At 41.9% G+C, this 56998-nt stretch overlaps 3 protein-coding genes across 5 annotated transcripts; 1 reads left to right on the top strand and 2 right to left on the bottom strand.

The window, feature by feature from the left end:
* Window positions 1–1388: 1388 nt before the first annotated feature.
* On the bottom strand, window positions 1389–25899 carry CDPF1 (cysteine rich DPF motif domain containing 1). 2 transcript variants are annotated; one of them, XM_042795208.1, is made up of 4 exons: window positions 25574–25899; window positions 14468–14591; window positions 12159–12270; window positions 1389–6239 (listed from the first exon to the last, which is right to left on the bottom strand). In XM_042795208.1, the coding sequence occupies exons 2-4, from the start codon at window positions 14578–14580 to the stop codon at window positions 6090–6092; spliced, it is 375 nt and encodes a 124-aa protein (XP_042651142.1). In that variant the 5' UTR covers window positions 14581–14591; window positions 25574–25899; the 3' UTR covers window positions 1389–6089. The 2 variants fall into 2 exon arrangements, with proteins under 2 accessions (XP_042651142.1, XP_042651141.1); XM_042795207.1 differs by having other exon boundaries at window positions 25190–25892.
* A 1094-nt stretch (window positions 25900–26993) lies between these two features.
* Window positions 26994–35113, bottom strand: PKDREJ (polycystin family receptor for egg jelly). Its single transcript, XM_032986393.2, has one exon. It carries the CDS (start codon window positions 34953–34955, stop codon window positions 26994–26996), a length of 7962 nt encoding a protein of 2653 aa, XP_032842284.2. The 5' UTR covers window positions 34956–35113.
* A 267-nt stretch (window positions 35114–35380) lies between these two features.
* Window positions 35381–55942, top strand: TTC38 (tetratricopeptide repeat domain 38). Of its 2 annotated transcripts, XM_042795205.1 has the most exons (15): window positions 35408–35460; window positions 39032–39061; window positions 39182–39259; window positions 39714–39795; window positions 40146–40317; window positions 41315–41488; window positions 43461–43536; window positions 44675–44794; window positions 47859–47918; window positions 49041–49079; window positions 49932–50013; window positions 50954–51119; window positions 53880–54039; window positions 54320–54393; window positions 55204–55942. In XM_042795205.1, the coding sequence occupies exons 1-15, from the start codon at window positions 35437–35439 to the stop codon at window positions 55295–55297; spliced, it is 1431 nt and encodes a 476-aa protein (XP_042651139.1). In that variant the 5' UTR covers window positions 35408–35436; the 3' UTR covers window positions 55298–55942. The 2 variants fall into 2 exon arrangements, with proteins under 2 accessions (XP_042651140.1, XP_042651139.1); XM_042795206.1 differs by lacking the exon at window positions 39032–39061 and having other exon boundaries at window positions 35381–35460.
* The last annotated feature ends 1056 nt before the right edge of the window (window positions 55943–56998 follow it).

Here is a 56998-nt window from a genome sequence, read left to right as displayed (position 1 = left end):
AACACAGTTACCTTTTAAAGGTATGCCTTTTTGTTTTGCAGTAGTCAAAACATAGCATCTAGTACAAGCACCATGCATTACAAGGTTCCAGCAAGGATTTATACTTAGTGCATTTTATTTGTAATAGATAACATTTTATTTCCCCAAATTGCTGCAACTTGAAATTTCCACTTGGTAAGTGTCACCATACAGGTGTATTGTCCACTAAGATGTTTGTGTCATATTTGAAAAAGCTCCAGGGGGCTTTCTTGTGGTAACCTACAGCTACTTTGCTCAATTTCAGGGGCAGCAATGAAAAAAACTTGTAAAAGGTACTAACAGATATGTTACTTTACACTGTAAATACACGATACAAATTCATTGTTAACTAAACCCATCCTAGGGCAAAGGTGTTTCCTCTATATTTTTAATGTTCTTACAGGTTTTATAAATGGTTTTTGGCTTCTGGAGCTGTTTGGGGTTTTTCTTCCTCAACTCCTTTATTGTGTTAAGTCGATCTGGTCAGATTCTATCACAAGGATGTTTCAAAACGGAATTCCTATTGCAAGGACCTCAGTTTCAGATGAGTTGCCTCTGCCTAGGAGATAGGCTGCGTGCACAAGAGATTAATCAGATTGCAGGCTGGGCCTTAAATAAGGACTGCAAGATCAAGCATATAAGGTACTTACAGTTGCTTTTAAGTATTTGGGCATATTTTCTCAGGTTGAATATGCAGGTACAGTAATCCCTACTGTGGAAAAGACACCAGCCTTATGATCAATGCAAGAAGTTTCATGGCATTCTTTACACTTGAAGGAGAAAAAAAAAAAATGGCTTTATGGGAAAATACTAGCCAACTGAAATATTGGCAACATGCAAGTACTGCGTTCTACTCCTACTGCGTAGGAGTGCAGTATAAGCATTCAAAATCTGTTTGTGGTGCGCAACAGGAACTGTAAGAAGGTTAGCAAATTTTCGGGTGGATGATTCATATGCAAATAACCACGGAGAGCGCTGCTCAACTCCGCGCTTCGTTACCTCTGGCACGGTGGGGCACTCGAGGTGTATCTTGCCGCAGGGCAGCGCAGGGGCCCCTCCCCGGCGAGGCCGTGCCCTTGCCCGCCTGGCAGTGCCAGAGCTGCCGGCGGGGCCTGGCGGGGGCCGGGGCTCGGGCCCTCGGGGCCTGGCGGGGGCCCTCGGGGCTCGGGGCCTCGGGGCCTGGCGGGGGCCCTCGGGGCTCGGGCCCTCGGGGCCTGGCGGGGGCCCTCGGGGCTCGGGCCCTCGGGGCCTGGCGGGGGCCCTCGGGGCTCGGGCCCTCGGGGCCTGCGCGGCCCCAGTGCGGGCGGCGGGGGAAACGGCCCATCCCGCTCCCCCGGGAAATGCATCTTGCGGGAAGCCAGGGCTCCGGCTCTGCAGCCACCAACGCTTTATTCTGGTTTCAGAGGTGGAAGTGCACTGATGGCTTTCGTTTATTTCTTTAGTAGTAACAGATCTAACCAACGCTTTAATATTACGGATTTTAACAAGAACGCCCCTCTTAACTGCTTGACAAAGTCTGTTTTTTCAGCTTCTCAGATCAGCTGCGTTTCACATTGCTCCTGCTACTTCACAGCTTTCACAGACAATTGCTCTGAATTTTCTTTAGGAATGTAACGTAGCAATTTAATTACATCACGATGTTAAAACCCTTTATCACGTCTCAAATTGTTTGTTATCTGATCTGACACAAAAAAAAAGCACATTTTTGTTCATGTTGCCAAACCCTAATCACTTGGCAAGTGTTTAATTAAATCAGGATATCAATAGTAAAGATATCAGTATTAAAGACAAAAAAAAACCCAGATAGTTGTTTCCAGTCACCCACGTCTTTAGGAGTTTTTAGGTACATTTTATTACAGTAAATATGGAACTTAGAGCAGCCATTTCTTGCAGGGAGTAGCCAAACTAATTCTCATGGAATGCTTGTTTCCTAGTAAAAAAAAAAAAAAAAACCACTAATTCAAGCCAAGTTCCCAAGTTTCTTTCTGTCAGAACAGTGCACATGACATTTTCAAGAAAGAATGGAAGTCCCGGTCTCACAGGGGTTTATAGGAAAGACAAAGTCTCTTGCACTCGTGAATGTAAAAATTACATATATCTAAATATGATGATGCATTCTCAAATGTTACCAGCCTACTGATCTAGGATGAAAAAACTTGAACTAAACATTTTTCTCTTTTACATTCTGATTTTTTTTTTCCCCATCTCCTTTAAAAATAAGAGGTTGAATTTATAGTGTTTGTATAGAGACTGGTAGGAACCTATGTACTTTAAAAAAAAAAAAAAAAAAGTCATCCTTTAAGACTGAATGTAAACACAGTTAATTTGAAATATGGTTTTGCCTTAATGGTTTTAAAAAAATAAAGTATTTTTAAAAGTTAATTTAATGACTTGTGCTGATCTTTTATTTCCAGGAAAGTAAGTCACTGTAATGTCATGGTTTTGAGACAAACATACTTGTTACCCTCTGCTGGCTGCTCCTCGTACATTATCCAAAGCAGCTGCCAAGTCTTACCCGGGTCCTTCATTTGACGACAGTGCACACACGAGTAACTTTTATGTACACGAACGGAGTTCTGTTCCGCGCTCTTGTACAACCACTTGTGATTTCAACGGATAGCTTGTGTAAATGTTTGCAGAGTCAGGAGCAGGGCGGTGCGGGGTGCTGGCGCACCCTGGAACCCTGACACCCTTTGCACCTTTCACGATAGTACCAGTGGTGTGAACGTGTGTTTTGTGCTGCTCTAGTGTAATTAAGAACTTGAAGGATTTCACCTTAACCTGATTTGCCTTAATTTGGTATACGCAGGCCCTGCTTCAGAAAACCCTTAGCTGCTTTACTTTATACCAGGGAGAAATCATGCTGATTTTTAGTAGTGAACAAGAGTGGATTAAGCAACCTTTGGTGGGATTAGTGCCCAGATTTCTTGGGGGTTAGCATCAAGTATCTGTTAACAAATTGCATTAAGTATGTTTACTACATAATAAGATGTGTGTATTGCAAGGACATTTTAAAGGCAGAATGGTATCTGAAGCATCTTTAAAGTGCTGATGCTTACAGATTTACTGTTAGACACACCTTTTAAATTAGCAATGTGTGTGCAACATACATATATACTTTGCATATATATCTATATATTTATATATTTCATCGGTTTGTCTGCTGACCCACCATCCTGCTGTGTCCTTCCATTCTCACGGACTGTATGACCAGCTTGAGACATTTGTTGAATTCAGCAAGCATTGAACTAATTTGTTGAGCATGGCTTCAATTAAATTGGTTCGGAGGATATGTCACAGATGATAATTCTTTCCCTTCAAGAATCTGGGGAATTATTAAGGTGATAGAAGAGTGCTAAAGTGAAAATTACAGCAGAGGATAAAGAATCAGGTTTCTTTATCAGCTATGCTCAGGAGCATGGAAGTCCTGATTTTGAGTAGCAGAGAGTACTTGAGGAACCTGATGAAACCAAACTGTAAAGGCTGTGCATATCTTGAAGAGTAGGCCTCATGGCTGCTAAGTGTGGGCGTGATGGCATTTGGTCTGTGAAATCGCATATATACAGAAACATTATGATACAGAGACCATAATGCTCATGTTCAATGGGAATATGAGGATGTGGACTACCTAAGTTTTAACAGCTGTGCACAGATAATAACCCTTTGTCATTTCAGGCAATACCCAACTGCACGTAGGTCAGCCTCCTTCCCTAAACCACAGCCCAGAGATGACAGAACATACCTGCCCGCCCTGGTCTACGGAACCACTCGGTGGTACCTGCTGGAAGTACGATTTTCTTCACCAAAAAGGTATGTATAACCAGGTAACTGTGAAGCAGAGAGGCAGCCTTAACTTGGCCTTTTCTGGTGTACACTGGATAATTAAATGAGCTGTCCTGGGCCAAATGAAAAATTCTGTAGTTACAGATTCTGCTCCCTGTTAATATTGAGTCTACTACCCCTCCAGTTCAACTGAACAAGCTCTTAAAGGAAGGGTAATTTCTGAGGGCTTTAGATGATTCTTCTATCATGTCATGATGACACAGATAATGGTTATGAATAAATGAGTTAACTGCTTTTTTTCTTAAAGGGCAAGAGGTTGAACAGGAGGGAAAACAGCTCAGAGACACTAGATCCTTCCTAGCCCGTTAGTGGCTGCATCTCCCAGTCCCAAGACAGACTTGCCTATCATACAACCAAAAGGCACATTCTCATTTAGAGGGGAACTGCACTCGTCAGGCTTTTAAAACCTACTTTCAAGCTAAGAGTTCAGATACAACCTGTTGCAAACATTGTGAAATACAGGAAATTAAAAAGTTTTAGAAAGACATTTGCTGGTATAAACATAGTATGTGATCTCACATAACTACGTTGCTTTTTGTCAGCTTGATTATAAGACTACAATTTTAAGATGGAAAAGTGCTATGATTCTAGCAGCTCTTGTTCTCGTTACAGTTGTGGTTTTAGCATAGGGTATGCCTCTGTTGTTTCTACAGAGCAGATAGGTACACTACAGCTTTTAAAGTTGGTGTGTCTAACATGAAACTGAAATTTAATACTGCCCATTTCAAATAAGTTTAATATCACTTTCTTTGAAAATGTAGTCTCTTGTTACCACAAAAAGGTATCTGAAATGTTGACTTCTAATATGTATCTTTTTTCCACAATTAAAGATGTCTCTGTAATTTATGTTTTAAAGCACCTAGAGCTTAGAAAATAGGTCCATTATTGCTCCTCTAGTAACAACAAGAAATTCTAGTCCTCAACATAGGAAATCAATATACTAGGTTCAGAAAAGAAAAAAAAAAAAAAAAACAAAACAGATTTTAGGACACTCAAATGTCCTAAAGAATTAAAAATAACTCACTGAAATAATGATTTTTTTAACAGACACGCAGTTCATTCTAAAATGATCAAGTTTAGATGTTGACATAGGATAAATGATGCGGATGGAAGAGTTGAGAAGACAGGAGATGTTAACCAAGGCATTAACAGGTTCTGAACTAATGACCAACAAAAGCTTGAGTAAATAATGTTGTTTGTTGATTAGGGAGCATTCTAGACATATCCTTAAGGTGTGTGACTAAGTGATTTTACATAAATGCACCCTGAATCTTCCTTGTAATTAAGACAAAGTCAACACAGATAATTGAGAAGCTAATTTTTGAGCTAAAACTGTTCTTTCCCTAACAATTTTTCACCCTTTTTTGACTGAAACTATGTTTCTGAAATCCCTATTCTAGCTGCAGTTTAATTGCCCAGTTGAGGAAAGCATTAAGCTTATTAACTGACCTGATGTGAAAGTGAAAAGGAAGTCATCTTTACTTGTAAATCATAAACTGGATGTATTAAGGGTCCTCTCCTGTTGTTGTATTGACATGAACTGGAAGATGGAGTGGAAAGTGACTGCAAGTGCAAGTGACTTGTACGTACGTTTTGTTTTGGTGTTTTTTTAATTATATTGGTATTTTATTATAAGAGCACCTACCTTCCAAAGTCTTAATACTGTGATAGTATTGAGACTATAATCTTGAAGAATCTGGATATTTCTATGGGTATCTGTGACTCATAACAGTTTTACTTTAGACTTTAAAGCTTTGAATTTCTTGCCTACTATAACCTTATCAGGATAGCACTGTCAGGTTAACAATTGGTTTATACTGACTTTCTTGGTTGTATACTGAATTAAGTCAGAAAAATCTGTCTCGCCTTTTCATAACACTGTAGGAGCGTCAAGAACAACACAAAACATGAAAATAACAAATGTGAAAATCTGGACATGGTTCCTGTGCTATACGCTGTTCAGTTTTTTACTGCATGCCTTTTGTGTGGTGACAACAGGCTTGTCTGTCTTTCCTTCTGGCTCTTCAACACCTTAAGGCCATACTGCTGGCACTGCAATCGCTGTGTGATGATGTCTGAAGCCAAGCCAATTGTAAGGAAATGTGTCACTGTGTTCCGTAGTAGTGAGCTGATGAAGGTCACTCCTTTAAAAGGAGCAGCATGATAGTCTCCAAAAAGAGAAAGCGGAAGCCCCAGCCAAAGAACTGTCCCCCCCGGTCCTTCAGTATTTATGTTCTTGTATCCGTTTTTTTACAGGGGAAGGATTTTTGTTGGGGCTTTCTTTTATCCATATCTTCTTGTATTTCCAAAGGAAAGGCCTTTAGGTTTTCATTCACACAGGGGAGGCAGAACCTTTTGGAGTAGAACAGACTACATTCCTGTAAAGAAAATAATATTATTATTAGGATACACAAAATGGAACTGCTTAAGTTCCAGTCTCATTAAACCACATTTATATTTAGAATTCTTCTAAATTAAATTCTTCTTCTAGGCTAAAATATCCCAGCAATTTTGCTTCTTCCTATTCAATAATTCTAACATCTGCTTAGAGCTAATGGTGAAAAATAAAAACCTGGGTCTGTAACAATCGCTAACCAAATCAGCTATCATGTGGCTCCTTTTAAAGACGTGGCCTTCATCAGCTCACTGCTACAGAGAACAGTAACACATTTCCTTACAAGTGGCTTCTCCTTCAGGAATCATTCATGGTTTTCCTGGAGTAATCACTAAATTCCAAACAGGATTTAATGGGTAAACTGGAGCTGGTGTTGCTGGTGGATTATTCTTGGAGAGTTAAACATGAATAAAGGCATCAGTACGGATGGATTAGGACATCTTTCTGGGAGTAATGGATTTCATGGCTTTTACCTAAATAGTGAAGTCTTCCTCTAAAGCTAAATCTTAGCTCACAAAGATTTCTCCCTCCTGGGAGGGTCTTCCACAAGTTCCTGCACTTGAAGCCTCAGAATGCTCTTCCTTGCCAGTCTCCACAAAAACGGCCTGATGGCCAACACAAGTAGAGAGAACACGGGCCAGGGGCTGTAGGCTCTCACAGGCTTTGGCTGCTTCTTTTTCTGTAACTCCCCCAAAAACTACTCTTCTTTCTATTAGTCTGTGTGCTTGTATTGCCCTAGGAGAATACTTAATATCACAGAGGCATCCAATAACCAGAATGGTTAGGTGAAATTAATTTGGCTGAGACAATTCAACTAAGATTTCATCCATTACCCACCTTTACCTTGAAAAAACGTACTTCCTGATTAAAAACATACATGGTACTAAAGCTTGAGCTGATGTCTCTTCTCTGAATTCTTGATGGCAAAGTATAAAAGCTGCTGTGCACAAAGAGAAGGTATTCTCCCTGCCCTTGAAATGGAATGACACTACAATTTGACATGTTTCGTTCACAGTTGGTTTGGTTAACAAGTGTTACAGACCCAGTATTTATTTTTCAACTGGTTAGCTCTAACCAGATGTTAGTTATTGGATATCAAGAAGCAAAACTAATGGAATATTTTAATCTATTTGCGGTACAGAGTTCAGACAACTGGAAGAGAAGCTTATTAATGTATTATTCCTTTGTCCTGTGGCGAGACTGAAGTCCATGGTTCTCCTGGCATGCTGATCACTAAATTCCAAATAGGATTTAGTGGGTAAGCTGGAGCTGGTGTTGCTGATGGATTATTCTTGGGGATTTAAGCATGAATAAAGACATCAGTTTAGATGGATCAGGACATCTTTTGGGGAGTAATGGATTCCATGCGTTTTACCTAAATAGCGAAGTTTTTCTCTTTCCATGGTCATTTGCCTTTCTCTGAGGGCTAATCTTGGATATTTCTGTGTTTCTGTTCTTGCTTTTGTTTACCATGTCACTGTCTGGACTTCAGCAGTAGATTGAGCAGATGATTATATCAAAATCAACCTGCTTCTGTGTGACTTTCAAGCCTGAGGAACAACTTCTCTTCATCTATTGTCTTTTTCTGCACTGACTGCCAGGCACCTTCATATTCAGGGCTAGTGTGAGGCTTTGGTCTCTGAAAAGCCCTGAAACTGTATTTCAGTTGCACAACCTCCAGAGCCTATTGTTTTTTGCCTCTTGGTATCCCTAATACTTTAAGCTGCCAATTAAACAGGGAAGATTAGCGTTTAAGTTGGCGCTCTATTCTTGTTTGCATTGCAAAATGGCACACAGCTCCCCCCACCTCCAGGTTAAGTTCGTGGCTCCAGAGGGATGGACACCGCTCCACTGGGCAATGGCAAAGGAGGGGAGAGGCTTGTCCCCCGTTCTGCAGGGGGGCAACTCCAACGTTAGGATGCAGCTCCTCACAGATACACAGGTGCTCAGCTTGCATTCTTCTAGCTGACACAAGTTGCCAACTTCTGCTGATTTTAGCCAATGGCACTTACGCAAATCATAAATACAAACCATTGCACATGTGGGCACTGGGTCCACGCACTCTTAGTCCTCCCCTCTCAGTCGTGGGATTATTCAGCCTAGCTGTTGTTTTAAATCCTTATAAATTACACTTCTTATGTATAGTCAAGCCCTTCTTTGACCATTATCCTGGTAGGGTTCGGTGTCTAATCAGATAATTCTTTAATATGTTTCATCCATTCCATGACCAAGATAGGAGGGAGCCATTTCAATTTCAGACCTAATGGTCCAATTCAGGCAAAACTGAGTTGCCAAAGCATGCTGCTAGAGTTTATTTCTGTTTTGATATGGATCATGTCTGAAAGTACAGAGATAGTATCTTTACCACACTTGTAAAGGAAATTCTATGTAAAGGAAAGGTTCTGTCTAACTGTGTCCAGGATTGACCTCGTATGACTGGAAGTTGAGTGGAAAGTAGCTGTAGTATTATGTTTATCACTTAATACCTACAATCATGTCCAAGGTCAGTGTTCAGTCACCTTCTGCTGAGGTGAGAGATAAGGGATGAAACTTGCTCCCTTTTTTCTTTTCTTCTCCAAAAGCCACCTCTTTTCCTACTTTTAGGAAATGTCGCAATAAAAGAAATAACTGTTTTAAATTACTAATATGGTGAGATTATGCCATTTTCTCTGCCCTTTTCTGAAAGGGAAACAGAAAGAAGGGCACTCTACCTTCCCAAGAACTTTTAGAAGCATTTTTATCTTCCTTTTTGTAGGGTTTTGACATGTTTTAAGACATGACATAGTAATTAGAATTATTTCCAGTTGGACCAGAAATAATGGCCCTTACCAGTATGTTGTGCTAAAGATTGGTTCAGCAGGGTGATGTACACTGCAACATGACTGGAGTAAATTAACTGTGTGAGATTTAAGAGAGTATTTGAAGTGACTTATGAGCATTATACAGAACAGTTGCTAAGTCTTGACTTTTACTGGCACAGCAACTGCAAGGAAAGACACTTCAGCTAGCATGGATTGTCTCATGAAAATCTGATCTGTATCTAAGCCTCCTTAGGTACAAAAGCTAGCAAATTAAAGCAAATCCCTTTGCCAAATCTAAGGTCAGAAAAGTCTTAATTTTGCCACAGGTTAGTCTAGTACTATTTTGAATTAATATAAAAATGAAAGCAACCTGTCACTGAAAACTTTCCATTGGTTTGGTCCAGTGTCTTTGCCAAAGAAGCCCAGGCCAGCATTATTTTCTTCAGCTGCAAGTCTTGTGTTGTAACATTATGGAAACACTGAGTATAGGGCTGAGTTGGTTTACTTGGGTCAAGCACAAGCAGGAACCAAAACCAATCCACAGAGATATTATCCTAACTTTGGCTCTCTCTACTGCCTTGGATAAGTTTTTACTTCTCTGGACTTTTAATTTTCCCTACATGAAAGAGGAATAGTATGTGTTTACCTATTTTGTGGTGTGGGTGTTTAAAGCACAAATTATCATTTCTGCAGATCTCTTTCAATGTTACCTAAGCAGTATTGCTAAATACATTTTGAAACTATAGTCATATGTGTGATTCACTATCTGGCCTGGCCAGTTTGGTAAGAAATTTATTCTCAATTATTTACAATCAAGGTTTTGCTTTGAGTGATACCATCAGGGGAATCTTGAAGACTCAGATAACAAGAAGTAAATGATTGACATATTTCCACACTAGGCAGGAATGGCAAAAAGATTAGGAGAGGATTCTATTAGCTCACTGCTAATATCCTCTATACCTTGCCATGCCCTGGATTAGCTGAAATAATTAATAAATCTTTTAAAAGAAAAAGCCCCACCTTCATTCAGAAATGCACACTGTGTGGAAAGATACTGAGAGGCTGAAACACTATTTCTGACAGATTCTAACTGCCAAACTTGGAAATACATGTAGAGTCCTTCATAAATTCAAGACACTTCATTTGGGAATTAAAATAGCTAATTGTGCTCAAGTTTGTCCAAAATGTGTCTGAGTTGCTAATCCTCTGCTGTTTAAAAAGGAGGGATAAACCTGACATGTCAGGGCAGGAATCAAGCTCATCAGCCCAAACTATCTGACTAGCTGCGCTTGCCTCTTCCTCTGGCTGTGCGCGGGCGTGAGTCAGCTGCCAGCCAAGACAGGGACATTGTCACCAAGCAGGTCTTGCTCACGTGTGAGCTTTGTCTCCACAAAACTGTCTTGAGCTACTTGGCTCTGGAAACTTGAGCCCAGCTATCAAAGACATAACCAGAGAGCACTGGCACTTCATCCAACTCCCAGATAGTCCTCAGGTAGTTGCAGAAAGGAAAAAAAAAAAAAAAATAAATCTTAGCTGCAATCTCTAGTCTGATGTTTTGGTGATTTTAATTAATTTAAATTAATTTAAATTAATAAGGGACTTCAGACATAGGAAACAAATCTAATCAGGAGAAATGTGCTATTGCACGCTCCTCTTAGGACAATGGACCAAATCCATTGCTGGTGCTAATGCCCTGCAAGTCAGAATAGCAGCTAAACTTGTCCGAGTGTGCCAATTTCCTTTTGGCTCTATGTCTGTCCAACCCTCTAAATTTTGTCAGTGTAATTTGACCCTTTGTTTTGCTCATGAGAATTTCCTCAAGTCCTCACACAGAAACTGCCTGACTTGGGCATAGGAGCTGTCTCAGTTGCCCAGATTACCTCACCTCATGGACTGAGGAGGCCAGAGGTGTTACTCTGTCCCACCAGAACTGTAAATGGCCACCAAACATAAAAAAAAAAAAAAAAAAAAAAAAAAAAAAAAAAAAAGTCTACATCTTCACAAAGTCTTTAGCAGCTCTGTTTGTTTTAAAACTCCCAGTACTAGTTACCTGCAGTAGGGATCACGATGCTGGAACTGGCTGCTAACCACTGCGATTACAGAATGGGCTGAAAAGGCTGAATTTGAAAACTGCTAAAGCTGACACTTAACACCAAGGTGTGCTCTTGCTATTAGCTGCACTCTAGGTTTAAGCACTTGGAAAGAGAAGGCCAGGATCTGGCTGCTATTAGGGCAGTGGTGTCTGGTGTAAAATACATGCCGCTGTCTGTGTAAACCATCAGGTGACATCTCCTCATGGGTTGAATCATGCATAAGCCCCGACTACTGCACGTGTCCCCAGTCTCTTTCAAGCACAGAATTAGCTTGCCAAGGGAAAGGAGTGGAACCTAAGTTTACTCAATGTGCTCTACTGCCTCAAAGAAGCACAGTACAGCCTCTGAACACTGATACTTGTGTATTAACTTGTCTTCATTTTTGCTCTGAGCTCACAGCAAACAAAGGGGCCAGTTCTGCACGGAGGAGAAGGAATTAAGACAACTGTATTTTTCTAACACCTTTCTGGGCTGCACTCATATTTCTTAGTTTTAAGGTTGCCCACCAGCTGCTACTCAAATTCATTCTTCTTCTTCAGAGAGCTATCATGGCACTGTACAACTCTCCTCCCTGCTCATTTTCTACATTAGTTCTTGCAAGTCAGATGGCAGCCCTGTGCTGTGGATGCGAACCTAACAATCCATAGACATTTATATTCCCTTTACAGAAAAAAAATCAACTGTTGGTATAGTATGATCTGCTGAACTTTAGAGGTCCTGAAGTGGTATGTGATCTCCCTTGCATTTCCTTGTGCTCGGAAAGTGGAAAAGAGCACTCATTGTATTTGTGAGGATGGATTGTGCTTATCTGTAAATAGAACACTTAAAGGTGCTGATCATTTTCACTTAATACAACAAACTTTATCTGGGGGAATCCATGAGAATATACAGTTAGCTTGCCTTAAAAATACACAATTTGGGTTTCTGCTGTTTGGTCTTTCCCTATCAGGTCACCGGGACTGGAACAAAAAGAAATTACTGAAGAAGCTTGTTTTGCTTGTTACTTACTGTACCAACACACACTGGTCTGCTACACAAACTGCAATGAGACCCAAGGATGAGGAATTTGTCCTTGTCAGGAGTGAAAGGATCCTTCATGACATAGCTTTCTTCCAAAAGCCTGTAAGAAAGTAATTTCAGGCTTTTAAGAGTAGGTTTCACAGTAGGGGAAAGCTGAAATAGGGAAATAGTGGCAGCTGAGAAGGTATCAGCCATTTCTACTTGATTTGCTCTGCCTGGTGGTGTACATGAGGCAATGCTGCAGCTAAGCAGCTCCCTTTCTCTTCAGAACCAACACTGTGGCAGCCTTCAGTGCTATACTGCACTTTCTATCTATCTTCCAAAATAAGGGCAACTGATGAGTCTCTCAATATTATCCTACTATGTTTTTCTCAGTGCTCTACCTTAAAGTATTTTTTTATCTTTCATTTTTATAATAGGCACTCCTTAGCATGGCCAACTTCAGTACCTTGTCAAGTTATCATTTCAATTGCACAGATTTTAATTAGAAGTTCTCTTCCAAAGCTGTGTGCATGTGAGTATAAAATAAAAAGGTTTTACTGCTCTTAGTTATGTCACTGCTGTAAAGCTAAGGTTTCCACCCCCTGAAAGTGAGAGCTACTGGCACAGAGCATTGCAATGATCTGAAATATGCTTACTTTATACCACAGACTGTACTGTTTGCTCCAGGATATTAAGGGAGTGCATTTACTAATAATGTGGCAACCTTCCTGGGAAAGACTAAGGCCTTACTCTTCCTGGGAGCCCCAGGCAAAATATTACAGAAGTCAGTTGGGTGTCTGTCTGCACAGGGCACCCTGCAGGGCTGGTTTATCCTTGGACTTAAATCAAACTTGGATTCTGAAGTAATATGGTATTCTGTTAACTCATACTCCCTTCTCCTTGTCTACATAGACACACACACGTATGTGTGCATCTGTGAGTGCATTCCTTTTTCCTTTTCCTCTCCACTCAAACAAAAAATGATACAGCTCAAGCCTTCCACTGTTAGGAAAGAACAGGCATCTTCACATAGCAGATCACCTTGTCAACAAGTCTCCTAGTGTACAAAGACTGGATTACCTTTGCAAAGCTCCCTTTGCAAGATTCACAGTCTTCATGTAGTCATCATCAGTGCAGGGGCCTGGCCATTGTAAAGCCTTCATGTCTGGTGTATGTTTCCTGCAGCACTGCATTTAGGACATGTGAGTAGGCCGGAAAGCAAACCAATAGTGCAGAAAGCTGTTTCTTATATGCATGTACAGAACTGTTATGCTTTAGCACTATTCTTTTGCTTTTTGAATCTCAGCAATCCAAATAAAGATGAGATGTTAACACTGAGCTTGGATAACCTAAAGTTAGGATTCATGTTCAGCTTTGATCCAGACTCCTTAAGAATGGACCTGATGAAAGGTGGGCCATTGCTCTGCTGAGTAGAAGGGGAAAAACCAGTAGCACCATGGGATTTGGAATGATAAAAATACAGCTGCCCAAGCAGGTGGTGATCAACAGCTGTTTCCATTTTGTAAGAAACTGAGCAGTCTTAGTGGGGTGAAATGCTGAGTACATGCCTGACTTCCAGTTCCAGGGAGTTCCTAACCGTGTTTGCCCGATGGGTTCATTGACCAGAATGGCCTTAACAGAGCTACTCATACATTTAAAGCTAAGGGCTTTGTTTTACAGGGAGTTTAATGTCTGCAGACAAAGTCATAACTGCATAGTTTCTGGTCAAACTATCCCTATTTAGCAGAGATGGAAAAGGCTTCAGTCTCCTAAAATGTAAATATGTACTAAATTTCTACATACTTTAATGTCAGACGATCTGCCAAAGAATTGTCTAACTCATGCAAAAAAGCATTGCTGTTCAAAACTCCACGTCATGTCAAACAGCTCTTTAAAAGTGTTTTTACCATATGTATTTAATTTATGCTGTGTTTACGTGTTGCCCAGCTGACACAGCTGTGAGGAGAGGGCTATTCCCAGAAATGCTAGGCTAACAGTCAACAGTGTTCTAGTAAGAAAATAATGGCATAGGTAAACAGTAGAGTGGTCAGTGAGGTTAGGAAATAGGTTAAATACAAATCTTTGCATGGTATTGAAGCAGGATGAGAAAGCTGATTTTTGTCTTTGCTATCGATGCTGACAACTTCTGACAATTCCTCCTTTTGGAAAAAGAAAGTCACTTTTAGGTACCAAGCCTCATCTTAAGGGGCAACATGGCACATTACTGGGTTCATGCAGTGCACATCGTTCCACAGTACAAGGCTTCTAATGCTCATAGCATAAATGAAGTCTGCAATATGAAAAACTGTACTTACACAATAGAGCGTGTGTTTGGTGGCTTCTGCCCATAGTATGTGTATGGAGCTGTTAAATCACACAGCTGACATGTGAACTCTCCTGTAGGCTGAACTTCTTTGGGAGCATCCATCTTTAAGCTACCTATAAGAAACACAAAAATCTTTCATCTCCAAAATGCAATACTGAAAACGTGCCTGCAAGAAGATTAAACTGATGTGGGACATCTGACTATGCAAATTAAAACCCCATGGAAAACTGACTGTTGCAAAGCTTGATTAGTAAATCTTTTCTCCCAAATCAGGTTGGTTTCCCATGTCCCAGATAAATTTCCAAATTCCTTAGCTAGGTTTAGAAATTGCAGCCTGGGAACCTAACTATAAAGTTGACCTATTAATTTGGAACTCGATCCATAGAATTTAGGTAATGAAGTACATGGCTGTGATCTGGAAAACCCTTTGCTCAACTGAGGCCTATGCACCCTAAGTGCTTCCCGGGAAACAGCTCCCCATCTGCTGCACAGAATCCCAATCCATTTCTGCAATGCTCGTCTCCTCCCACAAACTGCAAATGGAGCCATGACAGGGTTTGGGACCCTGCTCAGCTGGCAGGTACTAGGAAGGTAGGTGTTGCAATGATTTACTACATCTTTTTCTTTGCTTCTGGTTCACCTTCGAATAGTTTTGGAATCTTAACCCTGGCTCCCTATTCTTATCTGGCTTCCTATGGAAATGAGGCTGATGTAATCATCCTGTGCTTAGATAGAGTGTTGGCCCATTCAAGCCACCCAGGACAGAGGAGGAGGAACCTTTAAAAAAGTTTAGGTCCTATAGCTTTTATAAAAATAGGCAGAAGAGAGAGACTCTGTTTTATCCTCATGGAGCATACCCAAATATTTCTATAAATCAGAGAATCTGCACATAGGAAAGCTATTGTCCATCTATCTGTCTGAAAAACTTCAGACACCCATTAAAAAGGTGTAGTTATCAGTCATGAGATTTAAAATGTAGGAAGCCATGCTTCATCAACTCTGGTGCTTACCAGCTGACTTGTCTAATATCTTCGTCACTGATTGACGTTTGGGAGCTTACCTGGCACTAGGGCCACTTTAGTTGAGTCACACCCCGAGTTTTTCGAAAAGCACAGAGTGGCAAGTATGCTTTTAGGACTGATTTTGGCACTTATGCATGATCAGATCAAACACAGCTAACCATGTGCAAGCCCCAAAACTGCACCAATTCACAAGTGAAATGTGATCTCTTGTGTGTAAACTGGATGTCTTTGCTCACCTGCAACACTTCCTTGACCAGACACATTCACCTTGCAGTTAGCAAGAAAACTCGAGCTTTTAGCTAAAAGCCCTCACACTTTTCATGGCATGCAGTTTTCTACTGCAAACCTGTCAGCTTTTTTAAGTGAAGTGGAGCTGGCATCAAGCTGGTAGGAAGGTGAGCACTGGGAACTCAGATTTGGGCAACAGCTCAGCAGTTAGATCATGTGTGCTCACAGCTGAGCAGATGCACAGCCTGCCAAAGGACAGCAGGTCATTCCCCCTCTTCCAGCTTTGAAGCCATACCCTTCCCCTCCAGAGCTGATTCACTTCACTAAGGCCACATCTCTATGTTTTAGCTCAGCTCCGGGGTTTTCTTTGGGAACAAATTGCCTGACTGTCCCTGCTTACCACATTTGGTTTGCATCGTGGAGCAGTCTTAAAGCACACAAACCGGACAGTTTCAGATGAAACTAAACTGAAAGATGTGCTCCAGAAGCACACCTAATACACTCCAACCTGAATGCCCAACTAATGGCCATGCAGTCTACAGGCTAGGACCAGAGGTAATGTGAAACATCCTGAAACATAGGGAGTGGGCAGCTGGTATCCAACATCAAACACCTTGGTCTACGGTTTCACTCTTCTTTCATCGCACTAGTTCATAATGTAGTTAAAAAACTACCTTTCTTTTTTTCTTCCAATGTCTTTTTTTCTCTTGTTTCAGGGAACTAGATGGGCTTGCAGAGGAATCCAACAACTGCTCATAGTACAAGATAAGGCGGCAAAACTGCACAGTGAGGAGAAAGGGAGGGCTGAGATGAGGGACCTGTATTTCCCCCTTTCAATGACAGTAAGCTGCTATTTCTGCTCACCCTATGTGGTGAAACTGAATCCTTAGAGACATATGCTGCTAAGGTGAATTAGGGGCAAGGTGAAGCAGAGTTGTGACTACTTGTCATCTAATGTTCCAGAAGAACAGGGAGCCCCAAGATCCTCAGAGATTACAGAGGCTTCGTAACAGACACCCAGTTCAGAAAGCCATAGCCTGTTAAATCCTGAAACTTAATTTTGTGAGTAATCTCCCTTACCCCATCATTCCTTCACCACCAGCCTTTCCACTGTCATTCCTGGCATTTCATTAGTACAGGGAGTTCTTCAAATGTAACACAAATGGGGCTGGATACTGGTTTAATAAGTAAATCCAACTCATTAATACCTTGGGCAATTACATTTTTTCAAAAGTGATGTAACCCTTGGATATCATGTATTTTCCCTACCTCAGAGGGATGCTTGTGAGAATTTAATTAACTAAAATGCTTTCAGAGTTTTCAGTTAAGTATAAGGCATGTACATGCTACCTATTTCTCCTTGTATATTAAAACCAGAGTTCTTCAAACTGCACACAAACTCAACTAAGAAGTCTACTTTTTGAACCCTGCATTTTAAGATTACCAGATAAGTCCCTCAAATACACCTACATTTACCTTTTCTGTAGGTAGTCAGTAGCAATACCAAGAAGTATCTGAATGAGATTCAGCCCAGAACACTGTATGCAATTTTTTGTAATCAACTTTTTTTAAAAAGGGGAAAAAATTAACCCCACAAAGGTAGAGTATGGAAAGTCATTTGAATCAAATAGAGAAGACCATCATGGTGTTCTTTTCTTAAAAATAATGCAAAACATGAACAACAACAACAACAACAACAAAAAAAGAGTATTTATGGCAGTGAGGATCATAGACTTTGGAATGAATGTGCCCTGATTCCAAGTCAAAATAACAGCCCTGGGTCCAGAGCTGAAGTACGTTAGATATAGAAACACCTGCTCTCTTATAGACCATTGGCACGCAGAATAGAATCTGTTCAGTGACTACCACTGGGAAGGAATGATATCTATGTACAAACAGATTTTTGGCTATGCCAGTTGGAAAGCATATGATCCTGCTTGCAAGACACAGATGAATTTATGATGCTTTCCATTTTACTCCCAGATTACAAGTCACTGGTATCAGCTGCACCAAGTTTTATTTCACTGGGAACATCACTTGTCCTGAGAGCTTGTCTTTGCAGCAACACGTGGGAAAGTTAAGGTCACTAACTCAAGGTGTGTAAAGTTAACATATAGATTTCAGAGTGAATGCTCCCATTCAGAAGTAAAGTTTGCTGTATAACAAAGTAAAGCCATTTTCCTTCCGAAGAAAGAAATTTAATGGCAAATGTAATAAGCTTTGAGTTTATGTATGTGCTTCACACCTTTAGTCTAAACCACCATGCAGACAAGTCCTAAGACGCAGTCTCTCACAAAGCTTCTAGTACTTCCAGAAAGCTCGTATGCAATTAAAAGAACTGTATCTTTACATCAGATAGAAAATGCACAGAAGCAGTTCTGGGATAAAACCAGTCAAGACAGACATTCTTTTATCACAAAGTAAGCTCATTGGTTTAGGCCTATACACCACATTAGCACGATACCTGATATGACACCTATGACAAGGTGTCTGCCTCCCCTCCAAGCAGACATACGAAGCACGAGTGAGAACTCATTTCTTTCTAGCATACCAATAAGAGGATGAAGGATCTCTTGAGGAGACAGAAGTCTAGGGCACTAATCCCTTCATAATAATGACAGGCAAATTTGTGACCTCAGGCGACTCAAATCATCACCAGTGCTACTGCCTTTTTCTCTTTTCCCTGAAAATTTTTGAAGGACGACCACGTCCCAGTAACATGTCAGCTATCTGGCTGGCTGGTATGTACTGAAGAAGTCTTTTATAACAGCTTGCTTAGAACTGAATTCTGCCCAAGTACTTGCCATTTTGGCTGGAAGCCGCAAGGTACTTAAACACATACTTACTTCAAGCACATGCATAGCTCTTCTGAAAAGAACACAGCTACCCACACATGCTTGATTGCGAAGCAAACGCTGAACTAGCATGCTCAGCAGAAACCTGCCAAGTCAAGCCCAGAACGCTGCAGGACAAGCGTGAGGTTGGCCCACGTGTCATGGTGAAAGGTAACGCACACAGCTTTGAAGGCCATACTAAGGAAATAATTGCAGTAAAAAAAAAGGCACGGATTAGACAGTGCTGTAAGAGTGTTTCTCCACGCCATCGCTGACTGATACATGATATGGATGTGGGGAAATGGCTCTCAGTGCATTTCTCTAGGGACTCCTAAAAACTTCAACGCAGTTCTGCTTGGAGCATTCTGCTAACAGGCCCGGAAGGCATGCCAGAAATAATAAATCACCATTAAATTGTCAGGGTCAGTAGCAAAGTAGCAGCACAGATAAGTAATCTGATTTTCTTTGCATCAAACCTCATTAGCATGAGTTTTTACAATGCATAGGTTAAGCCCCTCTTAAAACTCCACAGGAGACTCATGTACTTCTGAGTCACTGATAAACTAGAGAAACTCCACAAGAAACAAACTGCCTACAAACAGATGCAGACTTTGATTTGAAAGGATGTCAGATAAAACCAACATTGACACACCTTTAATCCTTTTCGATTAAACCCTTGGTTTTTACCTGCCAAGATTTTCCTACAGTATCCACTGTTGATGATGATGACCTATTAAAATATTCACAGCTTGATTCTTGATGGGAAGGAGCGCTCTCTAATAGAAGGGTAGGAGCCACTGAGCTCATAGCCTGGTAAACGCCAAGTTATTTTGCAGTGTTTGGTGTGATATACATTTAAATACGCTTCAGCACCAGGAATGCACTCACCTCCTTCAGAAAAGGATCTGTTGCCTAATTGCTCAGGTAATAGATGAAACAGCAGAACCTTCTTACTTGCTAGTTAATCCCCAGGTGAACAACTCTCTCACTCCAGTTCCTTCATGTTATTGCCCTGAAGGCACGTTTAGGTCACCTGTTGGCTGCCTCCCTGCTCTACAATTGAGGTGACTTACCTTGGGTTCAGCATAACAAATTAGCCCAGGAATGCAATTTCACCCAGCATGGTCATTTGGAACTTTTACCCTTATTACCTCTCCCAAAGATCACTTGATTGAATTAAACCTTGACTTGTTGCAGCAACTCCTCCCTTCAGGCCAGGGGGATGGTGCTGCTATTGCCGTGCTCTCTCTGTTCTGAAGGAACTGAGATCACTGCAGCACACAAGCTTCCCTCTAGGTACGGGACATACAGCAGGCCCCAAGCCCTGCTTTTTAATGACAGCTTATGTGGATTCCCCGTGGCAGCAGGATAAACAGGTCATAGATGTGAAAGCGAGCATGTTTTCTGAACAGTTGTAGGGAATGTTTGAACAGGGTGTGTCAGAAGAAAGAGAGGAGTAAGAGACAAGCAACTCAAACCCCTTAGGTAAAAAGGCTTTACGAACACAAGATGAATCTCAAAAAGGCACCTATTGATAAGATGCATGATTTAACAAAGCTGAGAAACTAACGCTTGAGAAAATCTAGTCCAAATATTCCTTTCTTGAATATGGCAGGTATCCATCTCTGAATTAGACAGCATTTAATAAGGAAGAACCTCAAATGAGGTGAGAATTTAACAGCTTCACACAGGAATGCTGCACCAGGGGCGTTAACCAGTATATACCACTGTCCTCTAGTGGACACATCGGACCCGTACAGCCCCGGTGACAGGTTGTACCGCCGTCACCGGCTGCGGGGAATTCTCGCTTCAGCACCTCAGCTGTTTAGTGGCTCAGTTGTAAAAGCCCAGCACAGTGGATCACACAGTAAGAGTGAATGACAGAATAAAATAAAAGCAAGCTGGCCAAGCATGCACGGTAGAGGCCATCTCCACGTCAGGTCGCAGAGGCACAGCGAATGGTGGAACTCTTTGCTGTGTCACAGAACAAAATCCTGACAGAGGAGGGAGAACTACAGTGTCATAAGTTCTTCCTTGCCTTACCCCCCACCCCCATTAATGAACGTTCATATCTGGTTCTCTCCTTGATCCCCTTCATTCCTCTTCCTTCTCTTTCTCTTCCAACAGGATTTCCTAAGCAGAGTACAAATCTTATCGCATCATCATCCATGATGTCATTCTACCATTCTATACATAAAAAGGCCTAGAAATTAAAGGAAGGCAATGCAAGCTTGTTGCTCTTCTCACAGCACAGTTATAGGGACTTGCTGGAGAGGAGGTAACAGATTCAAACACTGAAGTGTTCACTGAAGTGAACATCAGTTCTGGATGACAGTTATTCCTTGCCAAAATGGGGAAACCAGACCTGAGGTCTGATTGCATTAGATCTCCCTCCTGGTATTCTTCCCACAATAAATGCGCATGCTATGGCCATAGGCTACACCCTGCCCTGAATTGATTTTGTCTTCCTTCCAAACTGTAGCTCCCTGTTACAGCTTTGTTAGATTAATATCCATTGTGGGGAAGAACAAGCCAGTAAGGGTCTATTAATATTTAAGTGATAATGATTCCTTTTAAGTTGTCCTTTAAGTTATGGAGGGCCACATATGTGCCATTGAAAGTATCAGCTAAGCACAATCTAAACTTAGTGCAACACTTTCCAACAGGGTCTAAAAATAGGAACACCAATATTTAGTGGAAATACATGATGAGAGGCTAACAGTGTTTTGGGAAATAAGACACTGCAACCTGACATAATCCTGAGAGAAATAAATACAGCTTCAGTGATTTATTTCCCTACAGAAAACAAAGTTGGTCCTGTAAGGAAATACTCAGCCCCCACTACGTGGGGTTGCATGTTACACTGTCCTTGCAGTGACAGCTAATGCCTACTATCCCCTGAGACTAGCAAAATGCTCGGAGTTAACGTACTTGGGGAAGAGAATTCTTTCCAGTAAAATGTGACTGAATTTGTTAGGAGTGAGCACAAGCTGATGACTGCTTAACGAAGTAAAATAAAACCTTCATAAAGAAAAGAAAACACAAAACTACTGTAGGGGTGTGAGGTACGGGGTAAAGAGTGTCAGCTTTAAGAAAGCTTGAGAATAAAGACCTGTACTACTATACATGTAACTTTCTCATGCACATAGCCCCCCACACCTTACGGTTGTGCCCATTTCCTCTCAAAGTCATGGTCCTCAAGTTTTGTTATCCCAGCTATTGCGAACAGCAAGCACAAGAAAATACCAAAGAGAGGTATTTCCAGCATGTCTGATAAAGCAAAGAAGTCCGCTGTCACTAAACCCTTAGAAAGTTTTCTTTTCCAGAGCACTTGCTGGGAGTTCTGTCACAAGAACTTACAAATAGGTGCCTTGTTTCAAACCTTCACACAGAGGTCATTTTGGTTTTGCCCCTCTGATTACAATTTACAGTGGAAATTAGTCTTTCAGTCAGGGGCTAGCAGCTTCAAGACTTCCTGACTCACACATACAGTAAATTGCTGTTTTCTAGCCATGTAGCAATATGAAATAATGTGAATTCAGCCAGGCACAAACACCATGAATTTTTAGCATGTTTCCAGGTTAGTCTGTTTGCTCCTCTCAGAAAGACTTTGCTTCCCAACCAGTACTTGGATTACTTTGCCTAAAAAAACATGCAAGTACTAAGGCTGCACTTCTTTCAACACCTGATATGCTCATCAAATAGGCATCATGGCACATATAGAAGAACCACTTCCATAGTTTTCTGTAGGAGACAGAGAAATCCTTGTTCTCAGACCACTGGAGACATATTTTACCCTAGATAGCCAGGACACTTCTTTTGCGAATACTCTGTAGTCTGCACAGCCTGTTCTCCAGAGCACATGTGCTTATGATCTTTCCTTCCAGAAGTTCTTTTGGACAAATTTACTGCTCTGTTCATGACAGGTAAACCAGGAGGAAGGCAGGTTTTTCATGTGACAAATTTAATCATGGATGGAGATGTGTGGATCCTAGAATTCACTATAACCAGAACAGACTGCTGCTACTGGCTCATATGCTAGGAGGGCAGACATGCAAAACCTTTGCAGTATTTCATTTTTGCCCGAGGTCAAAATCCAGTGAGAATTAGCAGAATCTGCACTGTGTCACAGATATTTAAGCAACTTTCCTTTGGTTTCAGACCTCTGTCTGTTCAGCAACCACAGATGAGTCTAAGATGTCACTGAGGCCCAAGAGGAAAGTGTGGACTGCAGATCGGAGTTAATTAAGCAGCAGAGTTGATGAGGTCTCGATTCAAGTTTTATATGCTGTATACTTACGTTAAGAGTTTTTAAAAGTACTGGCCATAGCGATAGATGGATAGATGGGTGGACGGATAGATGGGTGGACGGATAGATGGGTGGATGGATAGATGGGAGGACGGATAGATGGGAGGACGGATAGATGGGAGGACGGATAGATGGGAGGACGGATAGATGGGAGGATGGATAGATAGGGTTTAAGAAAGCCATGATGTCTGTTACAGATTGAAATGCATGTTTCCTTTTGGCACATATGCATACCACCAAGTGGTTACTTAGTAATAACTTTACTCAATATTAGGAAAGTTATGACAAAATAAATGAAGAGATGGGAAAGAAAGCTTAGTGGAAAATTATTATGGTATGTAGTTAGAAGACTTTATAGGAGGCAGCACGGTTCATGTGCCAGCTGGCCAGTAAAAAAGAAAACAGAAAGAACATGTGAAAAATGCTTTCACCAGGTATTGAGAAAAAGGAACATAAATCACGCACTGACCCTTTCTTGCTTTATCCTGGCCTAGAGCAAAAAACAATGCTAAACTGTTACAATTGCACAGATAACTAGTTTCTTTCTTAATCCAAATCTCAGGTTTGTGCTTACCTATTGAGTGTTGGGGCTCTTGACAGCTTTTTTGATTTTCTGATTAAGCATTGCTTTAGCAAACACGCCAGTGCAAATGTAATGTACAGGCTAGAAAATTTAGCATCTCAACAAGCCTGGGCAGTAAAACTTCATTCCAAGTCAGGTTAACAGCAGAATCCAAATCTTTTCCTACCATTCTCATAAACCAAAAACCTTCTTTGGTGAAAACATCTCCAGGCAACCCCAAATTGCTGTGCCTGTGCAGAATAAAACCTACAGTTTAACCAAAGTAAAGTAAAACTTTCCCTCCACTGTTCTTGATGTAACCTTGTCATATTTGTAGAGATCACAGATGCGTATCTTGACTCTACTGGAGCCAAGACATGAAGTGAGACAAGAGATACAGCTCTTGTCATAATAGCTACTTCGCCTGGCAAACTTCTCCCTTTACGTAGGAAATTAAGGCAAGAGGAAAACATTTTTGGCATGGGATCCAGAAGCATAAAGGTCTTAAATTTTGTTTATATAAAACAAACCATTTCAGCTGTAAGAATACAGTCAGTGTAGTGTTTTCATGTTATAATCAGTTTTGCTGACAAAAGGGGATTCATATTAATACAACTTGTAAACTATACCAATTAAGGGAAATTAATCAGCATATGGTATCTTTGCACTGGTATACTTCTAGTGGTCCCTCCAAGGTGGTATATTGGTAACACTACCGCAGGGGGAAAAACCCTAACTGAAAAAAAAAGTAACCAATGCACAGACACGAGTACTGGCATAACTAACTGCTAGTACATAAATCCAATTCTTCGACGCACAGATACCTAGAGATGGAATACAGCTCAAAATATTATTTAGCCCATCATACCCAAGGCACAACTGGTTTTATTCTGATGGCATTTTGTATAGAGACTCCTACCAGCCCAAGGGCCTCAGAGACAATTAATGCGTCAGCAAGCAAGTCTGGATTAAGTGTGAAGGAAACCCACATGATTAACCTCTCTCCTTAAGCAGAGAGACCATTTCTAACATCACTGAGATATGCAGATGTTTACTGGAGTTATCAGAGCCAACTCAGAGAGAAACTGTGGTACCCATCTCTCATACATGTTGCAAACTTCCTACCTCCCCTGCTTTTCCAAGAGGAGTTGAATACCTGATTGTTTCCATGGCCCTATGGTTTTCTAAGTCTGAAGCTGTGATCCCATCAACACCTTGCTCAAGTGCAACCTCATATTCGAAATGCCTACATATAAGAGGAAACAAGGGTTTTCCCTAAGTTGCCTAGACTACTTAAAGCTTGTTCTTTGTGTATGTTCAAAAGCAATGCCCTCAAAGAGCTCTGAACTTCCCTGGAATCCTCTCCCCAGTACCCTTCAAAAGCTGCATCCTGTAGCTCCAACCTCAAACTCACAAAGTTCCCCACAAAATGCAATCTGTGCCCACTACATTCTATTAAACAAAGAATATACTTTATATTAAAACATTTGTGTAGAAAATAAATGAGAATCAAGCTTTGGCTCTAGATCCAGAATCACGAGTGTCTCCTGGTCAGCAGGCTGCTCTCAGGAGACTCATGCTGTCTCTCAGTTTACAACTCTCCTCACATTCGCTTCTGCAGTTTTAAGGGGAGGGAGGGTCCCTCCAACTCAGTTTAACTTATGCCGTAGTGAGCCTGGCACTGCGGCGGTGGGGTGTGATGATTTTGAACCTTCCCCGCTCCAAGCAAAGCAGGGTTTGAATTCTGCTCTCCCACCTCTGCAGCAAGGCTTCGCCGACTCGCTGTGCTCTGCCTCCGCGGCCACACACGAGCCGCTCCGGGTCCTGTCCTGAGGCGGGCTGTCGCCAGAGAGGGATCCCGGCTGGTAAGCAGAACAGAAAAGCCTTCTTCAGATCCCAGACACGCTGAAGGGAGGTTATAGGGTCGCTCCTTTTGTTTTTAATAATATTCGCTATTAGCGGCAGCCGCTCCCGGGGAGCCCTCACACCGGGGCCTGGCTGCCACAAGGGCCTGGGCCCAGCCCCTTTCCCGGGGGGCAGGAAGCGGCGGGAAAGGCCGCAGCCCGCCTCAGCCGCAGCCGCGTACAGGCCGCGGCGCAGAACCGCTGATTTCTGCCCACCCGAGCTGCGCGGCACCCACCAGAGCCGCCGGCGACCACGACCCACGCGTGGCGGCGGGTGGGCGACCACTTCCCGGTTTCCCGTGCTGCCGCTGCGGCCTCGGGGCCCAGCGCCGCCCCTCCTTAAAGGGCCAGCGCCTCCGCGGGCCGCGAGGCCGGGGCCTCCCCGGGCAGCCGCCGGCACCGGCCCCGCATCGTGGGGTGCGGAACGGGCCGACCCCACCCAGAAAGTGGCTGGAGCTCAGGGCGGGAGGACGTTTTGGCTTTGGGAACGGCAGGTCCTGCCGGGCCGCGGCCTCTGCAGCAAGGAGCGAGTGGCTGAGGGCCGAGAGGCAACGCCATCCCCTCAGCCGGATCGCTCCCCGTAAACTCATTGCGTCGTGAAGAGGATGAGGTTTAAAAAAAAAAAAAAAAAAAAAAAAAAAGAAAAAGGCCTGTTTGTATTCAAATTGAACTTTGAACTGCCTGGACGATGCCCCCAGCTTTATGAATGAGAAATACGGGTTTTGACCAAGCTGTCCAGTCTTCCCAGTTGTGTTGGACAGTCTTCCCTTACAGGAGGTCCCACAGTGACAAGTGTGCAGGTACAGTTTTACAATACAGACGTCTACTACCCCCCCACCCCACCAGACAATATAATGGGATTTTGTAGACGATGGTTAACTTCTTCCAAAGGACACTGTAAAAAGTCTTCAGCACACAGATGCAATGCAGTGTTGTGAAGGTTTGTTATTAGTTGTTGGGCCCCAGTCTGACAACTCATCCTTCCTTTTTTTTATTCCTTATGCTCATTGAGTAGGAAGGATTTATCAGCATTTTCAGATCTCGGGCCATTTTTGCTCTAATGTTAGCATGTGCTCGGCTGGAGGTGAGAGCCCTGCTCACACTCCTGAGCTGACTCCTTACACATCACCTCTGTGAAACGGGCGTCAGTTCACGCGTGTACCGGCTCTGCCTGGCGAGGTTACTGATGCCATGAGGTATAAGGGCATGCTTAGCAAGAGAACGGGAGCGAGGGAACTTTTTCGAAAGTAACTTTTACTCAGAGACTGGCTGGGCATCTGTCAGCAGGTGGTGACTGCTTTTGCATCACTCGTGGTTTTGGGGTTTTCTCCCCTTCATTTCTTAAATCATCCTTATCTCGACCCACAAGGGTTTTTCTCACTTTTGCCCTTCAATTCTCTCCCCACGCTGCTGGGAGGGGAGTGAGTGAGCAGCTGGCTGGGGGCTGACCAGCAAGCCGTGGTCAGCCCACCACACTGTGACAGCCAAGTACTGCTGAAATTGATGCAAAATAGTCTGGAGAAAATCTGAACACATTCACTAGTAAGGGCTTGAATGTTAAAAAATTCTTAAAGGTAAATGATTTATTTATGAGTATTATGTGAAATGCAAGTCTTACAGAGTAAAGGTGGTCTTAAATACAAAATCTTTCCTTGCTCATATGACAAGATAAACCATTTTTTTACCATTTATTTTTCTGTTCTTGAGTCCTAAATGTTGTTGATGTCTTCTTCCAGGCTGCCCATAGAGTGTATTGTGAAATAGATCGGTCTCACTGGCTTTGGATGTTTTACAAATCAGAAGATAAAATATCTTTCTAAGCCTTTGCAATATAAAAGAAACCACTTGTGCTTCATCGGATGGTTCTTCATATATGGGTTGTTTCATCTCTCCATAGGCAGTCATAATAACAGCTTGGAAGAGATTGATCAAGACAAAGACCATCACAAACATGAAAGAGGCTAGGAAGAGACCACCAAAAAGCTTGTTGGATGAAAATGCAGTGTCTCTGAAAGCTGAGACACAGTAAGAGAATATGGTCTGAGCTGAATGAGTCATGGTATTGTAATTCCATTCATGCTGCCCAAACACAAGGTAGCCAAAAGCCGTAAATACGAAGAAGTACACCGTCACCACAAGGGCCATTGAGGACAGTCCGGGAAGGGCTGCCAAGATTGATCTTTGTGCCAGGCGCACGTCATAAAAGAACTGAGAATATTTTAGAGTTTTCAAAACTACAAGAAACGCTAAAAAGCCCATAGTAATCCTTAAATTCTCATCTAAATAAGAAATTGCATGAAAATTAATGAAATCGTTTGGGTGAAGTAAGTAAAACTCCACTATATCTGCTCCTACCTTAAACTTTATGACTTTTAAAAAAACAAAAAGGAGGAATGTTGATTTTAATCCAAAGTTGATTATATTGGAAATGTTTTTAATATAATCTTTTTTTTCTTGGCCTATGATGAAAAGCTCATCTGCAATGTAAATGAACAGAAAGGCAAGAACAATTACAGACACAAACATTTGAGCTTTAGTTTGCTGATGAAAAATGGGGAGTGCAAAAGAGTGTAGATACAAACTTGATTTTAGGACCCCAAAAGGAGACATTTCAAATATGACTGAAATGGTGCAAAAGAGATCTATATCTGAGTTAAATGTAGTTAGCTCAATGATCACAGCCCATGTGTTTTCATCAAGCCAGTTGCTCTGTTTGAGAGCATCCAGCCTTGTTGTTGAATTAGATCTTTCATCTTCAGGGAAAAAGTAAAACATGTATCCTTCTGGTCCATATGTGTGCAAATCTCCATATGAGTAATATGTCCATGGAGTCCTGTTTTGCTGGTAAGTGAACCCACTGTAACTGCTGGCATCCCTGGAAACAGAGTGGTCAACAACCTTTGTCCAACTGCCAGCATAGTCACCTTTCTCTGGGCTGTCACTGCCATATTTGTGAAGACAGTGGCTTTTACTGATCACAAAGTTATTTACAAAGCTGTGAGGATGGAAACACTTTTTCTCTGTATTTTTAGCCCGCACTTGCCTCATCCTAGGCAAACCAATGATTTTGGAGCAGCTCCCAGGAAGAAAGGTTGGCTGAATTTCATTGTGGATCAAAGGCAAGAACAAATCATTCACCCACACGTAGATATGTTCTAGCTTAGTTACCTCCAAGAGTTGTGGAGAGAATTGCTTATAGATGAATTTGCTGTAGTGGAAACTGTTGGTATGCTCAATGGGATAGACAAAATTTAATAGCAGTATTAAAAAGACAAGGTGACTGATGAAACATTTTGTGAAAATAAATGCCTTGACTTTAATTTTTTCCCTTTTCAACATGTGTGCGATTTCATCAGCTCCTAAAGGCTTATACTGCTTGGTGCCTCTGACCTCAGCAAGTTTCAAGTGCAGCTTTCTCATTTCATCTGCACTCATCATTTCTCTATCCAACTTAACCTCGGAATACTTTTCATGAGTTAACCATGTGATGTTTTCACAGTTTTTTGGACGAATTGTACTCACAGCTGAGAAAAAGCTGATTTTTAGAATTGAAAGAAAAAACACGTTCTCAACAAAGGAGACTGCAGATGCTAAAAGCCACTCTTGTGAAGTCTGATAGCCATAAGACAAACCATATAACACAATGAAAAATGATGATAGACCAGTGACAGCTGCAACTAGTGCCCATGAGAGATAGACGCACCACCAGCAAAAAACTATGTGTGGTCTCTTGTGAGAGGGCAAGGAGGTAATGCTTAGTTGTTTCCTTTCCTTCTGAAAGTTGCCCCCTTCTTCTGTGTAATTATTACTGAAATTGGAACTCGATCGTGTCCTTCTCTGGCAGACCTTAGCCATTGGAGGGGAACTTGTGGTTATCATCTGCTCCTCTGTTCCAATTACATCTGCATCTCTTTCAGAAATGGTGCAGTTACTCCAGTTTTGGGGAGCTACCTTGCTTCTTGTCTTTCTGGAACATGGTGGGCTCTGTGAGTTGCTGGGACCAGGAAGGTCCTCTGAGGGGCTAGTATTCCTCGACTGTGCTGAAGTTTCTGAAAGGTACAATTTTTGCAAACGTGCCTTCCAGTTCTTAAGATTTCCAGTCAGGAGGGGTGAATTTACCTTTGGATCTGTCTGAGCCACACCATGAGGAGAAGGTTCCTTCTGGGAATATTTAAATAAGGCAATTATAATAATTTCCACGGGTATGGTAATCAAAGCACATTCAATTCCTACTGTTATTGATCTCAGATACCTCAAGTGTACTGAAGATTCTTCATTCTTGGCAGCATTAAAGAACATAATGTTAACAAGCAAGTTTAATAATAATATTGCTAAACATGAAGACAACCTTTGGAGCCTGCTGAAAGTGCCAGTGAGAACGTGAGCAAAAATTGAGAACCACAGATGGCCCTCTATCAGGCTGCTGGCAAGATTAATCAAAAAATAGTCGATTCTGGGCAGAGGTGTCTTGGGGTTTGTGACGGAAAATGTCCTTTCTAGTAAGTGATCGCCCTTGTCAAGAGAAAGCCATTTCCTGCAGATAAAGAACCAGGTCTTCCTTGTGGACATATTCTCGACTTTGGCTCTGCTTAAGAACCAGCTTGGAGATGGGCCCTTGTTATTGTGCCAGACCCTGAAGGAACAAATGTCTCCCAAGTCTTTCTTGGTAGTTAACAGAAAACAATCAGTGCTTCCTTGTTGGAAAGACAGAAAATGTGGGTGCTGTAAACAATGGACATCACTCGTGCCATTCTGGCCGATGAGCTGAAGAAAGACATCTGCTTTGGTTCCAGCTCCCCAGCGACTGCCTGTGTATAAAGTGACCAAAAAGCTCACTTCATCAAAGGGGTCGTTGTCTGGCAGAACTATAATCTTGTTTTTCCTGTTCCTGTCAGCTCTGTCTTTTCTCATGGCCCAGAGAGACAAAAGAAAGTAGACAGTAAAAATAAAGAGCACTGTTAAGAGGGTTACTGGGTTTTTAGGTATGTCTGCTATCAGGGTTTTTCCCAGGTCTACTGTGTTGGGGGTAACTATTACTTTGGCTGCCAGGAACCTGATGTCAGACGTGGATAGATTTAACACAGCGTGGGCAGACAGACTTCTGCGACTTCGCTCCATATTGCAGATACAGTGTACCCTCTGCCAGTTGGTCAGGGAGCCCAGCCTGCATGTGTCTTCTCTCCACAGACTTTGAACCCCATCCAGAAATAAGCACTGGTCACTAAATATGTGTATGCTCACCAGCCTCTGCGTTTGATACCTTATGAAATAGGGTGTCAGCAAGACAATGGAGATGTTATGAGTGTCTGTACCGCTTTCTTGAGCTGCAGCTGTCAGCAATGACTCTGGGAGACAGATAATATAGGGAGCCTTAATGTTACAGTCAGCACTAGCTGTCTCATTTTTGCTTGCAACTGTTGCCATGTTGTGAAAAGCAGCGAATGAGGCTATGGGAGAAGCATGTGTGACATTGACACCTGGAAATACTAGCACCTTGAAAGTAACTTCTAATTTTGTCAGGATCTGGATGTATATGCTCTTGGTATTTCTGTTGACTTCTAAACTAAATCCTCCAGTTGTGTAAGCTTGTGTTTTATCAGGTCCCATTGCTAACTGAAAAGTTGAAGATTCCATATCTTTCCTAGCAATAGTAATTTCTGCTCCTTCAGGTATGATCGCTACTAGATCCCCATTAGGCTTAGTCTCTGCCATTTTGAACCCTAAGACCATTGTTGCAATTTCTGATGTGTAACCTAACCAAGGGAAGGGGTTCTCATTAAACTCAAAAAGGGCAGTGGAAATCACAGCATCATGGTGCAATCCTGAATAATTTCCCTTTTTCAGTGATGGATAAAAGCAATTTCTGCAAGTGTTTCTGGTAGAGGAAGCATTTGTAATGTTCCAGGTTTCATCTTTCTTCAGAGTAATATTCCACTGTTTTGTTTCCATTCGAGTTTCTGTTTCTCCAGGGACTTTGCCCTGGAAAACTATCTCCGTTAAATTTTCCATGATGGAGAAGACTTGTTTAACTCCACTCACATTGACGTTCCTGCGACGCAGAAGAGCAGCTCTCATGATGTTGGACAAGCATCTTAGTATTCCACTGCTCTGAATTTCTGCTTCCTCAGACCAATGGCTCTCATTCCTCTGTATCTTCAGCATTTCCGTAACTTCTGCCAGTTTCCAAATGGCAAGGTCTTGTGATCGGACGTTCACTTCTTCAGCTTCCTCTGTGGCTTGAGAAAGAGAAGCAACTACTTGGTTGATTTTCATTGTGCTCTCAATTGAAATATTCAGGGCTGCTTTAATCAGGCTTTCCCGAAACCGAGCCTTAGGGAGCTGAAGCGTTGGTGTGACTTTAATAAAGTTTAAGACTGAGGCTGCCACATAAGCCAAATAACCTGCGCTAAAATAATCTCCAGTCTGGAGATAAGATGTCATTGGTGCGCTTAAACCGCTCACTGAGGCCAGCAGTTCATGAAACACAACAGCTAATGGTCGGCTCTTAACTGGGTTCTGCACGCGGACATGTAAATTCACTTGGGTAAATGCCCCAAGGGCATCACGGACTTGAACGTAAAGTGTCAAGGTGTACTTCTGAGAGGGCACTCCAACTGGGAGAAAAGATGGAGGGGTTTTAGGCTGATAACCAAAGTACAGAATTGTGCCAAATGTATTTTGCTCCACAGAAGTTATTTTGGCACTTCTGGGTACATTGGAAGCTACTATCACTTTATATGTCAGAGGTAAATTGTTGTCAAAAAATCCACTGCAATGAACAACAAATTTTGTCAGAAAGGCTGTACCCCAGTTTGGGTTGATGGTACACTTGCCAGCCCTAGGAGGAGAATTTACCTTAAACATGTGTCTGTAGGCTGAGGACCTGCCATCCCAGGTAGTTACTTTTAACAGAAGTATGTAGGAACGATGTTCAGTCTTTGCAAAAGTCAGGGCATGTATAGACAAGTAAGCCCCAGACCTCCCTGTTGAGGTTCTGGAAGACCAGTCAAAGCTAATTTCTGTAGAGTTTTCTGAAAAAAGGGACCAGTAGAAAACTGGCTGGCTGGTTGTTCTACAGTTTAGGCATTTTCCAGACAAGATGAATCTCTCTGTTGGAATTAGAGCGCTACCACAGTTTTCAAGGCATGTCACTTCCAGAAGAGGTGGGGAGCCAGACTGCACATCTACAGTTTGGTCAGCATAACTCCTCCTTACATCCTTTTGAATCACTAGACGAAAGTAGTATATGGTGTTTCCTGGGAGGGATTCTGGTGGCACTGTTTGAACTGGACCTGAGGATGTTAACCATTTCAAATCCCTCTGGTCTGGATGGCATGTCTTTCCTGGACTGACTTCCATGGTATTATAGTCCGACACCTCTTTAGTACAGTACCAAGTAAATGTGATTCCCTTTAGTCCTTCCTGTGAATCAGGATCATAGGATGCAGAGCCATCAAGAGTCCAATTATCAGAAAACCCCACTGTGCGGCACATGCCTCCTGCAATATTTGCCACTAGGTCACTTCCCTCAATCTGAATATAAATTTTATCTGTGCCCCTGATGACTGTTGAGGTTGTAATCGGGTTTATCGCAACAGTGAAATTAAACAGATACAAACCATAGTCTAAAGTAAAACTGGGAACAGTTAAGTGTATCGTCTCTACACCAGACATCAAAGAAGAGTTTATTGGGTTTGCCCAGTCTGGAATAATTTTTGTGTCCTTAACACGATAGATTCGCCACAAGGGCCTGATATATACAGTAATGTGGCAGTTTATTAGCAATCTGACAAAGAGGTAAAATGATGTCCCCCTTTTCTGGTGCAGGACAGAGGTATGAAGAACAGGTCTCTGAATGTACATAGTGTGTATGTAACAGGCTTCTTTCTGGCAAGACACCGGTGCTTCTATGGTTTTTGCAGTGTGGTTGTTGACTCTGACTCTTAAAAGAGCTGGTGCAAGTGCACTTCTGGTACAGTTCACTTTTGCCACAAACCCCGTATACTTCTCTGGATCAAAGGGTAAAGCAGAGCGACGGACAAAACGTGTGGCGTTTCTTACATGATCATTGTATGTGTACGTGCTATTCTGGAGAAGGTGGTCTTTTTGTGTTCCAAAAAGCTGCAGATGGAAGGTCCACTCACACTGTAGCATCGGAGGTTGTGCAGGGATAAACCACACCAAGTAAGCAAAGCTCTGCAGAAAAGAAGGGTGGCCACTGCTGAAAACATGGACTTCCAGGTCTCTTTCTGCTACAGACCTAAAGAAAGCCCTCTTCTGATTCATATAAAGGTACATATTGAACTTGTACCACTGGTAGGCCACAAACTCTATGGAGAGTAAGTAGGAGAGCTCTTTGTGTTGGTAGAACACAGTGCGTGTGTTAGGGCCATCTGCAGAGATAGGGCTGTTGTTTTCTTTGGTTGTGTACCATGTTCCGTGGTTGTAACTGAAAATGTAAGTGCTACTTTTGGTCTTCTCTGGGTGAAGGTTGACATGGGTAGGAGTTTCTCCGCCTGCAGTTAGCCTCAGGGTACCATTGAGTAGATGTAGTTCTCCCATCAATTCCTCAAACCTATTTCCGTCGACGTGAAAGTAAATGCTGGCCACCACCATCTCACCCAGGCTCTGAGGTGTGAGAACAGCACAGAAGTTGCTTTGCAGAGTAAAGGAACTGTAGGAACGGAGCCAGCCCCCTACAGCCTGCGTATCCACCAGTCTGTAGGCCAGTGTCCTTGGTGTAAGGGGCTGAAGCCTCCAGGAGAGTCTGAGGGGCTGTTGAGGAATGCTAAGGAGCTTGGAGGCAATGCTGAGGACATGCAGCAAGTCCTTTTCTACCTTGAGAGAGAGGCTGAGGCTTATCTGAGGCATCTGCTCGATGCTGACCGAAGCAACGTGGAGCCCGTGGTGCCTGTAGCGCACAGTCAAGCGGTAGCTGTAGTAGGTGGCACAGGTCTGTTGCAACTCGGCTGTTGGGTAGATAAGTGGTGGCGTGTCTTGGTGCTCACTGCTGGGAAGGAGAAAGGTAGAAGGGCTGCCTCCCTGGCTCTTGAAGCGGTACTGCCAGCTGGCACTCTTGAAGCGTGCACACCAGCCCAGCTCTACTGGCTGCCACACATGGATCAGGTGTGTCTGTGGCCAAAGCACGAACAGCCGCATATCCTGCCCCAACATCTCGATGCTCACATTGTGGTGAAAGCACCGGGGTGCAGCGCAGGAAGCAGATGAGCACTGCACTGTAAGGAGGCTGGAGGCCATGGGTGGAGGAGTGCTTCCTGGTGGGAGGCCTGTCTGCAGCACGACCTGGCCTGACCAGCGCGAGGTGTTCCTCACCCAGGCCGAGTTCAGGTACCAGAGGCAGCGAGGTGGGGGTGGCGGCTGCTCCTCTTTCCTCTCTGCCTCTGGTCTTGCTCCTGGGGCGGGCTGGTAACGCAGGTTCATGGTGCTGTTCCATAGGCACAAGGCCCTGCGCTCGCTGTCCTGCCGTGGAGAGACTTGTCCGTGAGGGCCCCGGCAGGTGACCAGCAGGGGTGGCGGCTGGAGACGGGGCGAGGAGGCCCCTGAACCCCACGGCCAGCAGCTGAGCAGCTGAAGGACGAGCAGATGGAGTGCTGTCATCGCGGTATGAGGCGGAGGAGAGGAGGGAGCACAGTCCCTGGAGCGTGACTGATGGTGGCTGACAGTTGGGGAGTCCCAACTGCTGAAGATGGACTCCACGGAGAACAGAGTGCCTGGTCCTCCTCCCCGGCACAGCTGGAAGAAAGTTATTGAACTTTAGAAACAGCAGATCGCGGGTGGGTATACCCGAAGCCACAAGAAACAGCTATTTGTGGGGCCGGTAATCCACACGAAACACATCCGTCGGCAGGACCGCGGTCCCCCTCAGTGACACGGGCGGTCGACGGGGAGCCGCTGCCAACGGGCCGACCGCACCGCCCACTGCTGGCCCGGCCCCCCCACTGCTAGCCACGCACCGCCCACTGCTGGCCCGGCACCGGCTCCTCCTCCTCCTCCTCCTCCTCCTCCTCCTCCTCCTCCTCCTCCTCCTCCTCCTCCTCCTGCCGCAGGGCCGGGAGGCGCGGAGCCGCCGTGGGGGATCATGGCGCCGCTGAGGGACTGCAAGGTGAGGGCAGCCGTGAGGCGGGGCGGGACGGGACGGTCTGAGGCGCCCGGCCCCGCCGCAGCGACCGAGCGTGGTCCCGCCGCTCCGCGGCCCCTGCTCCTGCCGGGCGCCCCGGGCCGGGCGGTGCCCTCCCCTCCGGGCCCGGCTGCGGCTGACGGAAGGGCGCGGAGGGGCAGCCCCGCTGTTGGGGCTCATCTCCCTTAACCCCCCGGTAACCCCGCGCTCGGGGTGGATTTCGGGCGGGGTGAGGCTGCTGCTGGGATCTGAAAATGGGGACGGGTCGCTGCACCCTTCCCTCCCGCCGGGGAAGCACAGCCGTGTCTGGCTGTCGCTGGGTCTTGTTCGTAGTGCAGACCGGTCCCACAGGTGCTCACCTGCCCTTTCGGTGGGCCTCAAAAGTGGGTCAGGCCTTCTTTTAACTCAAAACTAACTTCAAGTCCAAGGGTTCAAAATCTGTCAGCAGGAGCTAGTTACTGATTAGTCATTTGCATGCTTTCTTCCTGACAAAGTTCATGATCTCTGTCGCTCCTTTTGCTGTTGTTTTTTGGTTAATTAGGTGGGGGTGTGTGTGTGTGTGTGTAAAAAAAGAAGTCTTGAAGATCTTCCAAAAGGGTCATAGGTGCCTAAGCACCAGAGCTCTGGAGAGCTGCCACTTGAGTAATAGAGGATGTGCTAGTAGCAACCCGCAAAGAGCAGATTTCTCAGAGCCAGCTGGGATTCTAGCAGGGAAAAAGAAGTGCAAATAAACAGTCACCAGATCCCGTGACTGAACTCTTATCTTAAAGCAGGAGAAAGGGCAAGGCTTTGGTCTTGCCAAGGAGCAGTAAGAGCCAAGGCCATGGTGCTCTCCTCCAAGAGGCATCGCAGAGAAGAGTCTCCTCTGGAGTTGGAGAGGAAGGTTGTGGGAAGTTAGTGTAACAGAACTCAAAGGCAGCCTCTGTGGGAAAGGGAGGTGATAACTGTTTTACAAATGGCCCAGGCTGATTTTTACCTACTCAACTCCCTCTCTCATAGGTTTCTTTAGACACAGTCTGATACCTGAGTACAGACGAGCACCGAGACATGCGTCTCAAATAGTCTGAGCAGGACCACTTGTGCACGACCCAGAGGACAAGAGGTGCTGGGTCTTCTGTGCTCCCTGTAGGTCTTTGGTTCTTGGTTGACAACAACAGATTAGGTTTGGAGCAGATCTTTTATGTCTCTTTTGAGTCAGCAGCTATTATGGTGTGGTTCTTCCTTGCAGCCTGTTGTCCTGGTGCACTACCAAGAAGAGTAGCGACATATGTGATGTGATGCAGCCTTGCTGCCATCCTCCTGTTGCTGGAGTGGGAGTCTTCCAGTGAGGAGTGTGTTATGTGGGCTGTACCCTTCGCAGAGTGGAGGCTTTCTAGAGAGGATAAAAATAGCACGTACCTCAACTAGATCAGCAGTGACCTTAGTGATGGATGTAGGCCTTTTTTTACTAACCCTAGTTCTGCTTTTTTTTTCTGATGCTTACACACAGACGTTTTCATTCCTATGACTTTCAGCAACAGATCTCTTCAAAATGGGATGACATTTTCTACTTGGCAAGTACTTCAAGCTGTTGTGCAAAATGACCAGTGGCAAAGAGAGTTGCTTGAAACGGAGCTTGTTTTTGATGACTGGTGATGAGAGTGGTTCCTGGCCTATTTTGCAGGGCACCTTGAAAGGTGGCCTGTAAGTAGCGGGCCTAACCTTGCCACCCTCTTGACTTTTTTTCTTGACGCTGTTTCTGGATATAGTATGAGTTGTGAAGAAAACTTGTAATTTTATATTCAGGTCTAGTCTTTCAGGCTTGCAATTTGAACACTCAAGTAACTGAGCTGCTGGAATGTGAGCCTTTAATCCAATCACAGTGGGAAGGCTTTAGGATATATTAACATAGATGTCTTTCCCTGCTTGCTTAATATTTTTGACAGTTGGGTCATTAGAATGAGGAAATACATTAAAGTGTAAAATAAGACGAGCTGAGTTCTTGCAGCATCCACAAGGACTAATCCTCCATTAGAAGGAGTCTGAATTGGCTTGCCCCAGGTCTTTTTTTATGTCTATCCTGTACATTCTATGTACCGGAATAAAAATGGTGCTGAAGTGATTGGGCAGCTCCTCAAATGTGTGTATGCTTAAACAGGAATGTATATGGTGTGCTGAATGTAAGTCTGTGCTTGTGTCCTGGTTTAACCCCAGGCAGCAACTAAGCACCACCCAGCCACTTGCTCAGCCCCCCTGCAGTGGGATGGGAAAGAGAATCAGAATAGTGAAAGTGAGAAAATTTGTGGGTTGGGATAAAGACAGTTTAATAGGTAAAGCAAAAGATGCATGTACATGCAAAGCGAACCCAGGAATTCATTCATATCTTCCCACGGGCAGGCGGGTGCTCAGCCGTGCCCGGGAAAGCCGGGTTCCATCACACGTAATGGTTACTTGGGAATACAAATGCCATAACTCCAAATGTGCCCCCCTTTCCCCAGATTTATATGCCGAGCACAACATCATATGGTGTGGAATATCCCTGTGACCAGTTGGGGTCAGCTGTCCCAGCTGTGCCCCCTCCCAACTGCTTGTGCACCCCCAGCCTGCTGGCTGGCGGGGTGCTGTGAGGAGCAGAAAAGGCCTTGGCTCTGTGTAAGCACTGCTCAGCCATGAGGAAAACATCCCTGTATTACCAACACTGTTCTCGGCACAAGTCCAAAACACAGCATCATACAAGCTACTATGAAGAAAATTATCCTAGCTTGAGACGTTTACAGTCTTAAGGGCAATGATGGGTGCAGTATAAGAATGCTGAATGGAGAGTGATTATTAGAAATAAACCCAAACTTTATTTAAAAATATCTGAGTAGGTTGCCAAGGGAAGCACCTCAGCTTGTGAGGTGACAGTGTGGTTATGTGGCCATCCTGTGTAGGTAAGAAGGCCTGCAAGCAACTAGGGATTACATGCCTGTTTGCTGTAGACACATGAATAAGTTAAGCATTTTGAAATAGACATTGGATTTTTCATTTTGTTGCCTGAGTTACTGAAGTCACAATCATGAACCAGGGTGCTATAGCTGCTGCAGCTTAACTCCGCCATTAAGTGAACTGCACTTCTGCCTAATGAACACTTTTAATTCTGCAGCAGCAAGCCAGGAGATGTAGCACCTCAGGCAGTGTTACATAGCTTGTTAGGAAACTATGGCAGCCTGATTCTGCTTTGCATTTTAGCTTTATCAAATGCCCATGTTCTTCCTTTTTGTAAGGCCTATGAACAAGTCTGTGGTCCAAATTCTTTGGTAGCTTAACTCCAGCAAATTGGTGGATTTGCTCTGCCAGGCTGTTTGACCTGCAAGTTACTTAAGGTATTGGTTTAACTTACAAAAAGGCAGGGGTTTATTTTACCATGTCTCCACTTCACATGAAGTGTGTCTTCAGCAGGGGGACTAGTCAAAAGTTGAGTTGTAATGAATTAAGAATGGGTGTCTTGTTATGAGATGCGTAACTCATCAAGATTTTCTATTATACTTTGTAATTTTTGCTTCTTTATTCCCACTGCTAACCCTAATGAATTGAGTCTTCAGATGTAACTACAACTGCACAAAAGGTTTGTGTGTGTCTGCTTGCATTGTCCTTTCAGCTTTTGTTTAAATTTATTTATTAAAAAAAGCATAGTCTCAAAAACAAGTGTCTAAAATGAGTGGGTTTGTATTTGTTTGTTGTGCAGGCCTGGGAGGATGCTGGACTTGTTCTGTCCACGACTAGCAATGAAGCCTGTAAACTATTTGACGCTGTGCTGACCCAGGTATGACTGAGAAGTGTAAGAAAATGTGACTTGAAGGGACTCATGTATGAAACAGTCTTTGCTGTAGTTGGTGTTTAAATTTATCTGCTGAGAGCACCTCACAGTCAGGAGTTCAGCCATTAGCTGGCAGCCAAAAACCCGTGTAGCAGACGGCTATGCTGGGTGCTGCAGCTGTGGGGAAAACCTCAGCCAGTGTGCTCATCCTACTTGACACTGGAGAATCAACCAGTTGACAGAAACCACACAGAAATCCACGTGTTTTAGTTCTGCTGGTAGCTAAACTACATTAAAGAAAACAGTTTTTCTGTTTTCCTACTGTGCTAACTCTATCTGCATGCAAAGTTGGTCTTTTAGTCATTTGCCTTGCTTACTTTTGAACTTTAAACACCTAGGAGAATGAAAAGAAGCCCAATATCATCAGGCATTCTCGACTCTCTCTCTCTCTCTTTCACAGTATGCAACTTGGACCAATAATGAGAGCCTTGGAGGTATTGAGGGATGTCTCTCCAAGTTAAAAGCAGCAGATCCAAAGTTTAGTGAGTATAATCTTTAATTTTTAGCATGGAAAGTACTTGGTAATACCTGGTGTCTTGGTGTTTAACTTGCTTTGTTTATGCAAGGGAAAGGTGGCAGCTTAATAGAATTCTGTAAAACTTCTTCAGAAACTAGAGCAAGCTGGGATGGTTTTGTGTTTTTTTTTTTTTTTTTTTTTCAAGTCTTTTTAAACAGCTGTCATGAAAAGCCTCTAACTTCAGGCTTACGAGACTTTCTGGACCCCCTGTGACTACAAGTCAGTCTCGTTTAAAATAAACAACTCCCCCTCGTATTTCTGTAGAAATGAATGTAATGCTGTACAGCTCAACTTGTAATGCGCTGTTTTCTGTAGCAATGGGACATGTCATTGCTAATGGTTTGGAGTTGATTGGCACTGGAAGTTCAGTGCGGCTCAACAAAGAACTGGACAGTGCGATGAGAACGATGACGACGCTTTCAAAATCACAGCCCCTGACTGAGCGGGAGAAGCTTCATGTGTCAGCATTGGACATGTTTGCCAGGGGGTAAGTCCACTGTCATCCCACTTAAAGGACTGTGAAGAGCTTTAGCTACCACGGGTGGAAGCGATAGTTGGTAGCAGTGTTGCCTGACATTAGCTGACATCTAGCAAAGGGTCAGGGTGAGATGTCAGTGATTGTTCTTGAATTTATCTCTCCAAACTGTAAGTGCTGTGACTAGATAGTGAGCAGCACCATAGGAGGGAAAGTGGTCTATTGCCACTGCTTCATATCATTAAGCACTCCATGTTTTAAATCTGTCATAGATCCATCAGTGGACTATAGGGTTTAGAACTAGGAAACTAAATATTTGGCTACAGTAAGGTCCAATATAATAGAACACAGACTCAGATCCACAGAAGCAAAGCTACAAACAGACTTTTCTTCTCGCTGTTGTCTCCCTGTGTCAAAAACTATTTCCCCTGTAAAACAGGGAGATAGCAGTGTCAGAAGTGCTGTAGAGGTTCACTGTTCCATTCAATATGATGAATTTATGTGTGCTGCAGAAAGTATGGGATAATGATTCACTTATGATTTGTTTGTCAAGCAAACAGGTGAGCATGGATTTACCTCACGTATTTCTTAGCAAAGGTAAAGAGGAAGCTACTGAAGCCCTGTTACTATGGGTTTGATTCCCATTAGACGAGAGGGAAGGTGTCTTTGTGCATGTGAAGTTAGATTAATTATGTTAGGTCCCTGTAAAAACTGTTTAACCTTGTAGAAAAACTTTTAGATTCATGGTTTAAGCTTGTTTAATTTTCCTTGTATGTTACAGTGACCTCTTGTAACCCAAGGACATTTCTTTCAAAAGATTTCCCAAAAGGTGCTTGGTGAAGATAATGCCGTTATTACTTCAAAAAAGACTAAGAAATTGCTTCAAGGAAAAAAAGTCATTTGATATTGAATTTTCTATTTTTCAGAATAGCATAAATTCAGAACTAACAGTAGAGGCAGTTATGCGTGCCTTCTCTCAGCAATCAGAATATTTTTTTTTTATTTTTAGCCAGCTTCCGAAAGCTTGTGATCTATGGGAACAGATTCTTCAGAGCCACCCAACTGACCTGCTAGCCCTCAAATTTTCCCAGGACACTTATTTCTACCTGGGACATCATATACAGATGCGAGATTCTGTTGCCAGGGTTTATCCTTTCTGGACACCTGATGTGCCACTAAGCAGGTGGGTCATACTTCATTTTGAAAATTGCTGTTTATCTGGTGTGCCTGTACTTCATGGGTTTAAGTTCAGACACATCTAAATAACAGGATCTGTTGGAAACAGACATGTAGACAAAATCAAGGGCTTAGAAGTGAATCAAACCTGACCACAGCCAAAACATCTCTCCTGTATCCCTCTTGCCACTGTTGTTGAGGGTTTTTTCTTAAGTGAGACGTGGCTCAATTAGTAAATTTTGCTGTCAAATATAGCACATGACACATAACACACAGAACAAAAATACAAAGGATAAAATCATGTGCTCAGTGAGGGAGGGCAGTGGCAAAACTTCTTCAGGCTTTTATGTGTCCAGTTACTCACTTGAGGCTCACACTGTGCGTGATAGAGCACGTCAGTGGAAGGAAGAAATGAGTTGTAATGTGCAACACCAAAGTGTGGTTCTGAAATAAAACTTTGGGATATACCATAACAGCTGGTGCAGCAAAGACTGACAGGAAGGCAGAATTTTTAAACATTTCTTTAGTTCAGTCCTGAAAGTTTCAGTTTCCCAAAGTTAATTCAGGGTAGTCTGAATCTATTGACAAGTGAATGGTTAATAAAAACTGTTTTTTTTAAATTATTTTTAAGACCTGTTAAATTATTTGAAAGCTTTTAACTTTATGTAAAAATTAACATTAAATTATAAGACATAGAGATAGATGAATAGATGATCCACAGACAACCATAACTTTCTGAGTATTTTATGAACGTTGCTGTACACCAGTGCACTGTGTACCTCCTTATCCAGCACAATCTTGCCTCCTTTGTTTTTCTTCCACAAGCAGTGCAGAGAATACAGACTGAATGCTAACATAATAAAGCAGCTAACTGAGTACGCTGCAATCTCATGGCACAGAAAAGTAGTGTCAGGAGTATCGTTTTTCCAGCTGTGTTACCTCAACTCAGAAAAGTCTAAAACCCTTAGTTCTTTTTAGCTACAATATTCCGGTTTCGTTTGCTGGGAAAGTAAGACAACTTAGCAGTTTTGCCTGCATTTTTAGAAACTTTTCTAGACACCATGCTACAAAAGTGCAGGTTGTTGTCCACTTAACTGTAAAACAACAGGAAACAACCAAGATATGCCAAACATTTCTTGAAGTATGAAAACCTGGCAAGTACCCCTTGTCCTCAAACTTAGAGGCATATAGAGTTGCATGTGAATTGATATATTGGCAAAAAAAAAAAAATAAAATCAACTTTTATTCATCTGGATCCATGACATAAATCAGTTGCAACATACCCCACATGTTTTAGTAGTTCCTTTGCCTTAGGAGTTTAAAACCAAAATCCCAACAGGTATTTTGAGGAGCAGAAACATTCTGTTGTATTTTGCAATCTATGACTCTGCAAATACAATAGCACTGTTAAATATTTCTTAAAATTACTGCATCAGATATGTTTGTAAAAGCATATAACAGCCCTAATTTTCCTTTATGTTGGGCCTTTATGGCTTTATGGGGATGCTTTACAACCAGTTTTAAGGGACCACTTCACATAAAAGAACTCTCCTGTAGTTTTGTGGTGCTGGGGAAAGTGCAGAAGGCTAGGCTCATGTATTGCTTTCAGGACACTCAGATAACTTTGGTGACAGCACTGGCTTGCTTCCGACCTTCTACTTCTGCATCCTGCAACTGTTATGGAGATCAGCAGATTGTTCTGTGCAACTCTTAATTCCAGTTTATCTGAAGATGTAAATGGCAGTTCTCAAAACACTGGTGTTGTGCATCTTGTTACTGTTTCCCATGTTGGTGTCTCTGGGCCTCTCATTTGCTCTGAGATCTACTTAGTTGTTCTGTATTCTGCAAGCCTGCACCCTCCTTGTAACTTACATTGTAAGGACTGTTTTGAATTAAATGTTACTTCTAATACAATTTTCAGTCCTAGATTAAATGTAGCTCTAAAGGGATGATGTGCTGTTTTTTCCCCTTTTGCTTAGCTACGTGAAGGGCTACTACTCTTTTGGACTCATGGAAACAAACTTTTTTGATCGTGCTGAGGAGCTTGCCCATGAGGTAAACTGCCTGCTATTGGTGCTAAAAGGTTTTAGAGTTCTTAAACACAGTCTCTATCTCTGGGTGGTGGTTTGTGTGGGTGCCATGAACTAACTTTCTCCATCATCGCAGTTGTTAGTAGAGGTAGCAAAGAGATAAGGCTCAACAGGGAAATGCTCACAGTTTCATAAGAGACTATTGCTAACTATTCCTTAGAAAGATTCCCACATTTATGCCATACCATGGCAGTTTCATCTTGACTGTATTTCCTTCACTTGCTTATGATCATGCCTGTGTCAGAATACCCCTATAAAATTCATATATTATCCCATCAGCTGTTTCCCTCGTGTAATTGGCTCTTTGCTCCTATTAAAGAATGTTGGATTAGTTTGGTGTAATGTGCTCTTGACAATCCATCCTGTTTGGCTTCCCCCTCCCTTTTTTCCCAGGTGCCTGTTTCTGGATTATTGAACAATTAACTGTACAATGTTCCTGTGGATCAATATTAGCTGGCCTGCTTCCTTTTTATGAAGACACTAATTATACTTGACTTTCTCCAGTCTTTAGGATTATGCCTGTCCTCCAGGAGTCTCAGATATAATTAATCTCTAATGGTTTTTTTTTTTCCAAATTTCTGTTACATCAAATTGCTGAAAGTGACAACAAAGACTAAACGTTAACATTTAACATTTACTGGGTTAATGACTAACCTCACAAAATGCTTAAAACCCAGTGGGAGTTGTTGGAGCAAGAAAGAGAAATATGCTGAATACTTAGGGCTGGCCGTGTTGTTGAAGAAGAAATGATTACCTGCAAGGCACTGTGTCATGGAATATATTGTGCCTGTGCATGCAATTCTTTCATGGCTGATACTGATGCATGTCTGTGAAATAAAATGTAGTTTGATAATCTTCATCAAACCCTGCATTTTAAAGTGGTTTGCAGGTGTTCATCTCTATGCAGTAGAAGCTGGGAAGTGAACTCAGCCAATAAACATTTTCTTCCTTTTCTGCCTGGCTGTGGTTAGTTGGAATGGTACAGGGATGTACTTAACATGCAACAAATAAAAATTAGTCTATTGTTTCTGTATCAGCAGTGATAAATAACGTTATTTGCAAGTTTGTAAGCTTCATCTCATTTTCCCTTTTTTCACTCACAGGCTTTGGCTATAAATCAGACAGATGCATGGTCTGTTCATACTGTAGCTCACATAAATGAAATGAAAGCAGAGGTGAAGAAAGGGTTAGAATTCATGAAGGAAACGGAAACCAACTGGAAGGTAAACATTCTTGTAGCATCTCTGAAAAAGCTTCTTCTAGGTCTTCTTTATCTCCTTCAGCCAAATTCTTGATTCCTCTGCATGCAATTCCTTCCTTTCTGCTGATGTGTTACAAGCAATACAAAGTTTACGTATGAGAAGAAACCATCACTTGAGGTGCTGTTACTATCCAATGCTACTTTTGAAGCAAGGGGCAGGAAAAAATGGTATATTATGAGGGACACATACTGTGGAGTGCTTTAAATCATCATTACTATGGCTGCTGAGATTACAGACATGGCAAACTTGTCAATAGGCCAGGATTCACACGAAGTCTGTCCTCTCACACTGCCTTATTTTAGCTAGGAATGTTGTAGTAAATACTTCTTTTCAACAACTATGTGTGGTTTGTGTGTGTGCACGTAGCTTCTAATCACCTCCACCAGGAAAAAGGTATTTTACATCTCATAAAGATGTGGCCATTGCAGACAGGTGAAACACCAGATGTGAAAATTTTGATTTATTCAGATGTGATTTATTTTGTGTTTTATAAAAGTAAAATGACCACTACCACTGGTATTTTCACAAGCTTTTTGCTTGGACTGAGATGAGCACTGAGAGTCAGTCAAGGAACCTGGTTAAATCTCTTCACAGAAACCTAAGGTGACGTGTGAAATGACACAGTCAAATCAAATGTTTTAGAAGACTCCTGACCTGTTTGTTTGCTTCTGGACTGGGAAGGATTTTTAAAGGTCAACTGTAAAGGAAAGAGCAATGATGCTTTTGTCTCTTTTCTAGTGTACTAAAGTTACTTTATATATCCAGCATATTTTAGTATCTCTCACAGTACCGAACAGGTTAATTAGTCTGTCATATGGTTCTTTGCTGTAAGTGAAGCTTAATTTTTATTTGTGTTGAACAGCATGTGTTTTCCCAGTGATTAAGTATGTTATATTCCGAGCAGAAGGCTGTGAGGTTTGAGTTTGTTAGAACCCACAAGAGTCTATTTTAGAGTCACCTGAGCTGACCAGTCCACCTCAGACAAAGAGCAGAGCTGGATAATGAGACTAGGAGTGTTTATTTTGCACTTTTTTTTAAGTTAAGCATTCAGATATTGAGCTCGGAAGTGCAGGCAGAAAGCCCTTGCTTGAGGTTCCTAGCTGTCATTTCCCAAAGAGCATTTTGTCCTTTAATATATTATTTTTAATGAAACAGTGATGCAGGGGACTGACAGTTTGGGTGATGCCTTAAAAACCCCCAATCAGTGACTTTTGGATCTATTTTTGAACTCTGTTTCTTAAAATAGTTGCATGCCTCTGTGACTCATAGCCTTTATTCAAATAAAATAAAGTGCAAGATCAGTAAGTAGAATTGTCTAATGTACCTTTGTGCCTGACCCAGTATAGTTAAGATCTGTAACAGCTGACATTGTCATAATGATAATGTGTATAATCACTTTTTCTGTGCAGTATTTTTCATCTTAAACATCATGAACACAGTGTTAAACTGTAAGCACCTGAAGAAAAAGCAGGTCTCTTGAAGGGCTTTATTAAGATTGCTTGTATTTGGCCTGGTGATTTGAAATTTTTATTTGTTTTCTTTTAATGACCAGGATTATCTATTTGTATCTCCACAGTATTCAGGCTCTTTCTGTTGCTTTCAATTAATCTCCTTCCTTCCCAATAAGAGGGGCAAAGATTTTGTACAGGTTTTCTTTACAGAGTATTTTATTTTATTTATTCTTCCAGGCGCTTTCCCCTGCATTCCCCTCCCCCCCCCCCCCCCCCCAGAAATCAGATGCCATTTGTTTTTTATGTATATTTCAGAAAAAAATCAAAAGGGGCAAATTATCTTGCCAGAGAGGACCTCTCCCTCTCTGCTAGTGCTGTTTATTATTAAATGGCAGTGGTTTTTCTCCTAAGCTGTTGTGGTGAGTTCCCACAGCCTGCTTTTATTTATTTATTTTACAAGGCCACTTCTCCTTCAGCAATTTAATCTCATTCAGAACTCAAAATCAGCAGCATGAAAGAGGTTTTGTTTTATTTAGTGAGTTAATCCCATGTTCTTGTTTGTATGACATTTGAAATGGTAGTATGATATTAAACTTGATATTACCAAGTTTGTGGCAGGCAGTTAACACTTCAGTTGCTCGGGTTTGGTTTGTGATTTAATATTAAACAAGTAAAGGTTACTAGAATGTTTAGCTTAACACCATAAAGCTCTGACATTCACTGGAAACCTTTGTGCTGCCTGAAAGTGGGTGTTACAGTTGTCACCATGAAAATGAAGATGCTTTTTCCTTTTGTCAGAACATTAACTGCAGCACTGGGGGAGAACGTGAGGAGAGGGCTGAACCTTTCTGGTATTTTAATTTTCACCAAAGGATTATGGAATTATATTCCTGTTTGTCTATTCTCAATGCAGTCATAAAAATGAACTGCAATGACATTGGCTTGTAGTGCAGGCTAGGGAGGAGTATTTGAAGTTCTGGTGCCAGCTGAAGAGGACAGTGCAAAGTTGGTACAGGCCAGCAAAGATTCATCTCATCTGATGAACTGCCACTGTGTTTGGTATCCAGTGCAGCTCCTCTCGTCTGTAGTAAAACATATGTTTAAGAAGTGATTCCCCTCTGTCTGAGATGGGTGTCTAAATAGGTGGGATGAAGGGCCCTCGTAAGGTGGGTATCCCTCTCCACTATCTATCCAGGTTACTTTAGGCAAGACACCTACATTTTAGATGAGTCAAATCTTACTCTTGTTCTAGATGTGGGGGTTTTTGCTAAGGAAGAAAAATGTGCTGCAGAAGGGTGAATTCTGAGGCATCCAAGTGAAATTATTCTCTGGAAAATGACATGGGGGATACCTTGTTTTTGAGGTGTCTCCCTGAATAGCTGCAGTGACAGATGTGTCAAATGAGAAGGTATCCTGCCCAGCTGATTTAAAGTTCTTGTCTCTTCTGTCTCATTAAATACTCAGTTTTGCTGAAGAAGGAAACGGAAATCTGAGTAGGTATGTTTCAATGGAAAGTTATTTTGTAAATAATACTTTCTCTTCTTTTTTTTTTTTTTTTTTTTTTTTTTCCCCAGAACAGTGATATGCTTGCTTGCCACAATTACTGGCACTGGGCTTTATACTTTATTGAAAAGGTATGTGATATTTTCATACAAGTGTTTTACGGTCCAGATAATTCAGCTAATGCTGTTTAAAAGGCAGACCTAACATCTGTAGGTTTTTTTCAGCTATTTAAAGGGATGTTTTTATAAAACAGCATAATGCCGTTTTTACAAGCTAGTCCTTTTTTTACAATTATTTTCAGAAGTTTTAATTACATTGGTGAAGGTTCCAGGATCTTTGTTAGAATGTTGAAAAATTGCTGTGAGACTATTGCATGTTTGAAGATCAAATAGTCTCACTAATCATACTTGGCAGTTATTTGATAGAAAGATGAATTTGGATCTCTAATTTTCAGTCAAAAATTAAGAAAATTCTCTTCAAATTCAATAATTTGCTGGCCCCAAAATTTGCTGATGATAAGAAAGAGACAGTAAGCTCTAAATTTGGTCACCAATGTTATTAATCATTATTGTTACTAATTCTTGTTATTGAAACCGTTTAAAAATTGTTCTAATTTTACCCAACCTGTCAGATTGCAGTGCAGAATCTCTTTGGATTTAATGATGCTTGGTACTTTTGGGGTTCAGTTCATTAAGGAGATAAATGTGCCATCACTGGGAAGGCAGTGTACTTCTGTCAGAAAACAGAGTAACTTGCGTGTGTTCAGTACTATTTACATAGAAGGAGCATAATTCTCAATAGTACTCGAATAGCTTCTTTATTTTGCCACCCTCTATTTATACAACTTTTTTGTAGTCTCCTTAGAATTCTTTTTCTTCCTAACTCTTTGCATATGCCATGGGATGCACTAATTTTTGCAAAAATCCCCGAAAGGAACATTAGAATGAGAGGCAACACCTTGTATTTCTCCTTCATGTGTCACTTATACCAGTATTGGTACCTCTGATGAAATGAAACCTAAACATACTGATTATTTTGCCTAGTAAATCCTGGTTTATTTTAGGCTCCATTCTTTTAATACCTCAAGGTTTCCTTGACTCGGTTTATTTTGATCAAGTCAGGAGGCAGTTGTGAAGTAATATTATGGTATCTATGACTGAAACATATGCTGTATGTATGTCTTTGGTTACTATCAGTCACTTTTGGTTACTCTATCTGAGCGTTAACCATGCAGTCTTCATTTGATTTTACAGGGTGAATATGAGGCCGCTTTGACAATTTATGACAATCATGTGAGTAGGGACCTTTTTTTCTTTACTGAGAACATGCTTAAGACCACAATATGTGCTTTCTTCCTTTTTTCTGTATGGGATTGAAACCTATCACAGTGTGCTATATATGCATATATATTATTTACACCTGCTGTTACAGTTTTTTAGGGAAACTTCCTCAGTGCTTTCGGGTAAAATGCCCAGAAGTCTTGTGTGTTACATAGTTCAAGTGTTTCTTACACTTGTGCTTGAAAGAGCTACAGTGGCACTGCTGGTACCATTTTCCATTCTGTCTGTGTTTCTTATTCATGCTTTTTAAAAGAATGCAAAGTATTTTTTTCTATAAAGTCAAGTTACCTGTACAAATAACTGATTTTGCATGCTAGGCACTAAGTCCCCAGAATCATGTATTTTCATTCCTAGTTAATTTGTTATAGTTCTTTACTGTCTGGGTTTCAACACAATCTTTGTAAATAAGCGATATCAAATTAGATAGGATAACATATCTTTGTAAGGATTATGAAACTAATGAAAGCATTAAGAAAGCTGCTGGGCAGACTCCTGTCCACTAACCTCAGCAAAGTGAAATAATAATTATGGCACTATTTTGGAAAAAAATAAAATACTTTTCTGACTCTCCATACTTACTGAGTTTAACTTCATGACAGGGAGAACACCACAAATGAAGCAGTGTGTTTGTCATTGCAAATTGCTGTATTCAGGAAAGATGCAATTAGGGCTATTGCAAAACAGGTATTTTTGAATGAATAAAAAAGGTAAAATTAATTCTCTGCTGTGAAAATAAGTTTGATTATCTGAGTAAGTTCCCACTGGCACAGAAGTCAGGCAGCTTATGAATACCTGTGATTACAGATTGCTCCCCGGTGTCTGTCAAGTGGAAGCATGCTGGATGTAGTAGATAACTGTTCGATGCTCTACAGGCTTCACCTGGAAGGTAGGGTATCCACCTGCCATCCTTTTTTAAAACTGTAAGGGGAACAGTTTTCTTGTTGCCTCCCCCCTTCCCCCGCCTTGCATGTTGGAGAAGTATTTAAATATACATATATAGCAAGCTTGGTCAGTGTTACGAAAGAAATCTTCTGTTCTGCTCTTGAGAAAAGCCTCCAATATGAAACTCATAATAATGTCCATAACCTTTATTCTTCCCAAGAGCTTTTTTTTTTTTTTTTTTTTCCCCATGCCAGGATGGTATTTCATTCAACTCAAGCTAGCATAGGTCACCTACTTCTTTTTTGACAAATTCACTTCTGTTGTCCCTGGAGATTTGAGGCTGAACAATGAAGTGCATAAGCCTCTAAAAAGCTGCAGACCTTCCTTGAAGTAAATTTCAAGTTATATACTTTGTTTTGCTACGGATTGAAATAGCTAGTACATGTGTATTAGCCTCTGGCTTTTGTATACTCTCTCAACTCACTGGCATTTCTCCTTAACTTTTTTAAGCTTGTGTTTATACACTAGAGTTCACGAAGGGGGGGCAACAAGGGATGGGCATTATTTTTACAGTATTCTTCTAAAACACTAATGATGCACTGGGTTTGTTTATGAAATGCATCTTACCACTCTGGTTTTTGATTGCTACAGATGACTAATTGTGAGCATCATCTCCAGGGAGACATGAGCAATCTCATAATAAAGCCAGAACCTCATGTAAAGCGATCTAGAATATTGGTGATGAATTACTGACAGTCAGTAAACTCTTTGCCCAAATACTGCAGGCTGCAGCTGAGCATTGCTGTATAAATTTTGCCACATCAGGGAATGTTTTCTTGAGTTTAATAGGAATGCTGTTTATCCTGGGTGACTGCAGGTGTATGGCAGAGTCATGCTTTTTTGCATATGGTATTTTTATTGAGAAAAATATTTTTTACTCTTAGGTGTAAAGCTTGGAGACAGGTGGAACAATGTTCTCAAGCTTACAAAGAAGCACACCAGAGATCACATCCTTCTGTTCAATGATGTGCACATCTTGATGTCCTCACTTGGAGCCAAAGACCACAAAACTACTGATGAGCTTTTAACGACTCTTCAGGAACTTGCCAAGTAAGCAAGTGAATTAAAGTATTCAATTCAATAAATATTTTGTCCTCTGAACTTTAAGGTGATAATGCCTCTGGCTTGCCGAAGCACTACAACATACTCTCCTCTGCTTTAGCATGTCACTGGGACATGCCTGGTTTAAATAGGCAAATCTCCAGTTAGGAGATTCCTATAATTATTTCTTTTTTGAGTTAACATCTAGAGGGGTTTCTGATCTTGTTAAGCAGAAATCTCTTATGTTTGGGGTCATGGACAATAACTGAACAATTGCTGTATATAATTCCTTTCAGTGGATTGACACTAAGCATGTTATGTACAGTGAATAAAGTATGTCACCTGCATATTAGTAAGGGCATCCTACAATATATGTCGGCTCTCTATGGTGATTCTTTTTTGCGCTGGTTTAAAAGGTTCTTTAATAATAGAGCGTTACCTGGTAGTGATATTCTAATAGCTACTGTCTGATGTGCTGTGAAGTACCTCTGCAGGAAGTTGTATTTAAAGTACTGCTAGAGTAATAATAGAGTATGTTTTCCTTTCAAATTAAATTATCTGAAAATTTTGAATATTTAAGTATTTCATCTAAAGAATGGTTTTTTTGTGTTCCCTTATGTATTAAATAACTGTAAATTGCTTTTTTTTTGAGGGGTTGATACATAGATGCTTCAAATGCAATTTACTTCCCCCACACCCTGTTTTTCCTCTGTTTCAGCACTTATTGCTTCCCTTGCCTTGAAAAAGAAGGAAAGAGAACCTGAAATTTTCACTATTTGTTCCTGACTGTAATACCCATGAATCAAAAATAATAAAAAAGAAATGTATTTTTTAGGAATACCTATGAAAACAAATAACTGTCAAATCAAGCCTAAGCATGTCTGATTTGACTAAAGTAGGAAATGGCAAATATCTTTTATATAAGTATATAAATATATGTAAGTATATAAAATAGCACATGCACACCACTTTAGGGAAGCTTTAATGAACATATGGTACACATCCTTTCACCCAGTGCTTCCTTTTGCCTGTGTGTTCAGCCTTCTGTAGTAATACAGCTGTACATTTTTAGCTGTAGTTTGCAGTATTATAAAGCTTAATTTTATTGTTTGAGAAAACAGACTGTAAAATGAAGGGATTGTATTAATGAATGGATTAATTTATGTGTATCACAAATACGTAATAGCTAAATGCTAGCTAAGATGCATTTTGTACGTGTTAAAAAAGCAGTCATAAAACTTCGGCACAAACAGCAGTCATGCTTGGCTTTTCATTAATATTTTTCCTTAGCTTTTGTGATTTAAAGTTGACAAGAATTTATTTTGTAAAGCCTTCCATGGCGCTCTCTGGTGGTTGGTATCACATGCTTATTTTCATGGATGGAAGTGCTAGTTAACGCAGGGGCTATGTTGTTCTTCATGTGAATCAATACTTCAGAGCAGTTGCAAGAGAAAGGAAAATGAAAATCAGCTTCCATTCCTGTGTGTTTTCTCAGAGAGCTGGAACGAATGTTTAGATGAAGAATTGTTTCATCATTTTAATTGTTAAAGTCAATCTGCTTACTTGAAATGCACACCCATTGTGCACTTCTAACTTTCCAGGATGCCATATTTTGCTTAAGGAATGATAAACACGTAGGGCAACACTGCATACTGAAAAATCAACATGGACCTAGTGGAAGAAATGGGAAATTTGTAATACTGACTCAAGGAGGAGAGCACAGAGTATGCTCTGGGTTTGGTAAATTTAAGGTACTAGTGCAGGAGTGTGACTCTCGGCTGTCATTGCAAGCACTCAAAACAGAGGTAGTGTTAAAGATTTAATTGGAAAATTTACAGAAAAATCTGTTCTAAACAATGGATAGAATGTATGGAATTGAACCTTGCGCTGTATGCTCAGGAGTCATTTATATTGCTTGGGATAGAAAGCCCTCCTCCCCTCGTATTGCCAGCCAACCTTTGGCACTGAAGTGGCACTACCTCCAAAGCCTGATCCCTGTCAGCTGCTTCTGTAGCAGTGGAAAAACACAATTCCACGTTGTCCTGCAGAGGTATTGTCTACAGACCAAAGAGCCACACTTCGGTTACTCGTGTTTTTACTTTTTTTTTTTTTTTTTTTTAATATTGGTAAGGACGCCTGCTAAAACGTATATGTTGTCTGCAGGCGTATTATCATGCAGTATGCCTCTTCCACTCTTAGATGGGTTAGGATACATGCCCTAGAAAAGAAGTAGTAACTGAAGAGCTAGCTGTTCTGTCATGGTTAGAAAAAAAGAGCAGACTTTGAGAGCTGTCACTGGGAATACAAAAATATTACAAAGGCAGCGAGGCACTGGGCTGTGCGGTGAGCTGGTTTGCAAGATTATTATTTGGAGCTGTCTGCAAGGGACTGATTGCCACTTTTGGCAGGGGTGAGGGCAGTTAAAGAACTAGCAGTAGGATGTTCTGGTGAGATTATCAGAAGAGAAACTGCATTTTTTTCACTTTTCTAGCCAAAACTGTTTATTGCAAAGGCAGGAGGGGTTGGGCTCGTGCCTTTTGTGGATATATTCAGAATGAAAACTGGTTGATCGATGAGTAACAAAAAGGTGAAAGCAACATAATCACACCAAAAGATACTCTCTAAAAAAAATAAATGAAACATTAGGCTTTTTTACAGTTAAATAAATAATAATAAAAAAAATCTGTCTGCAGGCAGTGACAGACTAGCACTGAAATATGCATATTTATAATTTGACTTGTGGGAGTTAACCACTTTCTCATTCTACAGAGCACCTTGTGAAGACCATGAGCTTTCCCTGGCTCCTAGTCTGGGGTTGCCTCTGTGCCAGGCTTTTGTAGAGTTCGAAAAGGGAAATTGTGACAAAGCTGTAGACCTGCTGTACCCAATCCGTTATCAGCTAATCCAACTGGGAGGCAGTAATGCGCAGGTAAAGGAAATCAATAAGAGACTTTCTGATGTGACTTAATCCTCTTTTAGTAGCCTCCATTAGGCACTTTGTTAACACTTAATTCTTATAAAGTGAAAAGCTAAACTCTGATTGTGACTGAATCCCATTTACACTTACTAGCAGTGTTAGCTATTTGATTTTTCTTGTTGATACGTTTCCTTCCTCAGTGGTTTTAATAATTTGGTAAACAAGGTATTGTAACCAGCAATGCTTTATAAGCTACTTCTGACTTTGTATTTTTGCTGACTTCTTTTTTCAGAGGGATGTTTTCAGCCAGTTACTGATTCATGCTGCTTTAAATTCTAAATCACAAGCCAAACAAAACCTTGCAAGGTGAGAGTACTTCTGATCAATATTTGTTGAAGTAGTAGTGTTACTAAAAGCAAGAATTAGCAAGTATACTCAAACCAATAAATGAAGGCTAAAATTATATGTGAGCGTTTGTGTTAAATGTAGCAACATTTAACTAGGATAAAAGGTGCAATAATAGCTTCCAATCCAAAAGTACACTCTCGTGGTCTGGGTGAATGATCTGTATTTGTTCAAGGACAGTTGATTTTCAAATGGTTCTGTCTTAAAATGTGGCCTCCTGCCTGTTGATCAGTGTACGTAATGGACTCCTGTGAACTGCTGAAAATCAAACCTGTCCTAGTGATGACATCTGCTTTATTGGGAAACAAGACTTGCAGAGTCTGATACGTGAGCTTGCTGTAGTACAGATCACAAGAGCCTTGTTTGGTGAAATCGTAGCTGCTGCTTATTCACCCGTACCGAGTTCTGTTGTAGTGGCTGGGTCTGCCTGTGCACTTAAAATAGTGGCTCCTTGGGAAAATACGAAACCTTGACTGTTTCCCTCCTGAGGTTTCCTTGAAACATAAAAATTAGGTACAATATCAAAATGATTCTTCTGTGCCCCCTGATCTCTGGGTGCTCATTTTCAGTTTCTGTCAGTGTTGAGAGCAATGCTGTTCTGCCTAAACTTACTGCTGGGCCAGATGTTTCCAATAAGGGAAATCTGCACCTCAAGAGCAGGTCCTTACGTACTGTCTTCCTCCTCTTACAAGGATCTTGTTGGTGATCTCACAGGAAAACGGATATACTCATGACCTTCGTGTTTCTCTCCTGCCTCTTCTCCTTTCTCAGGTGCCTCCTGAGAGAACGGGATGTGATGAGACCAAATTCACCAATGACGGAGCGACTTATTAGGAAGGCAGCAGCCGTTCATTCAATGGCATAAAAACCTTTCATCTGTGCTTCAGCTGAAAGAGCAATAAGCTTACCAATCAAAGTCTGGGTGCAGGGAGTGGAGGGGTGCTATGCTGTAAACCATGCTAGAGATTCACGGTAGGTAAGTCAGAGATCTGACAACAGTTCTCTTAAAATACAGAGCTGTTGTGTTTCAAGAGGTTGTACCTTAGACGATTCCACAAGAAGGAAGAAGATAACCTGGTGCTAACGCACAGCTTTCTAGAGCTTCCTGGGGCACTGCTTTTCTGGTATATTTTTCTGAAAGTTCCCTCTGACCCTGATTATATACAGTGGAGTAACAGTGCCTGAATTTCAGTCATTTGTTGGCCCAACTTGTTACTTCATTAATATGTTAAATAATCAGTTAATTGCTCAGGTAATTCAAATGGACTTTTTAAACATAACTAATAGGAACGTAGGGGGCCAGAGCCAATACAGGCATCAACTGAATTCCATATCAAGCTTCCAGTCCATTTGGGCATGAGTCACAGACTCTGGCATTACAGATCTGTCTGCATTCAGGATCTCTTTCCAGGTGCATATTTTTAAACTCCCCCTATAAAATGTTAAACCTTTTATTTTCAATATAGCACCTAAATGTTAAACCTCTTATTTTCAATATAGCACCTCAGAGCTTTCTGAAATTACTACGTGAATGAAACCAGGCAAGAGGCATAATAGTTGACTGCGTCTATTCTAATACGAGTGCTCCCTTGGGACTTTTAAGTCTTTCAGGAAAAAAAAAAAAAAAAAAAAAAAAAGCCTGGATTTCAGCTAAACCAGTACCATCTCAATGGCAGTTTGGACTGGAGTCTTTGTGCTCACCTGAGCTTTTGGAAAGTCAGGACATACTACCATCCCAATAGCATGAGTTCCTACATGTCAGCAAAGTAGAGTTTAAAACCAATGTTAAAACGTGCACTTCATCGAGGTATCTCAGAGCTGGTAGAGACTGGAAGGGAGCTTCTGCCACAGAAAGAGAGCTAAGGGGAACTGGCACAAAGCTTTGTCCCAGCACAAGTGATGTGACACGTGTGAGAAGTGAAGCTTTGGTGCTGGAAATGAGGCACAATACGAGCCATGTACCTCGGTGAAGTTCTGGTGCCTCCGGATCCCTGCAGCATAGCAGAGCTCGCACAGTAATCCTGAAATGCCCAATGAAGGGAAAGGTGATACTTCAAACCAAAGCTGAGCTAATGCTGCCTCTCTCCTTCACTACTAGAAATGCCCCACTCTTCAACCACCCGAGCTCTGCATTTGGTATCACATCTGCAAGCTCTCCTGGACACACACGTGCCTGCCCCTCCTTCCTGCCCAGCTCTGCCTCTTCCCCACGTCCCACAGCAGCCCCAGCCCCACACACAGTTTCTTTTTGACCTAAAAAAGCACTTTCATAACTGGCCCTGTGCTGCCCCTGCAGCTCCTGCGTGGAGGAGTAAGACATGGAAAAGTGCCTCGTTGCCACCCTTCTTCCCCCAGCCATCACTTGAGGGAAAAATAGTTTATTTTTAAATCAATGATAATTTGCAAAACCAGGTAAGGGTATTGCATCCTTGCCTTTTGAATCATGCAGACAGTCCTAGTTCCCTGTTCTTCAGCTCCATCAATTTATCTGTCCAGCTGTGACTGTCATAACTTTAGCACAGAGTGAGCCAGATTTTTATTATTATTTTTAATCAGTGCATTTCAA

The sequence above is a fragment of the Tyto alba genome, unplaced genomic scaffold (genome assembly GCF_018691265.1).
Source record: "Tyto alba isolate M040663 unplaced genomic scaffold, T.alba_DEE_v4.0 Super-Scaffold_21, whole genome shotgun sequence".
Taxonomy (NCBI): Eukaryota; Metazoa; Chordata; class Aves; order Strigiformes; family Tytonidae; genus Tyto; species Tyto alba.
The sequence above is the reverse complement of the archived record's forward strand: the minus strand, read 5'-3'. Positions and strand labels throughout refer to the sequence as shown.

Excerpts from the sequence above, each read along its gene's own strand:
- PKDREJ (XM_032986393.2), bottom strand. The coding sequence starts at position 34,955 with ATGACAGCACTCCATCTGCTCGTCCTTCAGCTGCTCAGCTGCTGGCCG.
- TTC38 (XM_042795205.1), top strand. The coding sequence starts at position 35,437 with ATGGCGCCGCTGAGGGACTGCAAG. Across the intron at positions 50,014-50,953 it reads CTACAGGCTTCACCTGGAAG|GTGTAAAGCTTGGAGACAGG; the intron begins GTAGGGTATCCA and ends TTTTACTCTTAG. Across the intron at positions 54,394-55,203 it reads GCCAAACAAAACCTTGCAAG|GTGCCTCCTGAGAGAACGGG; the intron begins GTGAGAGTACTT and ends CTCCTTTCTCAG.
- CDPF1 (XM_042795208.1), bottom strand. The coding sequence starts at position 14,580 with ATGGATGCTCCCAAAGAAGTTCAGCCTACAGGAGAGTTCACATGTCAG. Across the intron at positions 12,271-14,467 it reads CCAAACACACGCTCTATTGT|GCTTTTGGAAGAAAGCTATG; the intron begins GTAAGTACAGTT and ends ACTTTCTTACAG. Across the intron at positions 6,240-12,158 it reads GACCAGTGTGTGTTGGTACA|GAATGTAGTCTGTTCTACTC; the intron begins GTAAGTAACAAG and ends TTTTCTTTACAG.